The sequence below is a fragment of the Muscardinus avellanarius genome (assembly GCF_963383645.1).
Source record: "Muscardinus avellanarius genome assembly, chromosome: X".
NCBI lineage: Eukaryota > Metazoa > Chordata > Mammalia > Rodentia > Gliridae > Muscardinus > Muscardinus avellanarius.
In genome coordinates this window covers 103,334,375-103,406,463 of record NC_137792.1, presented here as the reverse complement: position 1 = coordinate 103,406,463, position 72,089 = coordinate 103,334,375, and the positions used below count along the sequence as shown (strand labels likewise).

General features: G+C 39.9%; 2 pseudogenes across 2 annotated transcripts; both read left to right on the top strand.

Annotated features, from left to right (window-relative positions):
• The first annotated feature begins 42,346 nt into the window (after nt 1–42,346).
• On the top strand, nt 42,347–45,747 carry LOC308279005 (wings apart-like protein homolog; annotated as a pseudogene). The gene is made up of 2 exons: nt 42,347–42,527; nt 45,341–45,747. The product of its transcript is annotated as a wings apart-like protein homolog (transcript).
• A 373-nt stretch (nt 45,748–46,120) lies between these two features.
• LOC308279004 (wings apart-like protein homolog) lies at nt 46,121–50,252 on the top strand (annotated as a pseudogene). Its single transcript has 4 exons — nt 46,121–46,129; nt 46,514–46,670; nt 48,185–48,557; nt 48,784–50,252. The product of its transcript is annotated as a wings apart-like protein homolog (transcript).
• The last annotated feature ends 21,837 nt before the right edge of the window (nt 50,253–72,089 follow it).

Genomic DNA, 72,089 nt, shown 5'->3' with positions numbered 1-72,089 from the left:
GCACAGAGAAAGCCACATAGCAGGCCTTTCCCAGGGCCAGGTTGCCAGTTCTTGGTGCTTCTGAGTTTCCAAGGAAGCCTTGCTTTGGGGCCCAGTTCGAGCCAGCCCTGCCTGTCTGACTTTAGCTTGGGTACCAGGCCACGAGCCTCCCAGGAAAAAGGCTTCAATAAACACCAGTCTCCCTCCCGCAGTGCTGTACCAAGGAGGGAAGTAGCTTTCCACACTCAGAGGGTTGGGTGTGTGCTCTCAGCCTACTGCCAGAGGCTTTCCCACCTGTGCCACCATCCCCTGGCCCTCAGCCCCCAGGCCCAGTTGCTTAAGGGAGGCATGGGGGATTAGCAGGGAGACTTCAAATTCACCCATGTGTATGTTGCATCCAAGTTGTTTTTAATATATATATATCAAAAGTCAATTATCTATTTTTGTATTGTTTGCATTTTATATTCATGGAAAACAATGTTTATCAATTGTTCTTTTCTGATATATTTTATTTTTAAGCGGTGCTGTTTACAGTTTTAAACAAAACAAAGATGAAACAAAAATCGCTGCTGCTTGTGCAGAGGGCTGGCGTCTCCACTGCCTAGGGCCCTCCCTCTTTCCCTTCCCCCTGCTGTATCGCACTGTTCGTCCCCTCCCTCCATAATAGGGACAATGGAAGATGTCCAGGTACCGAAGACGAATGCCAGGTGACTCAGGTGTGCGGAACCTGGTAGACAGCGTGTCATTTTGTGGCTTCGTTTTACTTCTGGACCCCTCCTTTCCTGTGTGTAGACCCAAGAGTACTCATGTCTCTTTCTATTTTTATTTTTTTCCTTTTCATGTTTTGTGCTTCCGGTTTGAAACCAGAGTGTACATGTTGTGCTATTTGTCGTATTGAGTTTCTCCAAAGGAGCATTTTGGGAACATTCTCCAACCCAGTGGGGATGGCAGGGGGTTTAAGTGACACTCTCTTTCCTCAAGAAGCTGGGGGAGACAGATGGCAATGATGCTCAGATCATCAGGAATTATTCATCTCCTTGAGGAAAGCCTTGTGTGGGACTTTCCAAGAGCTCAGTAGATTGTGAAATTTGCCCAGAAGAGACTTTGGGGAACTTCTTGACCCTTCTTGCTGCTTTGGGGGAATCTCTCCTCCGACCACCATTCCCCCCTCTCCCACCCTGCTCCAGCTCACGTGGATGGCACTTTGGGGAACATTGACTGTCAGGGTGATGGCTTGCTGGCCTGATCCCCCACTTTTCCATCCTATAGTCACTCCAAAGAAGAAAATCTACATGGCATGTATATGTGTGTGGGTTGGGTCTATTAACAGGCGGGTCTTATTATTCTTGTTACTATTGGTGCTTATTTTCCCTGCTGTATATGGGGGTTGGGTGGGGGTGGGAGAAAACAGGAATGTATATTTAGGTCATGTTAAATAAAATGGCTGGGGGAAGGAGGGAAGAAATTAGAAATTGCAGTATATCCTCACCTCAGGTGTGAGAGTTCTTTCTCTCCCAGTACAGAAAGGGGAGCATGACCCCTCGCTGTGCCTGAGCTTCTTCCTCTTCCCCTTCCCCAGGCACCATGGAATAACCTGGGTAGTGACCTCTTCTCCTAGCTCTCACCGACTTCAGGATATCTCTGATGCACTGCCTGTATGTTACAACATATATATCTTTTGCTGAATGCTAATAAACTTCTGGGTTCAGGAGGGACCCCCCAGTCACTAAAGTGTACTCTTGTGGTTTGTTCCACAGCAGCATGCCTATGAACTGTGGTTGGTGGGTTTGCCTTTAAAGCAGAATTGTGAAACCAAGGAGTATGTGGGGGAGTAGGCAGCAGATGGAGGGTGCACACACCCAGCAAGTGAAACAGGCCAGAGCCGAAATTGAAAGTCAAGGGAACTTCAGTAGTTAATTCAAGCCATGGCCTGCATTCTGGTCAGATTCTGTGTCAGTAAACTCTCAATCACACTTGGCATAGCTGGGCACCTTCCCCTAAAGTTGCTGTACATGGCTATCTAACACTGCCTCCCTATCAGCCAAGAGGCAGCCCCCTCCTGCTGGTGGTTCAATCAAAAGAATGTTCCTAATGGTGACATAGTCAGTCTCAGCTGCAGGAATGACAACCTTCACAAGGGCCTATGGGTAGAGATGCTGGCCAGGTAGCTGCCTGCCCCCATTCCCATTTGGCTACTGGTTGGGAAGAGGGATATGGCTTCTGCCCCTTATGGCAGGCATCCTATTGGGTACTAGAGGTAAAGCACAGCAGCAAATGTCCCCTTGGTGTCATGTGCTCATTTCCAGGCCTCTCCCATCCTGGGAAGGAATCATTTGTCATGCCCTGTTACACAAACATCTACCTGAGGAACCAACCAGGAGGTGACTTATGCTCGTAATTTTGGTATCATCCAGACTCTTACTCTTGGTTACTTACTGGCTAAGGCTCTGACACTTGCTGTGGGGGCTTCCCTGAGATTTCCCCAACTGTAATCTCCAAGCTAGGCTGAAACCATGAAAGAACAGCTGTCAGGCAGTCATATGACCAGTGTTAGCAGGGACACAATAGGAGAGATCCCTGGCTCCCCTTAGACCAACAAAGAAGCTTGGTGGCCTCCAGCACATTATGAATGAAGCAAAGCTGACTGAAAGGAAATTAGCAAGAGAGAAGCTCATAACAGAAGAGTTGATATTTCACAAAAACATGAATTTTCTGTCGTGGGCCACTCAGGTAGGGGAGGGGCAAGTGTGTTTAGCAAGGGAGTTTTTGGATAAAGACCAAATGGGGAGGTCCATCGAGTCTTACTTCATCAGTTCGGAATTCATGAGGATGGGAGTCAGGGAAGCCTGGGTTTCTGTCCTAATTTTTGTCCTGATTTAATCAACTGGGTTTTGAGCAACCCTCTTCACCTTTGCCAATCAGAATATTCGGTTACCTTGGTGTGATCTCTAGAACCTTCACAGCTATGTAAGAGATCTTTTTCAAGTACCTGAGTCCTGCTCTCCCTATACTGATTCAACTCAGTTGGCCGGGGGTGGAGTTCTGTTTGTATTTTTTGTGGTGTCCACATGAATGGAGCACTAGATCTACTATACAAAATGGGTGGTAAGAACGCTTCCTGCGTTGCTCTCCACACCTTACCTGTGGCCCCCTGGGGGGTCTTGCAGTGTTGCAGAGAGTTGTTTGTGGAGGGAAACTCCTAAGATCTTTCTTTCTGTTGTTGTTGGTACTGAGGATTGAACCCCCGGGAGTGATGGTATTCTACCTCAGAGCTATACTCCCAGCCCTTTTTAGTTTTTATTTTGAAATAGGATATTGCTAAATTGCTAAGAGTTTCACTAAGTTGCTGCAGCTGGTTTCAAACATCTTGACTCAGCCTCCAAAGTACTGGAATTACAGGCATGTGCCACCACCACACCTGGCTAATAACTTCCTTTTATCAACAAGATACCATTTTCTTTCCTTTTTTTTTTTTCAGTACTAGGGATGGAACCCAGGGGCATTCTATCTCTGAGTTATACCCCACCCCTATTTTTTATTCTTTATTTTGAAACAGGGTCTCACTAAGTTGCAGAAGGCCTCACTAAGTAGCTGAGGCTGCCCTCAAACCTGCAATCTTCCTGACTCAGCCTCCCAAGTACTGGGATTACAAGCATGCACCACCACACCCGCCTCAAGAAACCATTCTCCATCAGCTCCATGATCTTCTATGCTTTGCTTGAGGCCAGGGGTGTGCCTGGGGAGTGAGCTGTTTGTTAGCAGTTTTCTTTTAGAGCAGAGGTAAACCTGACAGATAAGGGAGCTTTGTGCAAGCCCTTTAGGGACTGCTGTGAGCATGCTTGTTAGATCCCCACCCACTCCACCCACAAGAAGGGCTCTGGACTCTACCAACCATTCATCTCTCTGGATAATTCCTAGGTATTAGCTGAGCTATAGGGCTTCTAGGAGCCCAGACCCAACTGGTGAGAATAAGTGGCCTGAGGGCAGTTATTTACCTCCTTCCATCTCCATTATCTTCTGCAAGGCTCTGAGAAGCAGGTTAACAGAGCAAGTGACTTCATCTCCCACTTTGTAGGTGAGGGAATGGAGGCATGGAGAAATAGCTTGCATCTGATAATATAGAACTTTTCAAATCAGTGAGAGGCAGACCAGGGTGGAAGAGAAATTTTACTGCTACTAGTTTTCCAAGAACAGAATGAATAATACCATTGATATGTGCCAGGCACTACTTTACTTTGTCTTGTGCAATCTTCACCATAACCCTGTAAGGTTGGCATAGTTATCATCCTTATTTTCAGATAAGAAAACAGGCACAGAGAGTTTAAGACTCTTGCCAAAATTCACACAGATTACTGGACTTCAAATCTGGTGCTTTTCCCATTGTATCTTAGTGAAGGTGAGTTCAATTGAACATTAGAGGTTAATCCCAATAATGTCTCCATCAGCTGTCTCCAGGTCAGAGCATCCTAAAGCCATCCTAAAAGACATCTCTGGCTCTCTCCCTATCACACTGGGGGCGAGCCCAACTTCTCAGCCCTAATCTTGGGTTTGCATAACAGTATCACTTGAGCCCAGAGTGGGACTCCCTTTCCCCACTCTCACCCCCAGGCTTGGGTCTCTGGGAATTGTACCCAGCCAGGTGGGCCCAACCTCCTTCCATTTAAACCTGCTAATAAGTGGCCTGGGAAAGATGATGAATAGCAGAGCAGGTCAATAGACATGAGCACTTAGATGCTGGGAGAACAGGCCTTTCGGTCACTCAGACCTTCACCATCAATTGGAGCACCGCCTCATGAAGAGTTACTTAATTGTAAATCACTTAATAGCCACAGTGGGAAACAGTCTCTTTATCTGGGAGAATAATTGCTGTCTGATGAGCTCTTGAAGGTTGCTCTCCCCTGAACCCTCAGTTTCTCTTGCTTTCCCACTTCTTCCCTTCTGATGCTGGAGTACACTTTCTTTGCGCTCTTATCAGCTCAGAGGGCACCTCATGAGGTTTCCTAAGGGCTCCTGTGCAGCACCCACCACCAACAGGAAGTACATACTCTGCAGATCATAAACATCATGATTAAAATAATATTACTAGCTACATTCTTCTGTGAGGCCAGTATTTGAGAGGCTGAGACAAAAGGATCACAGGTTTGAGACCAACCTGGGCAACTTAGAAAGACCCTGTATCAAAATGAAAAATAAAAGTGGGCACAGAGGCACACACCTGTGATCCCACTATTTGAGAGGCTGAGACAGGAGGATCTCAAATTCGAAGACAGCCTAAGCAACCCTTGAGACCTAGTTTCAAAATTAAAAATTAAGAAAGGGCTTAGGGTGTAGCTCAGAGATAGAAGATCCCTGAGATCAATCCCCAGTACCCCTAAAAAATTAAAAATAAAAAGAGCAAGGAGAGTAGCTCAATGGTAGAACCCCTATCCTGGGTTCAACTCCCAATATCACACACACACAAACACACAGACACACACACACACACACACACACACACACACTCACAAAAGGGTAATATATTCTTCAAGAGTTTGAAAATGGATTGGCCATCCATCTCTACACAAACTCAGAAATATGTAGGCAAGAAATAGTCGCTGGTTGTTTTCTCCTTATGTAACAGAATCCTGACTCCAAGCTCGCCATCTTAATAGGGAAGTAGAAATTTCAGATGAGACATGATTGGAGGGTCTCTCCCACTCAAAGGTGGCGGCACTGGAACCTAGAGGAAGTTTGTGGCACCCAAAAATTAGGATAAGGGCACCAAATCTCCAGCCTATTTTATTTACCACTGACACCCTCATTTTCCATACCAGCAGTGGGGAATGAAAGCTAGGAACTCTGCAAGCAGGTACCATCTCTTTCTAAAGACAATAGGGCCATCTCTTCCTCTCCGTAGGGCACTGCCGAGAGCTTAATAGCCCCAGAAGGACTTCTTTCTTCCAAATGGGACTGAGAGTGGTAAGAATATGTCTTCTTCTTAAGGAGCTTTCCAAAACCTCCTCTCCCTTTTACATTTACAATGTATGTCCTCGGTGATTTAAACAGGGTAGGGTGATGTGCACCTGTAATCCCAGTACTTGGGAGGCTGAAACAGGAGAATTGAAGGTTCTAGGCCAGCCTGAGCAACTTTGCCAGAATCAGCAACTTAGTGAAAACTTGTTTCAAAAATTTAAATTGAAAAGGGCTAGAGGTATAGCTTACAGGTAGAATGGCCCTGGGTTTGATCCCCAGTACACACACACACACACACACACACACACACACACACACCATGGATTATTTTAGTCTGCTTTTGCTTTCTGAATTGGGAAAACCCTTTTGTGAAAGGGTTAAGGTCTGTTAAGAACCTGTTTACCTCACTGGAACAGGGAGATGGGGAGTGGGGACATAAAAAAAAAAAAAAAACTGACACAAACATGAATATTTCCAAAAAGTATCCTGCTACAAAAAAGGACTGTCTCCTTGGGAAAAAGGTGATTTCACTAGCCTTGAATTTGAGATCCAAGAATTGTAGTCTTTGCTATCTGCAACTTTTGAGAACATGGATGATTTCTTAGAACCTCATTTTCCTCATCTGCAAATGAGGGCATTGAAAAAAGAGTTTCATTATGTAGTTCTTTCTTCACCCTCTCCCTTTTGATGCCTAAATTCTTCCTGTGCCTGTACACCGCCACTGGCATAGATTTCTGGAGAAGTTTTAATATATAAGATGTCCCTTCCCCTTCCTACATTGAGCTAAAATTGACCCAGGGTAGTATCTGGGAGACACACAAATATTGTCTGCTACCTATTCCCTTTGCCCTATGACTTCCAAGTCAGAAGGCAAAGGTCTTCTTTGGGTCAAAAAATATTACTGAGGAGCAAAAATAAAACACTTCTCTTCACAGATCTTACCCTTTTTTGGAGAAAAGGGGCAGGCCATAAACAAAAGATTCAGTATGTCAGAGCAATAGATAAAATGGAGAAAAATGAGTAGGGGAGAAGAGACAGAGATTGCAATTTAAAATAAAGTGGTCTGAGATTAGAGCAGATAATATATCCAAAAAAAACCAACCACAAGTCCAGTGTTGCTGAAGTATATTGAGTGAAGAGGACAGTAATAAGCGATGAGGTGAAGTATATTGAGTAAAGGGGAAAGTAAGCGATGAGGTCACAGCCAGGTGCAGTGGCACATGCCTTTAATCTCTGTACTTGGGAAGCAGAGACAGGAAGATCACAGGTTTTAGGCCAGCCTCAGCAACTTAATGAGACTCTCAAAACAAAAACTAAAAAGGACTGGTGGTTTAGCTCAACGGTAGAATGTTCCTGAGTCCAGTCTCCACTATAATGATGACGATGATGATGATGATGACAATGAAAACAATGAAATTACAGATATAGTATTGAATTGAAGAAAAGAAAAGGGGCCTTAGAGATTATTTTATTTTATTGGTGCTGGGGATGGAACCTAGGAGCTTTCTACCTCAGAGCTACACCCCCTCAACCCTTTTCATTTTTATTTTGATACAGTCTCACCACATTGCTGAGAGTCTTGCTAAATTGCTGAGGCTGGCCTTAAACCTATGACCATCTTGTTTCATCATCCTACGTTCTGGGATTACAGGCATGTGCCACCACATCCAGCTTCTTGTTGACTATTTTAAAGAATGTGGCTGTTGTCCTAATTGAAATGGGAGCAGAGTGATATGAACTGATTCATGTCATCTAAAGTTGTCTTTTCTCCAGGCTTAAGAGTTTCAGGTCTGCCTTCGTGTATGAAGGCTACTATAACAAAGTAACATAAACCAGCTAGTTTATAAACAACTGAAATTTATTTCTCATAGTTCTAGAGGCTGGGTAATTCAAGATCAAAGCACCCATAGATTTAAAACCTGGTAAAGACTCACTCAGTAACAGATGGCATCTTTTTTTGCATTGTCCTCACATGGTGGCAGGGGTAAGCAATCACCCTGGGACCTCTTTTATAAGGTCACTGATTCCACTCATAAAGATGGAGTCCTCATGACCTAATCACCTCCCCAATTTCCAACCTTTTAATACTATTGCATTTGGGATTAGGTTTCAACACAATAATTTTGGAATTACACACACCTTCAGACCATAGCAAATTCTTTCCAACCTTTCTTCAAGTGTCCTGTATCTCATACATGCTCAGCCTTCTCTCTCCTTCCCAGCTACACCCTAGTATGTAGACCCCAGAACAGGACACATTTTGCCAAGGACTGCTTAGCCTAAACAGAAGTGTGTAGAGACATTGCTTTTCTTGATGTTTTCCAACACACTTAACAATGACATTCTTTTAGGAGAAATTAATGTTTTCAAAAGCCAGTACCGCCACGTGGGGTAATAGTATATGTTGGGAGGCTGAAACAGAAGGATCACAGGTTCATGGCCAATATAAGTAACTTAACAAGATCCCGTTTCAAAACAAAAAATATAAAAAGGCTGGGGGCCAGGTATGGTGGTGCATACCTATAATCCTAGTGTTTGGGAGGCTGAGATAGGAGGATCACAGGTTCAAGAACAGCCACAGCAACTTAGTGAGATTCTCGGCAGCTTAGAGAGACCCTGTTTTATAGCAAAAAAGAAAAATGGGATGGGGTGTAGCTCAGAGGTAGAATTCTTCTTGGTTCCAACCCAGTGTACAAAAAGAGCAGAGAGAGAGAGAGAGAGAGAGAGAGAGAGAGAGAGAGAGAGAGAGAAAGAGAAGAGAGAGGAGAGGAGAAAAAGGGAGAGAGAGAGAGAGAGAGAAAGAAGGAGGAGAAGGAGGAGGAGAAAAGAGGAGGGAGGGAGGAAGGAAGCAAAGAAGGAAAAGAAAGAGTAGTAGTAGGAGAAGGAGGTTGGCAGTGTATCTTAGTGTTAGAATCCCCTCTTCCCTTAGGTTCAATCTTCAGTAACACACTTGCACACACACAAATCACCACCACAAGACAGGTAATTCTATTATTATTATTTTTGGTGGTACTGGAGGTGGAACCCAGAGGCTTTCTACCTCCAGGCTATACTCCTAGACCTATTTTATATTTTATTTGGAAACAGGGTCTCACTTAAGTTGCTGAGAACCTCACTTAAGTAGCTGAAGCTGGCTTAGAACCTGCATGATCCTCCTGTCTCAGCCTCCCAAGTGCATGGATTACAAGCATGCTCCACCACGCCTGGCTAATTCTATTAATTTTAATAGGATAATTGTGAACACTTTAGATAAATTCATTAAGTACCTTTGTCATCCTTCCTGGAAACCTGTATAAGACTAAGTGCTATTATACATTTTATAATCAGGCACACCTGGGCTCTATTTCTCACTCCACAACCTACGGGTTATGTGACCTGGGAAAAGTAGGGACTCTAAGTCCCATCTGTTAAAAAAATAGAAAGAAATAATATTCACCTTGTCATGTGAATTAGCAGTAATGTATACAAAGTCTCTTTGTTCAATCAGTACCGGCCCATGCAGGCCCTGCTCAGATGGTGGCCAATAATGGCTCCCATCATTGGTAAACATACAGCCTCATTCTTGATCCTTGATAGGTGTGAACCCTGTGTTGGGAGATAATCTGTTCAAACTGGTCACTCTGTTCAGGCCTCAGCATCTGGGGAAATAAGAGCAGGAAATCCCTTGTGCTTATCCGAATGATCTCTTGGAATGTCCTGGAAGCCCTAGGAAAGCCAGGGCTGTCAGCACTCATGATCAAGTTCCAATGCCTTCACCCACCAATGAAGGTGGGGATAGAAACTTGAAGGGGAGTCAGTAGCAAGTTTGTTTAACCAGCAATGTGAAGCAGCTAGAACCAGGAGAACGTTCTCAGGCTGTGCCCAGAAAAGCAAGCTAAGTTCTGAGCTGCATAATCAGTATTAAAACTAACATCCTAGTAAGGAGCCTAAGGTGGACATCAGGAGCCCAGTGCCTGAGGAGTAAACAAGCGTAGAACTGTAGGAACAAATGGATAAGTGGAGAGGAGATGGTAGTGGCTGGTGTTCTATGCCAAGGCTGGGTTTTTAGGAGTCCCTGAGAGCTTTTATGAGACTGAGTGAGCCATTTCTGTGTAGAGTGTACAAACATGAGATCCACCAAGATGAGTGCCTCAGGGCCCCCACCTTGAGCTGATTTCAGGTAGCTTAGGCCCAAAGTCAGGTATTTATGAGGTATCACTAATTCCAACTCTGAGACTGGGCTTAGTGGTAGGCCATTCTGAGGAGATCTGCTCACTTTGAAGTTAAAATAGTGGCTCGGGGCAGGCCTGTGCTAGGAGCAGCCAAGCAAGTCCTTTAACCTGGACAATTCTGTTCTCAGCTCTGAGCATGTTTTCTCATCTTCTTAATGGGGTCAGCAATATCTACTCCGTCTCTTTCCCATCAAACCTGTGCTCCAGTGGAAATCATCCTCATTTCTCCCACTAGACAATGCATTAGACACTGGGTCTGAAAGCATGTTTTATTGCAAAGGCTAGCCAGTTGTAGTGGCACACACTTGCTATCCCTGTATTTGGGAGGATGAGACAGGAGGATCACAGGTTCAAGGCAAGTCTCAGAAATTTGTTGAGAGTCTAAACAATTTAGCAAGACCCTGTTTTAAAATAAAAAAAATAATACTGGGAATGTAGTTTAGAGGTAGAATACCCTTGGGTTCAATCCTCAGTACCAAAAGAAAAAAAAATGTAAAGGTTACAGTTTAAAATCAAAATGTCCCCTGTATCTCATACTCTGGAAGCAGCCATGCTTGGAGGTGGGTCCCTGTAGGTATGGTTGAGTTCAAAGTGTGTGTGTGTGTGTGTGTGTGTGTGTGTGTGTGTGTGTGTCTTGAACCCGCACAGCTGCAACATTTGGCTCCCCCCCTTTCATACATACACACACTTTTTGTTCTCTCCTCTCCTCCCCTCCCAATCATCATGCCATAAGGACCTATTGGCTCAGCTTCTGCTCAGCAGCCAGTATAAAATGGAACACACACACACACACACACACACACACACACACACACCACTGCTAGACTTGCAGTTCTCTTGTAACTGAGAAAGATCTAAATTTTTGAAAAAAGATAAAAAGTGCTGATCTGCCGTGTTTGCTGATTTATATGGTATAAATTACTTCCACTATTGACTATTTCAGTCTATCAATGGGATGTCACTGAAGGTGGAATTAGAAAGACATGTGCACAATTGGCTCTAGAGAGCTGGTGTGAGCTGGCTCTACTACACTGCTGCTTATCTGTCTCTCTATAGCATCTATAGCACAGGATCTCAGATTTAGCTTAAGGGCAGCAAAAGTTTGTCATTTCAAAGATACAGCCTTCTTTTTGCAAATCTAAGCTGCACAGATAATGCCAGTAGAACAACAACCTTAGTAGTAAAATAAGCAGGCAAGTGACTGTAATAGATGAAAGTATTAAATTGAACTATGAGATGTTTGTGCTAGTCAAGATGTTGTTTGTGCTTTGTATTATCAATTTTATATGGTTCAACATGACAGAATATTATTTAAAGAGTAGAAGAATACCTAGAATGGCAAAAAGAATCTCCTAATATAATTCAAATGATATGAGGCTAACCTGAAGTTAAGTTGTTTTAATCAAGAAGTCTCTATTACTATGTTTTTGTCCTCTGATTTCTTATCCAAATAGGCAAAGCTCTGACAAGGGAACCATAGTACTGGTAGAGTAGGATAACCACCATTCTTTATCTCTTTGTCACCTCTACATTAAATATCAGAATTTAGCCAGTTGCTTATTTCCTAGCTTAATCTCCTTTTTGTGTATGTCTGTATGTCTTTCTCTCCCTCTCTCTGTCTCTCTCTCTCTCTCTCTCTTTCCCTCTTTCATCCACTCTGACTATGGCTCACATTCTGAGAATGCCAAAGATTAAAGCAAAGGAAAATGAATATAACAGTTGGAAATTGGATCCATGAGGGAAGGTGAAAGGAATTTTGCCTTGAGAAAAGAATTCTGCTTGTCAACAGAATAATAGTATCCATGTCCAAAAGGAAAAACCTGCTGCACAGAGGATGCTATGCTGCCTTTTTCCATTTCCTGAAGCTAGACAAATTCAACCTTTTATTTGATGGCATTAACAGCAACCAGGCTTTTAAACTGAGAGTCATCATTAGCTCTTTTCTCTCACTCAGTTTCCATGTCTCATCAGTCCCCAAATTTTGTTAATATTACCACCTAAATATTTCTAATCCATCTCTACTTTAGCTGCTACAGTCAAACCTTCAGCCCTAGCCTCTGCTGGGTTCTACTCTTAGCTTCCACCACCAGAATATTCTTTGTAAACCACCCAACTGCTCAAGTTAAGCCTATTGTTAGCCTGGTGTTGTATTTAGACTTTTGTCACTGTGACCCAAATACCTAACAAGAACGACTTAGAGGAGGAAGGGTATATTTTGACTCACAGGTTCAGAACTTCAGTTCTGGCTGAGGGTGGCTTCTAAACTCATGACAGCCAGGAAGCAGAAAGAGAAAGGAAGAGACTGGTGACAGACCTTCCTCTCCCAGCTACACCCTACTGCCTACCATTACCACCCAGTAAGTACAATCAAATTATTTATCCATCAATAGTCTTAACCCTGATGAAGTTAGAGTCCTTATTCAATTGTTTCACCTCTGAACATTTCTGCATTGACAAACCATGAGCTTTGCTAGAGGATGTTTCATATACAAACCATAACACCTGCCAATCTAAGTCTTCTATCTTATGGTTATATCCTACTTCATAGCCCCAACTTCCACCACTTGATAGACTAGATACATGAGTTTTTTTCATCTGTAGTCCCCATTTTTACCACCACAGGGCCTTCATACATGTTTTTCTCTTCATCTAGACTTTCATCAGCTTCACCCATTGAAATCCTATTTATCCCTCATCATACCTCCTAAATACCATTTCCTTTTCACATCCACACTGTAATTAGATAATTTACTCTTCTGAACCCTATAGCCATCCATTCATCTGCCTCTTTCTTTTGTCACCTGAATTAGCATAGTGGTAAGAATAGCAGCTTTTGAGCCCCACTGCATAGGTGTTAATCCTGACTTTCTTTATGTGGCCCTATTCACAACAGATAAGATATGGAATCCACCTAAATGTTCATCAGCAGATGAATGGATAAAGAAAATGTGGTGTATATATACATGATAGAATATTATTCAGCCTTAAAAGTTTTAAATCCTGCCAGTTGTGACAACATGGATGAAACTGGAGATCATTATGTAAAGTAAAATAAACCAGGCACAGAAAGACAATAAAAGTATATTAGATTATCTTACAGAAGTTGAGACTAAAATGATGTTATTAGAGGCTGGAGAGAGTAGAAGAGAGGAAGGGATGGGGAAATGTTGATTAATGGATGATGTTATAATTAGCTGAAGAAATATGTAATTTTTTGTATAGTAAAGTGATTATAGATAAAAATACTATATTGTTTATTTAAATTTAAAAAGCTAGATGAAAGGATTTTGAATGTTTTCACCATATAAAAATGATAAATGTTTGAAGTGATGGCTATGCTAATTGCTCTTATTTGATCATCACTCAATGTATGCATGCATCAAAACATCATATTTAATATCACAATTTATATCAATTAAATATAAAATCTATCCGGGCGTGGTGGCACACACTTGTAATCCCAGCATTCGGGAGGCTGAGACTGGAGGATTGCAGTTCGCGGACAACCTCAGCTATTTAGTGAGGCCCTCTGCAACTCGGTGAGACCTGGCTTCAAAATAAAGAATAAAAAATAGGGCAGGGGGTGTAGCTCAGATGTCAAATGCCCCTGAGTTCCATCCCTAGACCCGCAAAAAAAAAAAAAAAAAAAAAAAAAAAATATATATATATATATATATATATATATATAGTCTTAAAAAGAGGAAAAAAAGAGGATTTGAGTAGATATTTCTCCAAAGATATACAAATGGCCACAAAGATAAAAAAATTAATTTTATTAGGTAGATGGAAATCTATTTTAATGCAGTATCCCTTCACATGCACAATTATGGTTATGATTTTTAAATACAGAAAACTTAAAAATGTTTACAAAGAAGTTGTAAAATTAGAACCCTTACTGTTTCCCTCATTTCTGATGACAATGTAAAATATTATAGATATTGTGGATGAAAATCTTTCTGTTCCTCAAATAGTTACAAAAATACTGTGTTTAATAGAATTACCATATGATCCAGAATTTAGTCTTACATATTTACCCAGAATATTTTTTAAAAAATCTACACATGAAAATATGTATATGAATGTTCAAAGCAGCATTAATCATAATAGCTTATGTGTGAAATAATCCAATGTACACAAATCAGTTAATGAATGAAAAATACAAGGTACATTCATACAATAGAATTTTATTCAACCATGAAAGGACCAAAGTAGCAAAACATTCTACATAATGGATAAACCTTGAAGATATTGTGCTACTTGAAAGAAATCAGATACAAAAGTCCTGATGTTGCATGATTCTATTTATATGAACTATCCAGAATAGGCCAATTTATAGAGATAGAAAACCAATTAGAGGTTGCAAGGGGTTAGGCATAAAAAGGAATTAAGGGTGTCCAGAAGCCGGACATGGTGGCGCATGCTTGTAATCCTCGCGATTGGGAGGCGGAGACAGGAGGATGGCGCAGATTCGAAGCCAGCACAGAGACCCTGTTTCCAAATTTAAAAAAGCATAAAAATAGGTCTAGGAGTGTAATCTGGAGGTAGAAGGGTTTCCAGGAACCCCAGTACCACCAAAAAAAAAAAAAAAAAAAAGAGTGTCCAGAAATAAGTAGGTACTTTCTCTTTGAAGTTTTAGACTTAGTAGTGATGACTTCACACTTCCATCAATATATTTTCTACAACACACTGAATTGATCCAGGGGTGGTGATGCATGCCTATAGTGCCAGTACTTGGGAGGCTGAGACAGGAGAATCACAAGTTCAAGGATAGCCTCATCGGTTTAGAGGGACTCTTTACAGCCTAATGAGACCCTGTTTCCAAACAAAATTTAAAGAGGTTTGGGGATGTAGTTTGGATGTAAAATTCCCCTGAGTTCAAACCCAACACCAACAATAAACAAAAAGAAAATAGAATTGTACCCCTTAAAATGGTGAATTTGGGGGCATGACAATTGCACTAAAGTAAAAAAAGCAATTGCATAAAATAATATGTACAATGCCGGGCGTGGTGGCGCACGCTTGTAATCCCCGCGCTTGGGAGGCAGAGACAGGAGGATCGCGCTGGTTCGGAGCCAGCCTCGCTGGTTTAAGAGACCCTGTTTCCATATAAAGTTAAAAACTAGGTCTGGGAGTGTAGCCCGTGGGAGTGTAGCCCGGAGGTAGAAGGGCTTCCAGGAACCCCAGTACCACCAAAAATAAATAAATAAATAAATAAATAAATAAATACAATAATATGTACAAAATTATATTTGGGATTCTATTTGGAAATGCAATATATTTGAAAAATAACAGTATGAAGAGAAATAGTAGGATTAAGCTTTATTTAAGTAAGAAAATGACAACAGAGAGGAATTCAAATCCATGGGAAGAAATTAAGAAAATCAGAATGGTAACTAAGAAAGCTAATTTGAAAAAAAAAAAAACTATGAACATATTTGTGCCTTTCTCTATTGTCTAACTTGTTTAAAAAGAAATACGATTATTTGAATAATTGAATATAAAATGTTATACTTGATATATATATGCACAAAAAAGGGAAGAATGGAAATTATGTAGGAGGGAAACTTCTATAGTTTACTATAAATAATTTTTTATATTTTATGAAGTAGATTTTTATGCATTGTGATATGATAAATAGATACAGAAAGAGGAACAGAGAAAAATATAATAATGGGATATATAAATAACAAAAATAAAAATGGCAGACATATTTCCAACCATATTGCTATGGTTTGGTTCTGGAATGTTCCCCCAAAAGATCACATATTGGAAGCATGGTCCTCTGATATAGCAAGGTTCAGAGGTGGAGCATAGCTGAAGGAAGTAGATTACTGCTCTTTCTCTCTCTCTCTGTCTCTCTCCCTTTCCCACTCCCTCTCCCTCTCATTCTGTGTTTCCCAGATCCCTTGAGTAGTTTTCCTCCACCATGCCCTTCTGTCATATGCTTCTGACTTGCAGCCAGCCAACCATGGATTGAAATTCTGAAACCATAAGCCAAATTAAGGCATTCTTCCCCTAAATTTTTTCTCATCAGGTATTTTTATCACAGAGACAAAAAAGCTAACTAATACACACATCAATAGTAGTATGATCGGAGGACAAATGTGAAGTTTGCCACTTGCTGTACAGTTTGGGATTGAAGCAGTGAGAATACTGCTTTTCAGCAACATATGTGACTGAAAGAATTGATTGAAATTCAGTACTGACAAACTCAGAGAGACACAGAAACTCAGGTGGTTTGAACAGAGAACAAGAAAGAGTACACTGGAACTAGATCATGAGAAAATGAGACAAAGCAAGGCCACTTGATAATTTTTTCTAAATCCAGACAAAAATAATTCCATTGTGTATAATAGTTTGGATTTAGAATGTCACACTAGCCCTTATAAAAACAAGGGAGCCATGTTGGGGGTGGGGCTTGGTTGCTGTAGAGCTGTTCTCTGGAGCTTGAAGATTATATATGATCCCTCCTACCCTTGCTCTCTCTTGCTTCTGGCCCCTGTGATGTGAGAGCAAAGCCCTTTCTCTTTCCCCCTCTCTGCCTCCCACTACCATGCTCTGAGCTCTGCCACTGTAACCTCATGGACTAAACGCCTGAAATCTCCAGAAATGCAATCAAATAAATTTTTCTCCCTCTATTTATGTGGTGGTCAGCTGTTTTGGATTACAGCACTAAAGATGCTCACTGAAACTTTGTGCTCCGCACGATTACCAAATATTTTCTAGCTTATTCAAAATGAATGATTGCTACTTCTTTACAGATTTCATTTTAGCTGGGTGTGGTGGCACATGCTTTTAATCCCAGTATTTGAGCGGCTGAGGCAGGAGGATTTCAGGTTTGCAACCAGCCTCAGTTACTTAGACCCCCCACAACTTAGTGAGACCTTGTTTCCAAATAAAAAATTTAAAAAATAGGACTGAGGATACAGCTCAGAGGTAGATTGCCTCTGGGCTCAATTCCCAGTACTGCAAAAAAAAATATTTTATCCTTACACTTATCTCCCCTCCCTATAGACATGACTTATTGAAATGCACAATCATAGAATTGCCATTTATTTATTAATACATTTGTTTCATTTTTTCATACTGGATATTGAATCCATTGGCATTTTACCTCCTAGCTACACCCCACATCTCTTTATTTTCAATTTGAAACAAGGTTTTGCTAAGTTTCTGAGTGTCTTGCTAAGTTTCTGAGGCTGGTCTCGAACCTACACTCCTCCTGTCTCAGTTTCCCAAGTACTGAGATTACATGCATGCACTACTGCATCTCGCTTAGAATTACCCTCAGTTTCTGACAGCATAAGTTCTAGAGCAAACTTCTGCTTCATTAGACCATTGTCCAAATCAAATAATCAAAAGCTAAATCCTATACACTAGACCCTCTTTAACTACAGGGCATATATTCCAAGAACTCCAAGGAATACCTGGAACCATACATAGTACTGAACCCTATATTTACTATCTCTTTTCCCACACATATATATTTATAAAAAAGTTTAATCTACAAATTAGGTACAGTAAGAAGTTAAGAACAATAATAATAAATAGAATAATTATAAGTGTGCTACAATAAAAGTTATTTAAAACTTATTAATTGATAATTTCTTGAATTGTCCAGTTAGCATTTTTAGACTGAATGTAAATGAATCCATGGAAAGAGAAACCATGGATAGAGGGTACTACCATACTATGTTCCTATTTAACCCATCTTACTGAGAAACCCCATGTTTCTCATTGGTTTGTGCTCTCCCTCTCTAGAATTAGTAATAAATCCAATTTGTTTAACTACAGGCATGTTCCTGGTGGCTATTGGCTAAGGAGCACTGACAGAAGATACACCTTTTTTGGGGGGGAGGTGATGAAAATGTTCTAAAATTTGATTATAATGATGATTGCATAACTGAAAATTTACAAAAATCATTGAATCCTACACTTTAAATAGATGAACTGTATAGTTTATCTATGTATACTATAGTGTAATAGAGCTGTTAAAATCTATAATGTGATATATGTCTATCCTCATTAAGGTGACAGTAAGCTCTAGAGGGGTGTCTAAACCAGGCATGGTGGCGTACTCCTGTAATCCCAGCTCTTGGGAGGCTGAGACAGAAGGATTGCAGGTTTGAGACCAGTCTCAGAACTTATTGAGACCCCTTGAAACTTAGTGAGACCCTGTTTTAAAATAAAAAGGGCTGGGGGTAGCTCAGAGGTAGAATACCCCTGGGTTCAATTCCTAATACCACCCAAAAATACTGTAAAATAAGGGTGTGGTCTAACAACTAACCCAGGTATAAAGTGATGATCTTACATAATGCTTAACATTATCACCACAGCATTAATGTGAAGAAAAAATATCTGTGATGGTAATACTATCATGATTTGGTGCTAACATTTATCACTGAAGGAAATGGTAAATTTCAGTTAGCAGTTAGTAAAACGAAAGGTGTAGATTTTCCCATCCAAATCAACCCTTGAATTTTATTTTTATTTCATTAATTAATTAATTAATTTGTTTGTTTGTTTCTTTAGTTTTGGTACTGGGGATAGAACTCAGGAGCATCCTACCTCTGAGCTATACCCACAACCCTTATCATTTTGAAATGGGGTCTCGCTAAGTTGCTGAGGCTAACCTCGAACTGTAGCCTCCTTGCAGGTATTAGAGAATGTATTCCTTGCAGTCTAGGAAGAAATCCATTAGCTGCGTGTAATAGTGCCCCTAACTGTTTGACCGTGGCATTGCCTTTCTCTTCTCTGGGCTTCAACTTCCTCACTCATCAATAAAATGGATGTGATTTAACCTCTGCCCCCCCCCCCACACACACACACTCCTTCATAACTAGGTTTACCAGGAGGAAGCAAAGAGACAATGTGTGGAGAATCCCTTAGAAATTATGATGTGCTCAGAAAATGTTTGAGAATATAATGTGGAAACCAATCAACTCTGTGAGACCTCAGTTTTACTTTTAAAAGACTTCCCTATGAACATTTAATTTTAAGCCAGTTGCATTGGTATGCAATGCAATATAACTACAATATCAGTACTTGGTAGTCTGAGACAGAAAGACTGCTGTTTTAAGGTCAGCACATGATTGCTTCGTGTGACACTGTTTCAAAATAAAATAGATCTGGAGATGTATCTCAGAGATAAAGCACTCCTAGGTTCAATCTCAAGTTTCATACCCGCAAAAAAATTGCTTATATAATTCTGCCTTCCTACCTTCTTTGTGGCTCAGGGAGTGGGAAGCAAAAAAATCCTTTTGTGCATCTAGCTGAGTTGGGGTTACCTGGCTAGACAGAGATGGTTTTTATCTTGCAGCCAGTCAAATCTTGAAGGTAGCTTTGTTCATCCTATTTTTAGAGGGGATCTGACTCCCTATTCAACCCTGTTTAAGAAGACAGAAGACTACTTGTAGTTTTCAAGACTCCTCCTTCAGGAGTAGAACTCTTTCCAGGTTTTAAATAAAGTTGCAGAAGTTTAGAACCTAAAAGGAGCTCAGTTCCATTTTGTAAGGTAGGAAAGTTGAGGCCAAAGCTGAAATGTGAAGTGAGGATGATACGGAATAATAAGGTCTGGACTAACACTGTTTGGGTTTAAAGCCTTGTTCTGTCCATATCTTAGCAATACAATCTTGTACATTATCTATCCCCGTTTGAAGCTTCACTTTCCTCTTCTGTAAATTGGAGTATCTATCTGCTTTACAACATGGTTGTGGATACTGAGTAAAATAATTTCGTGAAAATTGCTACCGCAGAGGCAGATACACAATGAGACCTAATGAAATGGCAGGCAGCTGTTATGGACTTCATCTCCCACCAAATACCAGAATGCAGCCTCAGCCTCTGGACTCTCCTTTCAGTGCTCTTCATACTATTAATAGTGACCTTCACTGCATATACTTTATTTGCTTATTTATGTATTGGTACTAGGGATTTAACTCAGAGGCATTCTACCTCCAAGGTATACCCTAGCCTTTTATTATTATTATTTTTATTTTAAAGCAGGTCTCGCTAAGTTGTTGGGGATTTCATACTTAATGAAACTGGCCCGGAAGCTGTGCTCCTCCTGTGTCAGCCTCCTAAGTACTGTGATTACAGGCATGCTCCACAGCACTCAGCTCACTGCATACATGCACACACACACACACACACATACATTTAATATACATCTATATTATATATGTATATTATATACAGCATATTATATGCACACACATTTTATTTGTGCGCTGTACTCTCACATCATAATGCAGTTCATAGTGATAGGGATATACATTCACACAGCACTTGGTGGGCTTTCCCCTGGCTCCCTCCCCTTCCCCACAAAGGGTATTGAGATTGACAGTATTCTCACATATGTACTCAACATCAATAGAAATGTTTCCTTCATTGATTCTCCCTCCTTCCCCTTCCCCTAGACCACCTCCTTTGTTCCATTGCAGTTTCTCCTACATTGTCTGGGGTCCCTCTTGTATCCCGATTACTCCCTAGTTTCCACATATAAGAGAAAACATATGACCCTTCACTTTCTGTGACTAGCTCACTTTATATGACTCTATGACTCACTAAATATCATGTTCTCCAGGTACTTCCATTTTCCTGCAAATGACATTATTTTGTTCTTCATCATTGTTGAGTATAATTCCATTGGGTGTGTATATCCCATAATTTTGTAATCCATCATCTATTGAAGGACACCTAGGTTAGTTCCATAATTTGGTTGTTGTGAATTGTGCTGCTATAAACATGGGTATAATGTATACACTTTAAAATGTTTTATTTAGTTGAGCATGGTAGAACACACTTGTAGTGCCAGTACTTGAGAGGCTGAGCCAGGAGAATCACAGGTTCAAGGGCAGCCTCAGTAGCATAAGGAAGCCCTCAGCAACTTAGCAAGACCTTGTTACAAAAGAAAAAATAAAAACGACTGGGGATGTGGCTCAGAGGTAAAATGCCCCTAGGTTCAATTCCCAATTCCATGTGTGTGCACGTACACACACACACACACACACACACACACACACACAGACACACTTCATTTTTACCTTCTCTTCAGCCCCAGACTTCTAATTGAGGGCAGTGTTATGCCCCATGTTGACTTCACTTCAGTATATTGTTATTGTTTTTCACCTTTTTTCTCTCTATCCTGCTAATCATTCTACTAAAATGTCTGAGGCTTTCCAAAAGTTTATCTTTCCCCACAATGATAAATATAACTTGTAGCACTTCTGGTGGCTGAGGAAGTAAGGAGGGGATAACAGGTTAGAAAGACCAACAGAAATAGGCATGCCTGGACTCAAGTAGGGAGAGTGTTCAGCATGACCCCACAGAAGGTCATGCTCAGCTGATTCTGCATGGACACAAAGGATCGGCTCCTAGGAGACAATACAGCAAGTAGGCTGGTGATGTTGAGGAGAGTGGCAAAAAGCAAATACACGTGGTTGTTAGAGACACTATTTTTACCTTCTCCTCTGCTCTAGACTCCTAATTGAGGACTTTTTTTTTTATCGCCCAGGCTCATCTTCACTCAAGAAAACCCCACTGATGTCAGCTACAAAACAAGTCCCTCCCTGTAATGAATGGCTCACTGATTGCCTTATGGCTGGTTCTTGAAGGTGGTATCATATTAAAACCACTCCGTTCTTGTGCCTGGTGCTTTAACTGCACAGATCCATTCAATCTTCACAACAACCTAAGGCATGGCTTCTGTCAGGCCCTTTATGTAAAAGAGGAGAATAAGGTATTAAGAAAGAAAGCCACTGGTCTAAGTCCCTAGTTTTCCAGCCCAGGGAATATGGTTTTAGGCCTATACTTTTAAGCCCCGGAGGCAGCCTGATATTGTCACATGGTATCTCTACCATTTCTATCCATGAACAGGTTGCTAACAGTTTCTTTTAATACAATCTGAAGCTAACAACTGTCCCTTCCTCACAGGGTTGTTGTGAGAGATTAAATGGAGTACTGCATAGGAAGAAGTCAGGTTTCTGTATGTCACACAGGAAGTGTTCAGTAGATGTCAGCTGGGATGACTATACTTCCAGCAGTCAAACTTTGCCAGTACTGGCTTCAGTTCAGGGCAGTTTGGTTCAGTGCTGGCTATGCATTCAGGAAAAATTCAAGGCTAAATGCCAATCACAGAAAATGCAAAGTCTAGTGTTTGGGGCAGAGTAGGTACACTGTAATTTAACTGCCTTCTTTTGCTCCTCTCTTCACCACCTGTCCTGTGACTAATTTGGGGGCTACATCCTATCCATGGATTCAGTATTGATATGGAAAGTTGTGTAATTATTGCTCTTACAGACTGCCCAGCTCACTGTGCAACCTTAGGCACATCCTTTCCCTTTCTAGAACCTCCATTTCCTGTCTGAACAAAGAAGAAAGAAAGACATTTTTTGTTCTTAAATTCTATGATCTTCTCATTGGCTTTCTTTCCTTTTTTTTTTTCAGTACCAGGAATTGAACCCAGGGGTGTTCTATCCCAGCTGTATTTTTATTTATTTGTCTTTTGAAACAAGTTCTTACTAAGTTACTGAGGCTGGCCTCAAACCCTTGACCCTTTTGTCTCAACCTCCCAAGTACTTGGTATTACAGGTGTAAGCCACCACTCCTCCTAGCCTCATTATTTTTTTTTGTTCAAGCAGACTTTCTTGACTAACTTGTCCTCAGTTATCCTAGCGTGTATGACCCTTGGGGAAGAGCTTGCTTTTCAGGGCTGCTGAGCCTATGGACACGAAAACCTGCAGTTTCCTACTCTGTAAAAGTCCAGATGAAGTCCTGCTTCCCATAGGGCATGCCATAATTGTATGAGAAGCGACAATCCTTTCAAATCTTCTTGTGGGTCATACCCCAGCTTCTCAACCATATTTTAATGGCTCTTTGGACCTGTCAAGGAAGCTAGAAGTAGCCTTCCATGTCCCTGAGCCCAGCCGATGGTTAGTAATTTTTATGACCTTTTCTTCTAGTTCCCAGCCCAATACCTCAGGGCTCTCAAATCATACCACCACCTGTTGTGTTATATATACAAAGTCCTTGTGTAGTCCAGTCCTCCAACCCATCTCCCTTCTCCCTATATCTCCACACAGGTGACAGGTTCTCGGTCTCCTTAAGAAGTGGTGGTCTCCCTGTCAACTACTTGGCCAAGCTAGGATTTATAGATAGTGGGCATGAATGAGTGTAGCCCACAGCTGGGTTCCTGAGTTGCCATCAGAAATTTAGCACTCACATTCCTCAAAGTTGGTCTCTTTCTCAATTCCTACCCCCTGCACCTCCATCATTCTGATAGAGAAGACTGAGTTCACCTTATACACTAAGTGAAACCTTTCTTTCTGACTGCTCTGGAGCCCCTGCTACCTTTATTTTTCTGGACCCTTGAGATTCAAAGGAAGGATTCAGGAGAATTTTAGAGTGTCAAGGAGTTAGGAATCCTAAATCTTTTGTTAACTCTATCAGTGACCTAGGCTAGGTCTTATACTTTTTCTAGGACTTAGTTTTTCATTCAGCTCTGTCAACTGAGAATAGTTATCAGTGAGATCAGAACAGTTTCTTTCTTTTTTGGGAGTATGGGTAACTGGGGTTTGAACACAGGGATGTTCTACCTCTAAATTACACAATCCAGCCTTTTTTATTTTTAAATAGGATATCACTAAGTTTGTGAGACTGGCCTCAAACCTGTCTAGCCTCCCAAGTAGTGTGATTACATGCATGTGCCACCATGTCCAGCTGAGAGAATAATTTATCCTTTACATCAAGTCAGCCTTTGAAAAGAAGTTAGGGAATGGTCTAGATTTGGACATTAGGTGTTACTATTACTATTAATAATGAGGATACATATAGTACTTACCACAGACTAGACATCAAAGTACTTTACATTTATCTCACCATAACCACATGAAATTGGAACTCTGATCACTGTCTCCATTTTTCAGATGAGAAATAAGAATCATAGACAGGTCAGGAACCATGCCCAAGATTATACAGCTTAAAGGAACTAATGCTAGCTAGTATTGGAACCCAGGAAGCCTACCTTCAAGAATCATGCTTTGTCAGGCATGGTGCCACATGCCTAAAATCCCAGTATTTAGGAGACTGGCAAAGATTACAGGTTTGAGGCTAGCCACAGCAACTTAGTGAGACTCTCAACAACTTAAACCCCATTTCAAATTTTTAAAAAAATAATAAAAAGATTTGGGAGTGTAACCTATAGGTAGAACACCACTGGCTTCAATCCCCAGTGCCCGCTTCCCCAAAAATAGAGTCCATGGTTTTTTTTTTTTTTTTTTTTTTTTTTTTACTTTATACTACATTGCCACTCCACATAGTGAGGAGAGTGGAGCTTATTCTATGTTGAGAGTGGGAAGTCCTATTATTAAAGGCCTGGAGGCCAGCTTTGCCTGCTCATTCCCAGGGGAGCTGGAGGCAGAGAGACCAGTTGAGAGCTAGTTCAGCTGGAATGATGCTGTGAAGACCCAGACTGAGGAGGGGGAAGTAGAGACAAAAAGGAAAAGAGAAAATTGGAAGATACTGTTCAGAGGAATCAGTAAGGTTTGATGGCAGGAAGAGAAAGGAGAAGAAAAGGATTGAGGAATTTTTGAGGACATACTAGGTGATGCACATTGCTAGAGCCTCTGGGTACATAGTGTTAAACAGGCAATACAAGGTCCATGCTCTCAGGAAACTTCCATTTTAGGGATGATGAAAAAAAGAACATGTAGGCAGAAATCTGAAGGTCACAAAGACACCAGCTATGCAAGTATCATAGGGACATTTGGAAAGAAGAAACAGCTAGAGTAATGCCTTTAAGGTAATCAACGACTGCACATGAACATGGACCTCTTTACTTCACAGGAAAATGCATTCTGTAATTGATATTAACTTTATGTTTAACTGACAGCTACCTCTCTGGAACTCTCACTTGCAGGTTGTATATCCTGAGGCCACACACAGCAGAATTCTCTCTGCTAGTGAAAAATTTTCAGAGATTCAGAAGCCAGAGTCTACATTACCCTGAGTTAGAGTCTCAAAGTAAAGTGACCCCACTTTTGAAGACGTATCATTTTGACCAGAAAAGTCCCAAGTCTAACTCAAATACACTCATCACCCTGCTTACCTAAATGTCCCTATTGTCTTGTCTAAGATGTGCCTGACAAGCCCTTTGTTTATTGTGTTACTCAGCTTAAGGAAAATTCTCATTGTCCTGCTTAAGCCAGCTCTAAAAACCCAACTAACAACTCCCATTAACAACCCCTCTAGCAATGACTAACTACTACCACCACCCCTGCCCCATAGAAACTTCCCTTAAACAACCTATATAAACTTCTAGTCTGTAAACAGACATGGGCTCCAACATTTCCTGGAGACCTTCTCTGCAGGTTTTATCCCAATAAAGCCTGTTATGCCATTGAGCCATCTTTCATTTCCTTCTTTTCTGAACCTTTCACCCTGGATGGATCTGCTCTTTCACTCTGGTAGGGTCACCTGAATCAGAGAGATTCACTTCTCAGAGTCCTTTTTCTGCTACCTGAGCCTGCATGTTTCCTCTTCCCTCCCCCATACACTTTAAGTCTAGAAACCCCTTGATTTGTATGTCTCATCTGATTCTAGTGTCCTTCATTGACAAAGACAGGCTTCATCCTTTCAAAGCCCCAGGATTTAGATACAGGGAATCTGAATTCTAAGAAAAACTGGATTTCAGCCATTGACTGGCTGTAAATACTTTAGGACTCTCAATCCTCCTCTCTCTCTCTCTCTCTCTCTCTCTCTCTCTCTCTCTCTCTCTCTCTCTCTCTCTCTCTCTCTCCTCTCTCTCTCTCTCTCATCCCTGGCCTTCACACAGGAACTAGGACATCCCTAGGAATCCCTCTCCTCTCTTAGAGGGATTGTGAAGACAAAGTTTGGAGGTAAGCATACTCTGAAAATAATGTTTGTCAACTCAAAGGAATTGCTGTTACTCCCAGACCTTTTTCAAAACAGGGTCTCACTAAATTGCTGAGAGCCTCACTCAGTAGCTGAAGCTGGCTTTGAACATGTGCGATCCTCCTGTCTCAGCCTTCCAAGCGCTGGGATTACAAGCGTGTGCCACCACGCCTGGTGGGCTGTAGTCTTAATCTCCCTTGGAGTGGGTTTCTTGGTGGCCATGGTAAAAACATTAGATTAAACCAGCTGTTTGAATGCTCATACTGCCTCAAAGTTGATTACTGGCTGAGTGCATGAAGTTCGAGTTTCTCCGAGTCCTTTTCTAGCTGCACAGCAAATTTTTATAATCAAAAAGGAGTTGTAAGGGGTGAGATGAGTAGAATTAAGGAATTCCATTATTTCTATTCATTCTGATAAAAGCATATAAAACAACCAATGGGCAAACTTAGATCATCTCTCTAGTGTATACATTGGGCCATGCTGGGCCCTGAAGAAGTCAGAGAAGACAGAAATATCTGTGTTCAGTCTCAAATAGAAAAGAGAGATTCTAGGAAGCATTTATTCATAAAATATTATAGAATAACTTTTATGTTTCAAACACCATTTTAGAGGCTGAGGATACAACAGTGAATAACACATCCAATGAGCATATACACAAGTTAACCATATAATATTGGATAATGGTAAGAACTATATGGAAAAATATTGGGGTGTCAGGAAAGAGGAAATTGGGTGGGTTTAAATAAAAAAGACATCTCTGAAGACACTAATGCTGAAGGAGAAGTGTCTGGCCATGAGAAACTGAGGCACAGAACATTCCAGATAGAGAGAAAACAAGTGCAAAAACTTTCACCAGGAACTATCTGGAGTGCTTGAGAAACAAAAAGGAAAGAATGACATGACATCAGAGAGGCAGGCAGTGTTCACATTACACAGGGATTTGTGACCCAAGATAAGGAATTTAGAATCTATTCCAAGTGTGATGGAAAATCCCTTGAGCATTTTGAATATGAGATTGACATGATTTCAGATTTCCAAAGATTCCTATGACTGCTGTGTGGTAAATGGAGCCAGTTAGGGACTCTTTCCAAAATTCAGGTGTGAGATGATGATTTCCTTTTCCAAAGTAGTGGCAGTGGAGGTTGTGAAAGTTACAAATGGACTTGAGGTTTTGCACAGTGTAGCGTAGTGTTTTTCAGACAAAAGTTGCAGTCCATTTGTGAGTTGTGAAATCAACACAGATCAGTGTTTTGTTTTGTTTTGTTTTGTTTTGTTGTTCTGGGGGTGAAACCCAGGGGCTTTCTACCTCCAGGCTATACTCCCAGACCTATTTTATATTTTATTTGGAAACAGGGTCTCACTAAGTTGCTGAGAGCCTCACTAAGTAGCTGAGGCTGGCTTTGAATCTGTGCGATCCTCCTGTCTCTATCTCCCAAGCCCTGGAATTACAGGCACACTCACCGATGGCTGCTCTCTTTTGATGAGATATATATCTCAATTGTTATAGTCTCCACCACTCACCACTCGTTGTTGTCTTGCCTCTGGTACATTTCATCCGTTAATGTTAGCCCCTAGGCATTTGCCTTTGCAATCACAGATTAGTATTCTTTCAAAAACTCTACGCCTGCTATTTATCCCACCTAGATTCTCAGATTTAGTCTGTGACACTCTCCAACTTTTGTTTTCCTGCCTTTAAAAAGGGACACTTTACAATGTCCCTTGATTCTAATACAAAGTCCATTTACTTTGGTATGACCAAAGGAAGCCCTTTCCAATTCTACCTCTCTGGCCTTATTTTTCACTACTTCCATTCCATAGACATCCCTCAACTGCATCAACCTTTTTGTTCTATCCTTAAGCATGTAATATTTGTTGAACTTTCATATATTGTTCTCTCTTCCTGAAAATGACATAAATTTGTTCTTTATGGCTGAGTAAAAGAACATTATGTATATATACCACATTTTCTTTATCCATTCATCTGTTGTATATATACCACATTTTCTTTATCCATTCATCTGTTGTATATATACCACATTTTATTTATCCATTCTTTATCCATTCATCTGTTGGTGGACACCTAAGTTGGTTACATAACCTAGATATTGTGAATTGTACTACTATAGACATTGACATATTTCTGTAACTATAGTATTCTAATTAATTCTTTTGGAAAGATACTGGGGGGTGGCATGGCTGAGTGATAAGGTGTTTTCATTCCTACTCTTTTGAATAACCTTCATACTGATCTCCACAGTGGTTGTACTAATTTACAATCACACCAACAATGTATAAGTGCCCCCCCACATCTTCAGCATAATTTATTAGTTTTTTGTGTGTGTGTGTTTGTGTGTGTGATACTGAGGATTGAACTCAGGGACATTCTACCTCTGAGATACACACTCAGCTATTAAACAGTTTCACTAAGTTACCAGATGCTTCCCTCGAACCTTTCATCCTCTTGCCTCAATATCCAAAGTACTGAGATTATAAGAGTTAGCTACTGTGCCTGGCTTATTGTTTGTATTCTTGATGATTGACATTTTAAATGGAGTTAGATAGAATCTCAGAGTACCTTTGACGTGTATTTTCCTAATGACTAATGATGTCAAACCTTTTTTAGGGATTTGTTAGCCATTTGTATTTCTTTTATCAGAAGAGTAAGTGACAAAGATTTTCTTTCATTCTTTAAGCTCTCTATTCGGACTCTTGAATGTTTCCTTTGCTATTCAGAAGCCTTTTTAATTTTCTAGCATCCCATTTATTAATTCTTGGTTTTATTTTCTGAGCTTTAGGGGTCTTACTGAGGAAATCTACGCCAATGTCTATATATTGGAGAGATGATCCTATGTTTTCTTATACTAATTGGAAAGTGTCTTGTCAAGTTCCACATCTAAAGAACCCTTTCTCAGCTATTAATTTCAAAGTAATTCTCTACTTCTGCCATGTGTTCCCTCTGCTTCCCAGAAGCTAGCTTGTATCTTCTGCACTGCACCTCATATATTGCAGCAATCACTCCACATTTTGGCAACAAGTTTGTTTCTTTTTACCTTGCTACACTGGTGCTTTTAGGCTGCATTGCCATAGCTCAATGTCCAAGTGGTATTAATAGAGTGAATCTCATCACTGATTCCTATAGGAAGATGGTTGCATCTTTTTTTTTTTTTTTTTTTTTTTTGCAGTACTGGGGATGGAACCCAAGGGCATTCTACCTCTGAGCTGCACTCCCAGCCCAACTTTTTTATTCTTTATTTTGAAACAGGGGCTCATTGAGTTGCAAGGGGCCTCACTAAGTAGTTGAGGCTGTCCATGAACCTGGATCCTCTTGTTTCAGCCTCCCAAATACTGGGATTACAAGCATACGCCACCACATCGAGCTTAAAATGGTTAGCATCTTAAAATTATAAAGTGGGTAGCAGCCGGGCATGGTGGCGCACGCTTGTAATCCCCGCACTTGGGAGGTGGAGACAGGAGGATCGTGCAGGTTTGAAGCCAGCCTTGGCTGGTTTAAGAGATCCTGTTTCCAAATAAAATATAAAATAGGTCTGGGAGGGTAGCCCGGAGGTAGAAGGCTCCTGCGTTCCATCCCCAGTACCACCAAAAAATAAAGTTGATAGTAAAAATTTGAAGATGTACAGTGACCTTAGACATATCTCTTTCTTTCTCTGAAGGAAAGGCATGTGGGAGAGGAATGAGACACAACACCACAAATGATACTGGAAAATGAAGTTAGAGGAGTTCTACCTCTAAGCTACACTCCTATCCCTTTTTTAAATATATTTTTTTGTATTTTGAAGCAGGGTCTCACTAAGTCATCACATACTGGCCTCAAACCTTCAATCCTCCTGTCTCAGTCTCCCATATTCTTCAGTTTTTATAATTCTTCATGGATGGACCATACCAACTAGTTGCTGTTTTACTTTCCGTGTGTGTGTGTGTGTGTATGTGTAAGAAACAGACACTGAGAGACAGTGAGGATTATGAAAACCTGGAAAATAAGAGACTATGTCTTTTCTCCCTACCCACAGTTTGACCATTACAGACTGGGCATCAAATAGTAACTCATTAATTGAAGGAAGGTTTCTCTAAGCAGATTATGTATGCACAGAGATCTAAATGAACAAAAATGAACCATGTGCAGTGCAGTGTGCAGTGGTGCGCCCAATATACAAATCTAAGAATAATCACATGGGCAGAAAAGTCACTTTCCATGAAATCTTATGGAAAAACTCCAAATTGTGAATTCTAGATTTAGTGAAGCCTCCTCAGAGATTACTTTTAATTGCTGTGCCAACTTCATCCGGAACAGCTCTGTTCTGAGTAGTTTTATGTCTTTGTACTTTGATACAATGTTCTATTTGAATGCAGGTTTCAAGGCTGGCTATGTATACTTGCACTTCTCCCATCTCTGTCCATTTACACCCTCATCATCAATCCAGACTCTTCTCCCTCTGCTTTTACCTTACCCTCCAATTCTACCTAGTGCCTGTTCTCAAGAAAATGTTTAACTTTGTCCCTATCTTACTAGAAGCATTCTTCCATTCTTTCCTGGCCACTGTTAGGATCAAGGTCAAACTTCTGAGTAAGGTTTATAAGGTCTTTTCCAATCTGACCTAGCACTCTGGTCTAGAACTAGCTCACCAGCCATACTAACTGAGCTGTAGTTTTCAAATTTCTCACACCATTCAGGACTTCTGCACACCCTTGCAGGTACTGTGTTTTCACAATACTCCAGGTACTTCACCCATTAAGACCCAGTTCCAGCCAAGGGTAATGGCACATTCTTGTAATTCCAGTACTTGGGAGGCTGAAACAGGAGGATTTCAGGTTCAAAGCCAACCTGGCCAACTTATAGTGAGACCCTCAACAACTTAGTGAAGCTCTTGTTGAAAATAAAAAAATTTACTTGACTGACTAACCTCACTTAGCATAATATTCTTCAGTTCCATCCATTAACTACAATGAACCAGTAATAATTTTTTTTTAATTTTTTAAAAATAAAAAAAAGTTTAAAAAGGCTGATGGTATAGTTTGGAGGTAGAAAGCCTGAGTTCAATCCCCAGTACAAAAAAAAAAAAAAAAAAACAAATCCCCAAAAGACCCAGCTCTAGTGTTGTCTTCTCTCTGTTAGGCATTTCCAACTCCAGCCCCAGCAATTTTGGCCCCCCACTTCTTTGGTCACTATCATACTATAAAAACCTTATATGAGGACATTTTTCTTACTGAATTATAATATATTGATTTCAATATCTGGATTTTACTCTATAAAGAGTTCTGAGAGTATAGGGGATATGCCTTATTCACTTTAAATACCCAGAGCCTAGCCTGGAACCTAGTTAGTGTACAAAAATAACAAATAACATTTATTTTCAAGTGTTCATTATAGATAAGGCACTATACAATGTATTTTAAACAGACCAACTCTTTTAATTTTCAAAACAGTCATATGAGGCAAATACTATTATATTCTCCAATTACTAAATGAGAAAACTGAATCACAGAAAGGTTAATTCTTCAATATCACACAGTCAGGAAGTGAGAAAAATAGGATTAAAAACAAGGAAGTTTATATTTAGAGCTATTTCTTAACTTCTTAACCAATTCTGGGTAGAAGTAGGTGGGCAGACAAATTGGCTAGTAGATTCATGGATGAGCAGATAGGAAGGGGAATGGTTGAGAGAATGGAGTCTGTGTGAACAGGTTAATGGGAAGATGAATGAATTTCCATAGGTTGGGGGAACTAAGACGAAGAGAGGATAAATAAATTATCCAATGTCATATAGTTAACATGATTTTTGCCTGCATCTTGTACCCAGATCTTACTACTACCAGCAGAGGCCCTTGATGTGTTCATTGGTAATTAAAACATATTATTTCAATAGTCTCATGATGACCCGTTGGTAGTAGATCTAGGGACAGGCCTTGGATAAACAATACTTACATATTTACATCTTTTTGAAATACCCTAAAGTATAGACAGAGGATGTAGGTAGCTGACAGCAATAATCAGCTTGGGGGGTTTTGTAAAACTTGTCATTTGTTTTGTTGAACCTAGTCAGGAATTGTTACCCACTACCACCTTCTAATAATGTGGGAGAAAAACAAGGAAAATTGAGAGGTGGTAGATTCATTTATGATACTCTCCTTCCTCTTCCTCCTTATCAAGCAAGTCCCATTTATTTAAGATTAATTGTGCGTGTGTGTGTGAGTGTGTGTGTGTGTGTGTGTGTGTGTGTGTGTGTGTTACTGCAAACTGAACCCAGAGGCATTCTACTTATGAACTGCACCCCTGTCTCTTTTATTTTAAAATTTGAAACAGGGTCTCACTAAGTTGCTGAGATTGGCCTTGAATCTGTGTTCCTATCTTATCCCCACAACTACTGGGATTACAGGCATGTGCCACTGTGCCTGACTTGAAGTTAGTTTTATATGCGGGATTTGACTGCCCACGTCTTAATTTTCCAATTTTCCCTTTCTGGGAAATGGAACTATTGTAAAATTTTTCAAATCTACTTTAAGGAGAATTATAACAAAAAAATCCCCATGGTGATAATCTATGGGAGCTACTATGTTAAAGAAGCATTGATAAAGGAGTAATGTGTGAATGTATACCTCTACCATCTTGTATTCAATTAATATGTATGACTATAGTGCACCAATAAAAAAAGAATCATTTTGGTGGATGGGCACGGTGGTGCGTGCTGTAATCTCAGTATTTGGTAAGCTGAGACAAGAGAATTGTGAGTTCAATACCAGCCACAGCAATTTAGCTAGACCCTCAACAACTTAGCAAGACCCTATTTTTATTTTTATTTTTTATTTTTTTTATTGGTGCACTGTATTCATACATCATAGTGGGATACATACTTTTGTAGACATACATGCACACATTGCCCAGTCAGCCCCCACCTGATCCCCACCCCATTCTCTCCCCATCCCTCCCTCCCATGCTTGGCTTAGTGGTTGACATCTAGTATTATAGCAATTTATCAAAAATTAAAAATGATAATCTCACATAACAGTTTCCTTTGTCTGATACCAAGCTTTTGATGACCTAAAGATAACATTTCAATATTTCTTTTTGCTTTCTTTCTTACCAGAGAATATTTTTTTTCTATTTTTTAGGTGAAACTATCATATATTTATATATTTATTTTTCAGAAAAAAAACTATCCTAATATGGAATATGGACTCTAGGTACCCACAACGATCTCGAAAAAGAACAAAGCTAGAAGATGTATATTTTCTGATTTCAAGCCATATAAAGCTACAATAATTGAAACAGTGTAGTAATATTCTAAAGGCAGATATATAAACCATTGGAGTTAAATAAAAGCCTAGAGCTAAACTCTTCCCTATATTGTCAAGTTATTTTTGACAAGGTTTCCACGAACATTTGGTGGTGGGAATAATAATCTTTTAACTAAATATTATTGAAAAATAATAATTACATGGAAAAGAATAAAATTGGACCCTTACCTAATCCCATATACAAATATTAACTCAAAATAGATAAAAAACCTAAATATAAATCTTAAGACTATAAACTTTTAGGAGAAAATCTGGGTTATAAAACCTCACAACACTGAAATTGGCAGTGATTTCTTGGTTATGATTTCAATGGCACAGGCAACAGAAGAGTATAAAAACTCCCTAAAAAATAAAAAAAATATTGTATATCCAAAGACAATGTAAACAGAGTTAACAGTTACTAATAGAATGGGATAAAATATTTCCAAATGCTATATCTGAAGGTATATTAATATTCCAACTAGAAATCCTAAAAATTAACAAACAATAAAGGCAAACAATACCCTTTAGAGATAGGTAAAAGACTAACATAAATAATGAATCTCCACAGATAACCAATCTTAGTTGTCTGTTGGATGGAAAATCTTGTTTCTCTAGTTCTGGAGTGTGTTACCTATTTCTTCTTTGTAGTTAATCTCTTTGAGTATTTTCTCTAGCGCTGGTTTTGAAGACATAAATTCCTTCAGTTTCTGTTTGTCATGGAAGCTTCTTATTTCTCCATCTAATTTGATAGAAAGTTTTGCTGGGTAGGAAATTTTTGGCTGGAAGTTGTTTTCTTTCAGAGTTTGGAATATGTTACTCCAAGCCCTTCTGGCTCTCATAACTTGGTTTGGGAAGTCTGGAGTGATTCTAATTGGTTTGCCTCTGAATGTCACTTGGCCCTTTGATTTTGTTGCCTTTAAGATTCTCTGCTTGGCTTCCACATTGGTCATTTTGACAATTATGTGGCGTGGGGATCCTCTTCTCCGATCCTGTCTAAAGGGAGTTCTATACATTTCCTGGACCTGCGTATCGACCTCTTGCTCTATGTCTGGAAAATTTTCTGCTATTACTTCCTTGAAGAGATTGTTGATCCCTTTGGTTTCACTTTCTTTTCCCTCCTCTATTCCAATTATTCTTAGGTTAGCTCTCTTAAAATGGGCCCATATTTCTTCAATATCAGATTCCTGCTGTCGGATATTTTTTTCTAGATTAGAAACTATGCGTTCATTTTTGGAATGATTATCTTCTAAGAGCGAGATTCTGTTCTCCATGTGTTCTAATCGGTTGTTTGTGCTTTGAATTGAGGCCTTTACTTCATTAATTGCATCCTTTATCTCTTTTTGGCTCTCTCTGAGTTCTTTTCGAAGCACCTCTATTATTTCTACAGTTATTTTCCTGATTTGATCTTCTAGAAATCTCTGATTTTCAGTTTTATCGGGTTCTGATGTTGTGGGGTTGTGAGCATTGATTGCTCCAGTATTATTCCTCTTTCTCATGATTTAGGAAGTTTGTGCCTTCTCTGGGTTCTTCCCTTGGGTCACTATGACTTCACTTAAGGTGCTCTGGATCTCGAGTCTGTAGTATCTCAGACCCCACTACTCCTTTACTGGGTTGTATCACAGAGTCTCCGACCAAGAGAGTCGATAGAGGCTGCTTTAGACTGTGGGGGGTGCCTGGTTGCACGTTCTCCTATGGTGTGATATCACTGCCACCGCCCCTCTCCCGCTGGGTCAAGTCCCAGGGAGTACAGTACTGGGATTTCTCCTCTGGAGCCCGCAATTTGACTCACTGTTCTTGAGTACGCAGATGTAGCTGTACTGGATTCGGTGAATTCTCTGCTGCTGCCGCCGGTGGCAATATGGCGCCGCTGCTACGCCCTCGGCTGTGGGGCTGGCGTTTTTTTTTTCTTGGTTTTGATTTCCACTCTGAATCCCTGCAGCGTGTGCTGAGCTCGGCCACTGCGAGCTTTAGATGCTTCCTGCGCCGAGAAATCCCGCCTGGCTGTTCCGCAGCGGCTCCCCTCGGCTTGTTGTGGCTGTCCCGTGAACTCGCCGGTGCCGCCGGCAGTATGGCTGCTGCCGCGTCCTCGGGCGTGAAGCTGCTTCCTCGGGCGTGAGGATCTCCTCTGTGGCTCTGTTCTCAGTCCGCTTTCTCTCTGGAGCCTGGTGATTTTTTTTGTTTTCCTGGTGATGTTGTTTTCTGGCTTTGAAAGGCGCTGATTTTGTAGTAATGGAGATTTGTTGTTAGCGGAGCTCTTAAGCCCCGCTTTTCTCGGTCGCCATCTTCCCGGAAGTCTCAAGACCCTATTTTTAAATTTTTCAAAATAGGGCTATGGCTGGGCATGGTGGCACACACTTGTAATCCCAGTACTTTGCAGTTGGGACAGAAGAATTCGGGTTTGTGGCCAGCCTCAGCTACTTAGTGAGGGCCTCTGTACCTTAGTGATACCTTATTTCAAAATAAAAAAATTAAAAAATCAGGCTGGGGGTATAGTCCAGAGGTAGAATGCCCCTAGGTTCAATCCCCAGCACCACAAAAAATAGGGCTGCAGGTGTAGCTTTGTGGCAGTACCCCCTGGGTTCAGTCCTCACTATCATTCGTGCCCACACACACACACACACACACACACACACACACACACACACAGAGTACCTGGAAATAGCCCAGTGCTGAGCAACAAAGTACCTAGGGACACAGCTTTAGCTTTGGCATTGAATGAATGTGTGACACTGGAGCAATCCTTTCTAGTCTCCGATCCTCAGTGATCCTGTCCATAAAATGAATGGTGCTGATCTTTCATCTCTCCATGGTAATTTTCATCTCTGATCCCCAGCAGATTGACTGATATGAATAATGTTGTGATCAGCCTGTGAACAGCACCTGCCACTGAGGTCTGGATGAATTTGGTGACCCAAAGCCTCCTATATAGAATTAGGTCAGCCATTCTTCTGCTCCTGTCAGCCATAAAGCTATACTTGTGGGAGTCCCTTTTTGCCTCAGGAAAAGTTAATGATGGGATTTTCTGTGTAAAAGGAAGAGGGAAGGGGTTATTAGAAAGTCTCTCATCACTGGTGCCTTGGTGCCAGAGGTCTGCCTTCATGTGGAGCCTGAAGATGACCCTTTTACTCCAAACTGATGGAAATACAGGAACATGTAACCAGCTTATCATTTTCTCATAGCTCCTCTACAAACCTAAGTTCCACCAACTTCTTTTAGTCAGTCAACAAACACTTCTTAAGTACAAGTACACTCTGTTACTTGTCACTATTTTAGGTGCTAACACAGATTGAGAGTGAGTGAGTGAGAGAGAGAGATAATGAGACAGAGAGATGAAGAAAGGGAGACACATATACAGCCCATATTCTCAAGAATCTCAACGTTTATGAATGAAATTAGATATACACAAATATGAGAATAAAAAACAAAGCCATGGCAAGAGAAATTAGTAGAGAGAGAAAGATGTTGAATTTAAGGATTGGGTGGCCTTCAGATGAGGGTATGTGGGTCACCATGCGAAAGATGGCTATCATTAAACTCTCAGACCTTGGGTTCAGCCACACATAGGTTCCAGTGTCAGTACCTTCACTGCTTGTTCTTATCCTTAGATACATTATTCAAACCTTTTTAGACCTCAAGCCCCTTATCTGTAAAATGGAGACATTCAGACCTACCCTGCAGGATGAATGTGCACATGAAATGAGGTTGTATGTGAAATACTTAGTACAGGATCCATACACGAGGTACCAAGTCAGTATTACTCATATAGCTTGAACTATTGTTAGCATTGCTTTATCTCACTACCACCTCCTTCTAATGTGGATCTCACATACTCATCTGTGGTGTACCCCTTAGGGCTGATGGGTTTACTTCTGAATTGCCTAGGTGGAATAAATGAGTAAGGATTTATTTTCCTAGTCATCCCCTCTTCTTTGCTCCAGATCCTTGGAAAGGGAACTGAACCAGAGAATGGTCAAAATTGTATCAAAAGGAGCCCTTTATTGCAGTAATTGGGTCTGGGTCACTGACACTAGACCTGCTTTATTCTCTAACCTCATAATTTCTCTCCCTGTATCTCAATTTCTCCATCTACAACATGAAGATGCTTTCCTCAACGATATCTTTAGGGGCTTTTCTGTTACAAAATTCTAACATTTTAAGGCCCTTTGGGTTACAAAATTCTTGCATTTTCAGTTCATTTTGGGAGCTGTTAAAGCTCCCAGTAGCTGCTTTGTGGGAAGCATTGCTTTCTCAGAAGAGCTTCCTAAAGTAAGGAGGAAAAACCAATAAGATTAACTAGTACACTTATCTGATTTGGAACAGAATTATCTTCAGGGCTAACCTCATGTCCAACAACTGAAACTCAATCAGCAGAGTAATATTTGCTGTTCCTAATGTTTCCACAGCACTTTAGGCTTTTCAGGCAGTTGGACAAGTGAATGTCCTCTCCCTCTTCTCTCCCTCTATCTCCATTGCTCTCTGACAGTTGGAGAAGGAAATGAAGCAACATTTTTTTAGTACTAAGGATTGAGCCCAGGGCCATTCTACCTCGAAGTCATACTGTTAGCCATTTTGTTTATTTTGAAACAAGGTCTCATTAATTTGCTAAGGGTCTTGCTTAGTTTATAAGGCTGGCCTCAAACCTGCAATGCTTTTGTCTCAGCCTCCCAAATACTGGGATTATAAACATGCACCAACACACTCAGCTAGGGGAGACAATCTAAATGACCAAGATGGGGGTGGGGGCAGGGGATTCAAACAAGTAGTATGAAATTTTCTGGATTTTCTATCTAACTTTTATTAAGTATTACCAGAAACTCTGGGTAGAAAAAGAGGTGTCCCCTTAACTCTTGGCCCCTTGCTCCTGATTCCCAACCTGTGTATTTTTAAATGTGTTCATGCATGCATGCTAGTTGGAGGATAGTCAGACTCAGTCTGCAGTGGTCAGCCTGGATTCTGTTAGTGAGACTTTGTGGTTGCCCTCTTTATCTGCTTTTTTTTTGTTTCTTGGTCACTGGATACCCACACTGCAGTGATCTTGAGCTCAACACTGGCACTGCAGTCACCTTCTATACCTTATCTTGCCAGGTAGCAGGTATGAATGGCAGTGGCAGGGCCTTATTGCTCACTGAGCTTGGCCTCTGATTTAGGTTTCTAGTATTCCAATTACTTTAAGTGAACTACTTGGTCCCCTTTCACGGCTTTTGGATGGGCCCAAAGCTCATCATCTCCTCCAAACTTAACTTCTGGGAACAAGACAAGCTCAGGGGCCAATTGGGAGGAAAGCAAAAAGGGCCTCCAAACCAGCTGGTAAAATCATCAGGTGTTTGGTTTCTTCATCTACAGGTTTTCCTGCCTTTTCTCTTGAGGTGTAATAAATACTTCTGTTTATCCATGACTTCATCCCACATAGGCCCACATTTCCTGTGAATGACCATTTCCTAACTACCCCACCCTAATGGAAGAGAAACATTGGCCCAGAAACATTAAAGAATATTTTTCAGGAGCTACCATGTAAGTAGGAACTTGTGTAAGAAAGGAAACCTCTAGTCTTCTGTATACACATATTAAATGAGCACTCTATTTGGGTGTAGTCTGATCTGATTCATCAGGAATCAGAAGATAATTGTCCTTAATTTATAGATGAGGAAAGGGGAAAATTTAGATAAGTTGTCTAGGGTCACCTAAGCAGAAGCAGTGAAAGCGTGAGAGCTGATATCTAGGTCCACACACTTTTCACATTATCAAGCCAGCTTATGAAAACAAAGCTTTAAAAATCCTAAATTTTCATAATACAATCCAGCATGTTTTAGCATGGTGGAATGCTATGCTTGGGGAAGGTTCTTTTTGTGTGTGTGGAACTGGGGATTGAATTCAGGGGCATTCTACCTCCGAGCTATACCCCTAGCCCTACTTTTTATTCTGTATTTTAAAACAGGGACTCACTAAGTTGCAGAGAGGCTCACTAAGTAGCTGAGGCTGGCTGCAAACCTGTGAGTCACCTGTCTCAGCCTCTAAAGTACTTAGATTATAAACGTGTACCAGCACACCCAGCTTCTGGGCAAGGATCTTATCAGAACTAGAAGCAGTCTGGAGATAGACCTATGGGAGGAGTATTTCTTTTGCTGCTCTGGGTTATCGCTAGTTACTATCTCCAGGTAGGAGACTAGAGGAAGTAAGGTCTGCTCCCAGAATGCTCAGTTCCTTTGTGATAAAACCCCTCAAATGCCCATATGTTCTTCTCCTGTGATCCTTCTTCCTTTCCATTCCTCAAATGGTCTTCAGGAAAAGCTTAACTGGCAGACTTTTAACATTCCAGAAGGGTTTTAATGCCAACACTGACTCACACAGACCCTCTTTTTTTCAACATAAGAAAACAAGTCCAGAGAGATAACTGTCTTTTTCTTGAGGAGATTAATGTTCTGTTGCAACCAGTTCTAAGACAAAACAAGAAACCAGGTCTAGAAAGCACTGTCCAGTAAAAATCCTCAAAAATCCTCCTGTCCTTTGACTTTTCTGAGCTCTAACCAAAGTGTATGGGTGAGGACCTCACCTAAACCCAGAGACACTAAGATTTTATTTTTCACAGAAATTGGAAATAAACAGGAAGCAGAGAATTTTTAAGGATTTGATTCATTTGGGTGCCAGTAGAAGGAAAAGTGCCCCAACAATATCTTGGACTAGAGAATAAAACTGGGATCTTCCACACAGAAACCTAACTCTTCCAGAATCTTGCTCCTCACATCACTAAAGACCATTTATTATCTCCTTGCTACATGACTTCAGCTTTGCTTCATTAATTCAGGTCACTTTCCACAGGCTCCCATGGTCATTCAGTCTAGTCCATAAATGAGTGATCTTTCAAGTACATGCATGTTATGTTACATCATTCACATTCACCTTCTCACTGCCACCTTCAAATCTCACTAGTAAGTGAAAGACTTTTTCTGTGAAATATTTTTTTCTGTACCTCTTCCCACATCACTCTTTCCCAAGGTCCCTGAAATCCTATATAATCCTGAGACCAAACAGGAGAAATGATGTGTCAAAACAAGCTATTTTCTACCTTGGAAGTATGATCACAATTAAATTGTGAGATATGGGCTGATAAATAAGTACTCACCCCACCTTCAACTTTATTCTGGGAGAGCCTCAACCTGTCTAGAACAGCAGTTTCCAATTAGACCTCTTTGACAACAGCTCCTCCTCTCTGCCAATTCCAACTCACAGCCCTTTCTGAGAACCTTGAATGGAAGTAGTTATTTTGTGTGTTTAGAGTGCCCTCTAGAGATCATGATTTGACAATACAGCCCCATCTAGTACAGGATTTTAAGACATATTGACAGTTTTTCTAACATGGCATGCCATTCCACCGGCATTTTAACTAATCTCTGCCCCAGCCTCAAAGTAGGGATGTAGAATTTCATAGGAGCAGAAATATGGAATTTGACAAGAAGTTATAGATCACCCAGTCCTTCCTTATTTTACAGATAGGACCAGACAGATAGTGAATGAATCGGACCCTGCCAATCCTAGGCAAATGTACTTTTTTCATGGTAGCCTCTTATCTAAGCACAAGGCAGAGTGAACAGTTCAAAATGCAGGAAAATGCCTTTATCAGTAATAAGAGAAATAAAACCCCGCATGTGTGAGTCCTTTCTGTTTGTTGGGTACTATTCTCTACATGTAGCATTTTATTTCATCTTCACAGGGACCCTGTGAAATAGATACTATTATCAATCTCATCTTACAGCTGAAAGAACTAAAGTGTAGAGAGGTTAAAATGACTTACCCATATTTGCATGCTAATAAATGATGGAGTCAGATTATTATCCAGGAAGTCTGACTCCTGAGTAGAACTCCACTCTTATCTCTTAACTTTTCCCCTCCTTTCATCCCATGTCTGATCAGTCATTAAATTTATCAAGTCCTTGATGTCTGTATAGATCATTCTGAACTGTTGCTTAAAATCCCCCACTAATCTACAGAGCATACGTTTTTATTCTTTGTTTTCCATTTTAGCTTGCTGTTAAGCTAGATATTCTTTATTCTGTATTCATAGAATCGATTTGTTTCTAAACCCAAGTTCAGGTTTTCAACGGATTCCCTATAAATTTCACATTGTTGGTGTCTATTAATCTACTGAATTTTTTTTAGATATGGTTGTTTAGCCAGATAAATCCACCAAAATGTAGTATCATCCAGTTAAATTTTTCCATATGGTTCACAAAAATTTCCTGAGACATTCTCTCTCTCTCTCTCTCTCTCTCTCTCTCTCTCTCTCTCTCTCTCTCTCTCTCTCCTCTCTCACTGTGTGCCACCACCCCGGCTACCCTTCATATATATTTTTTAATTTTAGCTAATCATTTGAAAATAAGTAGCAAATATCATGATACTTTATCCCTGCATTAAAATGCAGCTTTTAATTTTTATCTATTTTTAAATATAATGTTGTTGGTGCATTGTAGTCTCACATCATAATGAAGTTCAGAGTGATAGAAACACATGCACACAGCACTTGGTGAGCTTCCACTTGGCTTCCTCTCTACTCTCGCCCCTTCCCTGTATATGATATCGAGATTGGCAATGATAATTTCATATATATACATAACATCAATGGAAGTGTTTCCTTTATTAATTATATCTCACACCACCACCACCCTCTCCTAGGAAGGTAGTGTTTCCTTCATTGATTATACCTTCCCCATCCCTCTGTTGGTGTTTCTCCTCCTTTATCTAAAGTCCCTCTGGTATCCCAATTACTCTCTAGCTTCAAAATATGAAAGAAAACATATGACCCTTCACTTTCTATGGCTGAGTAATCTCACTTAACACAATTTTCTCCAGGTCCATCCATTTTCCTGCAAGAGAAGAGATAGGCTCTGCTCTCTCCCACGAGGACCAGGCGCTTGGCCCAGAGCGGTTGGGAATGGGAGAGGTGGAGACAGCTGGAGACCAGAACAGCTGCCTGGCGTCAAGAGGAATATAAAACAGTTGTCAAAATGATGTCAAGATTTGGGGAAACATACAGTAGGAAAGAAGTCAATCGCAATTCAAAATTTGATGAAGTTTTTTCCAACAAACAGACCAACCTTAGCACAAAATGGGGAGAGACAACATTTATGGATAAATTAGGGCAGAGGAGACCCAATTTCAAATCAGATATCCAAGAAATTTTAAAAAGTAGAAGGGAATAATGGAGATCCTTTCGAATTTTTTTTCTTTCTTTCTTTCTTTTTTTTATTGGTGCACTGTATTCATACATCATAGTAGGATACATACTTTTGTAGACATACATGCACACTTTTCCCAGTCAGCCCCCACCCGATCCCCACCCCATTCTCTCCCTATCCCTCCCTCCCATGCTTGGCTTAGTAGTTGACATCTAGTATTATGGGAATTTATCTAAAATTAAAAATGATAATCTCACATAACAGTTTCATTTGTCTGATACCAAGCTTTTGATGACTTAAAGATAACATTTCAATATTTCTTTTTGCTTTCTTTCTTACCAGAGAATATTTTTTTTCTATTTTTTAGGTGAAACTATCATATATTTATGTATTTATTTTTCAGAAAAAAATCTATCCTAATATGGAATATGGACTCTAGGTACCCAAAACGATCTTGAAAAAGAACAAAGCTAGAAGATATATATTTTCTGATTTCAAACCATATAAAGCTACAATAATTGAAACAGTGTAGTACTATTCTAAAGGCAGATATATAAACCATTGGAGTTAAATAAAAGCCTAGAGCTAAATTCTTCCCTATATTGTCAAGTTATTTTGACAAGGTTTCCACGAATATTTGGTGGTGGAATTATTAATCTTTTAAATAAATATTGTTGAAAAATAATAATTACATGGAAAAGAATAAAATTGGACCCTTACCTAATCCCATATACAAATATTAACTCAGAATAGATAATAGACCTAAATATAAATCTTAAGACTATAAACTTTTAGGAGAAAATCTGGGTCATTAAACCTCACAACATTGAAATTGGCAGTAATTTCTTGGTTATGATTTCAATGGCACAGGCAACAGAGGAGTATACAAACTCCCTAAAAAATAAAAAAAATATTGTATATCCAAAGACAATGTAAACAGAGTTAACAGTTACTAATAGAATGGGATAAAATATTTCCAAATGCTATATCTGAAGGTATATTAATATTCCAACTAGAAATCCTAGAAATTAACAACAATAAAGGCAAACAATACCCTTTAGAGATAGGTAAAAGACTAACATAAATAATGAATCTCCACAGATAACCAATCTTAGTTGTCTGTTGGATGGAAAATCTTGTTTCTCTAGTTCTGGAGTGTGTTATCTATTTCTTCTTTGTAGTTAATCTCTTTGAGTATTTTCTCTAGTGCTGGTTTTGAAGACATAAATTCCTTCAGTTTCTGTTTGTCATGGAGCTTCTTATTTCTCCATCTAATTTGATAGAAAGTTTTGCTGGGTAGGAAATTTTTGGCTGGAAGTTGTTTTCTTTCAGAGTTTGGAATATGTTACTCCAAGCCCTTCTGGCTCTCATAACTTGGTTTGGGAAGTCTGGAGTGATTCTAATTGGTTTGCCTCTGAATGTCACTTGGCCCTTTGCTTTTGTTGCCTTTAAGATTCTCTGCTTGGCTTCCACATTGGTCATTTTGACAATTATGTGGCATGGGGATCCTCTTCTCCGATCCTGTCTAAAGGGAGTTCTATAAGTTTCCTGGACCTGTGTATCGACCTCTTGCTCTATGTCTGGAAAATTTTCTGCTATTACTTCCTAGAAGAGATTGTTGATCCCTTTGGTTTCACTTTCTTTTCCCTCCTCTATTCCAATTATTCTTAGGTTAGCTCTCTTAAAATGGGCCCATATTTCTTCAATATCAGATTCCTGCTGTCGGATATTTTTTTCTAGATTAGAAACTATGCGTTCATTTTTGGAATGATCATCTTCTAAGAGTGAGATTCTGTTCTCCATGTGTTCTAATCGGTTGTTTGTGCTTTGAATTGAGGCCTTTACTTCATTGATTGCATCCTTTATCTCTTTTTGGCTCTCTCTGAGTTCTTTTCGAAGCACCTCTATTATTTCTACAGTTATTTTCCTGATTTGATCTTCCAGAAATCTCTGATTTTCAGTTTAATCGGGTTCTGATGTTGTGGGGTTGTGGGCATTTATTGCTCCAGTATTATTCCTCTTTCCCATGATTTCGGATGTTTGTGCCTTCTCTGGGTTCTTCCCTTGGGTCACTATGACTTCACTTAAGGTGTTCTGGATCTCGAGTCAGTAGTATCTCAGACCCCACTACTCCTTTACTGGGTTTTATCACAGAGTCTCCGACCAAGAGAGTCGATAGAGGCTGCTTTAGACTGTGGGGGGGGGGGTGCCAGGTTGCACGTTCTCCTATGGTGTGATATCTCTGCCACTGCCCCTCCCCCACTGGGTCAAGTCCCAGGGAGTACAGTACTGGGATTTCTCCTCTGTGGCCCGCAATTTGACTCACTGTTCTTGAGTACGCAGATGTAGCTGTACTGGCCTCACTGAATTCGGTGCTTCTGCCGCCGGTGGCAATATGGCGCCGCTGCTACGCCTTCGGCTGTGGGGCTGGTGTTTTTCTTCTTGGTTTTGATTTCCACTCTGAATCCCTGCAGTGTGTGCTGAGCTCGGCCACTGGGAGCTTTAGATGCTCTCTGCGCAGAGAAATCCCGCCTGGCTGTTCCACAGTGGCTCACCTCGGTTTGCTGTAGCCGTCCTGTGAATTCGCCGGTGCCGCCGGCAGTATGGCGCTGCTGCCGCGTCTGCCGCGTCCTCGGGCGTGAGGCCGGTTATCTCCTCTGTGGCTCTGTTCTCAGTCCGCTTTCTCTCTGGAGCCTGGTGATTTTTTATTTCACTGGTAATGGTGTTTTCTGGCTATGAAAGTTGCTGATTTTGTGGTAATGGAGATTGGTTGTTAGCGGGGCTCTTAAGCCCCGCTTTTCTCGGTCGCCATCTTCCCGGAAGTCTTCCCTTTCGAATTTGATAGTGATGAGGAGTTTCTACCAGTTACTTCAAAAAATTTTAGGGTAAGGGTTCCTCTTACTCAGATTCCAGTGAAGCTGTTTGGCTAAAAGAGGTCACTTTGGTACTTGAAGCTAATAGCAAAATTAGTCATGTGGTGAATGAAGACAGTGTTGTATCTGATGAATGCTTACCTTTGGAGGATACTTTGCATGGAAAAGAAAAGAGCACACAAAAAAAAATCCTAGAAAATGATGCAAGCAAAAGTAGCTTGCCAAATTAATGCCTTCTGACAAAGTGGATAATTTTAGTGAAGAGCATGAAAAAATCATCACCATTTTCACAAAAATGCTGAAGACAATACTAAGAAGCCCAGTGCAGAAACTGTACCAGGATTGGGAATGGCCTAGGAAGATTTGAAAAAGTTCTTTTTTTAATGTGGGCATAGCATTTTATTTTATTTTATACAAATTATGGGTGGGGATTGGGTAGGGGCTAACTGGGCGATGTGTGTATGTATGTCTACACAAGTTTTTATCCCATTATGATGTATGAAACAGTGCACCAATAAAAAATAAATTAAAAAAAGAAAAGAAATGGTATACATTGTAACTGTACTTGGTGCCCTCTTCCCCCCACCCCCGTTTTCCCTTCCCCCCCTCCTACCATTATTGTCCAGGGTAACCATGCCATATTCATACTTTTACACATATTCGGATGTAGACCCTCATTAACCAAGTTCAGCCTTCCTCCTCTCCTATCTTTTTTCTAGGTCTACGAAGAATGATGCTGGTATTTTATGGGAATTGCATTGAATCTATAGATCACCTTTGGCAGAATGGCCATTTTGATAATATTTATTCTGCCTATCATGAGCACATGAGATCTTTCCATCTTCCAAGGTCTTCTTCAATTACTTTCTTTAATGTTTTATAGTTTTTGTTGTAGAGGTCTTTTACATCTTTGGTTAGGTTTATTCTAGGTATTTTATTGGTTTTTGAGGTTATAGTGAATGGAATTGTTTTCTTTATTTCTTTCATTGTGGATTTATTGTTGGCGTAAAGAAAAGCCACTGGGCAGGGGCTCTGAAGGGCTGGCAGCTCTTCCATATCTGATTCTCCGGGGGTATGGCAGGTCCGGGTCGGGGTCCCTGAAGGTCCCCCAGTGCCTCTGTAGGTGCCTCCACTGGTGCGCCAACAGTGCCGCTTAGGTGCTCAGGTGAACTCGAAGCTTAAGATGTTAGAGCTCTATGGCCACTTTCTGAAACTTGTGTTCTTGGGGCTGCCAAGATTGCAGTTCTCCAAAATCCTTTTTGGGCCGGTGGCTCAATATAGTGCCTTTTGTGTGTGTTGCGGTGACTCTCACAGGTCAAAGTTACTGGATTTCTTCCATGGTAGTCCCTGAGTCTTTTTTGGGTTGTAAGCTGGGCTAGGCCACGCTCTCTCTCTATGGTGGCAGGGCCTCAGGTTGCCTGGGTGGGACCGCATGGGATTGGGCTTGGGCTTGGGCTGGGGTTGTGCTGGGGCCAGAGGCGGCAACAACTGGGGTGGTGCTCGGGCTGGGGCTGGGCTGGGGCTGGAGGCAGCAGCAGTCGGGGCGGTGCCAGGCAGAGTGGAGCCCAAGCCTCCTTGGGCCCTGGGCGTCTTACTGGTGGCTTACCGGCAGCAGATGCAGTGGTGGCTCTGCTCTCTGGCACCCTGGGTCCCCGAAAGACTTTTCCTCTTGGGTTATGTTGTCACGTTGGTGTAAGTCAGGTCCAGGGACTGCAGTTTGGGCCGACAGCCTGCACTGGCGCTGGCGGCCCTGCTGTGGCTGCAGCAGATCTGAAGCTCGACCTTTTTTATTTTTTCTGCAGTTCAGGGTTTCTGGATTCCTTCCGCTGAGGTTCCTGGATCTGTTTTGGTTTCCGAGATATATTTATTTTGTTGGTTAAGATGCTGCTTTCTCGGTAGTTGAACTTCATTTATTTCAACTACTGAGAAGTGCTGTGTCCCACAGTCGCCATTTTGAATACCCTCAGAAAGTTCTGATTATTAATAAATATATTTCAAAAATTGGATGAGGTGCAGATCTGTGAAAGGACTTGGTTTCTGGCTAGAAGCAGGCAACTATTCCAATGTAAATTAACCTAGCTAAAGGTAATTAGCAAGTCTATAGGAGAGGGGAACTAGGACTTCCTCATCCTCATTATAAAGACAGGTTTACATAATTGGATAATCTAGCTAGAATGGGAGGAGGCGACCTTTGTGAAAGGAGACACCTTGGCGGGGAAAGTAAGGGGAGGAGCTTTACAGACACTTTTACTATGTCAGAATTATGTGAAACAAGATGGAGGATGTCGTGTATAAAAAGTCTGTTCCTTGTTTTGTACTTTGGTGATTTTGGTCGAAGCACCCCCTCATGTTACTGTAACTGGCTTCTGTATTTCTATCTTTTTAATAAACTTCTTTAAATCTCAGCAAGAGTCCAGGCTATTGCATATTTATCCTTAGCTCAGGACAAGAACCCGCGGGTTTTTGTGTTTTTGTTTTTTTGGGGGGAAATTTTTCCCAGTGGTGTAACAAAGGTCCCTGGGGACAGTTTTCCAAACCATAAAAGTCCAAAAGCCATAACATCTTCTTTTTTTGTGGTACTGGAGGTGGAACCCAGGGGCTTTCTACCTTTGGGCTATACTCACAGACCTATTTTTTATATTTTATTTGGAAACAGGGTCTCACTAAGTTGCTGAGAGCCTCACTAAGTAGCTGAGGCTGGCTTCGAGCCTGTGCGATTCTCATGTCTCGGCCTCCCAAGCGCAGAGATTACAAGCGTGCATCACCACACACATCTTCTTCTTAACCATAAAAGAAACCACAGTGGCTTCTGGATACAAACTTGATGAAATTAAGAAAACAAATGGTACTTTGAACTCCCAGTTTGAGAAAAGTTCAGAATCTTCATCTGAAATATCTCTAATTAAGGGGTCTAAAAGAAATGGTTTGTATGAATGGGATAATTTAGAAGATATCAGATCAGAAGATTACATTTTGAATCTGGATAGTGATCTTCTCTTGGAGATGAAGGGTGAGGATTTAAAAACCAACTGGAAAATCTAAATTAAAGCCACTGAGGAAGACATTGTGCAAAGTGTTCTTAGACCAAGCAACTGTAGGATGTACTGTAGAAGCAATAGACTAAATCCTCACAAGGAACATAAAATTTTGATAAGCTAGAGCTGGGTGTGGTGGCACATGCTTGTAATCCCTGCGCTTGGGAGGCTGAGACAGGAGGATCGCACGGGTTCGAAGACAGCCTCAGCTACTTAGTGGGGCTCTCAGCAACTTAGTGAAACCCTGTTTCCAAATAAAATATAAAAATAGGTCTGGGAGTATAGCCCGGAGGTAGAAAGCCTCTGGGTTCCACCCCCAGTACCACCAAAAAAATTTTTTTGATAAGCTAATAGACAGCCCAGTCATGCTTTAGCCAAAGCAAACAGTGAATGAAGTAAAGACGGCCTGAATCAGGCAGAGAAAGGTGATGTACATTGTGGGACCAGTTTTAGAGGAACTGTTGGATGGACTAGAGATTATACTGTTTTACATTCATCTTGATTTTTAGTTTGTAATGTAGGATACTATGGAATGAAGTATGGATGCGTTCACCATTTCCACTCCTGCAGATCTGGGATAATCTAGCTGTCTCAGAAAAAAAGGCAGATATTGCAATTTCTAAGACCACTACTAGATTTTGACCTAGTAATACTAAATCCAAAAGGATGTAAAATTTGATTTTTTTTTTTTTGGTTTTGAAGATGATGATGAGACAGGATTTGACAAAGGAGGTTCTGGGAGTTCTAATTACAAAATTAAGAACTTTGGTTTTAACAATCTCAGTGAAAGTGAAGATGAAGACAATGATGACTGTCAAGTGGAAAGAAAAACTAGCAAAGAAAAAGAACTAAAACACCTTGATCACCATCCTTGCAGCCTCCTCCAGACAGCAACAAAAGTTCTTAGGACAGTCATTCTAGTACAAATCATGCAGAAAACTTGGATTTTACAGACAACTTGCCTGGTGTGCCTGAGAGTGTGAAGAAGCCCATAAATAAACAAGGAGATAAATCAAAGGAAAATACCAGAGAGATTTTTAGTAGCCTCAAACAGTCGCTGACAAAAGCTGTATATAATGCTAGACATTGGAACCATCCAGACTCAGAATAACTACCTGAGCCACCAGCAGTAAAACCTCAGAGTGTCACCATGAGGCTGTCTTAAAAGGAACCAAATAAAAAAGAGGATGGAGTTTTTAAGCCTCTGTACCATCACTCAAAGTGATAAAAAGCTGTGACAATACCTACTCAGCCCTACCAAAATATAGTCACTGCACTGAAATGCAGAAAAGAAGACAAAGAACTGTATCTTGTTGTACAGCATGTGAAGCAATTCAATGATGTGGTGGAATTTGGTGAAAATCAAAAGTTCACTGATGACATTGAGTACTTGTTAAATGGCTTAAAGAGCATTCAGTCCTTAAAAACACATTGCCTTAGTGTTATTAGCTTGTCTACTAAATTTGCCATGCCCAGTTTTCAAATGCATCCGAGAGCACATGGAATGGTTGCAATTGTCTTTAAAAACCTTGGATGACTCCCAGCACCATCAGAATCTGTCCCATTGTACAGCTGCACTCATGTACATACTGAGTAGAGCTCGTTTAAATATGAATCTTGACCAAGCTAGCCTAGATCTAATGATTTGACTTTTTAAGCTGGAACAAGATGCTTTATTAGCTAAGCTACTAAATTAAAAAGACATGAACAAAATTAAAGAAAAGGTCTAAAGACTGTGAAACTGTACAACATAAGCATCTTGATATAGAAAACATAACGACTGGGCACTTAGCTATGGAGACATTGCTGTCCCTTACCTCTAAATGAGCAGAAGACTGATTTAAAGAAGAACTTTGGCTTTTGTGTAGTCTGGATTGGGGAGGGAAGGGGGCTAAAGGAGTGTTATGTTCATATATACCTCTATCATCTTGTACCCCATTAAGATGTATGACTACAATGCACTGATAATGAAAAAAGAAAATTTGGAATAGAAGGAACATTCTACAATATCATTGAGCTAATTTACTATAAGCCCAAAGCCAGCATCATATTGAATGAGGAAAATCTACTAGAATTTCCGTTAAAATTATGAACAAGACAAAGATGTCCACTATCATCACTCCTTTTCAATATAACAGTAGAAACTCTAGTCAAATCAATAAAGCAAGAAAAGGAATACAAATAGAAAAAGAGCTGTAGTTATCTATGTTTGCGGACAACATGATTCTATACTTAGAAGAGCCTAAAACAACCAAAAGAGTTTTGGAGCTGACAACTTCTGCAAATAGCAGAATACAAAATTAATCTACAAAAATCAATAACTTTTCTATACACCAGATGGAAATCTGGAAAACAATCCCATTCAAAATAGTCCCCCAAACAATAAAATACCTAGAATTAAACATAACCAAGGAGATAAAAGACCTCTACAATAAGAGCTATACAACACTAATAAAAGAAATTGAAGAAAACCTTAGAAGATAGAAAGATCTTGGATAGGCAGAACAAATATCATTAAATGGTCATTCTACCAAAAGTGATCTACAGATTCAATGAAATCCTTATTGAAATACCATCATCATTTTTTTTTTTGCAGTACTAGGGATTAAACCCAGGGGCATTTTACCTGAGCTACATCCTCAGTCCTATTTTTAATTTTTTGAAACACTATCTCACTAGGTTGTGCAGGGCCTTATTAAGTAGCTGAAGTTAGCCGTGAGCCTACAATCCTCCTGTCTCAGCCTCCCAAGTACTAGGATTACAAGGGCATGTCACCTCACCCAGCTTTCATGGTCATTCTTTAAAGAGCTAGAAAAATCAATACTCAAATTCATATGAAATAACAAAAGACCCAGAATAGCCAAAACAGTTTTAAGTGACAAGAACCATGCAGGCGGAATCATGATACTTGACTTCAAATCTGTCTTCTCACCCTGCATAAGAGTCAACTCAAGATGGGTTAAAGACATGTAAATCAGACCAGATACTTTGCAATTACTATAAGACCACATAGGCCCAACACTTCAATATATAGGCTCAGGTAGAAACTTCCTCAGTAAGCCTCCCAAGGCACAAGAAATTAAAGTGAGGGTTAATAAGTGGGATTGCATTAAAATATAGAGCTTCTGTGCAAAAGGAAACTATTAAGAACATTAATAGTGAGCTGAAAGAATGGGAGCAGATTTTTGCCTGCTACTCCTCCAATAGAGACTAATATCTAGATTATACAAAGAATTTAAACAACTTATCGTGAAAAAATAATAAAATGGGCAAGTGAGCTAAGACATTTCACACACAAGAAATACAAATGTCCAATAAATATGTGAAAAAATACTTCATGTCATTAGCAATCAAAGAGATGAAATCAAAATAACACTGATATTTCACCTAACTCTAGTTAGAATGGCAGTCATCAAGAATAAAAATAAAAAATTCTATTAAGGATGTGATGAAATAGGAAATTTTATACTTTGTTGGAGGGATTACAAATTAGTTCAGCTACTTTGAAGATCACTGTGGAGATTCCTCAGAAGACTGGTAATTAAACTACCATATGACCCAGCTATACTACGCCCTGGTATCTTCCCAAAGAAATTGAAACCAGACTACTAGAGTAATGCATGCCTAAAAATATTTATAGAAGCACAATTCACAATAGGTAAAATATGGAACCAGTCTAGATATCCATCAACAGATAAATGGATTATAAAATGATTGGATATATAATCAAATTCTACTCAGCCATAAAAAAGAACAAAATTATGTCATTCATATAAAATGAATGAAACTAGAGAATATTATGCTAAATGAGTTTAGTTAGTCACAGAAGATGAAGCATCATATGTTTTTCCTCATATGTGGCAGCTAGGAAGAAATTTGGATAGAAAATGGACTTCAAACGATGCAGGAAAACCCCTAGTAGAGTGATGGAGGCGGCCTAAGGGAAAGAGGCAAATTTGATTAAGGAAATATTTCAAAGGACTAGATGTACATACACAAAATTATCAATGCCAATCTCAATATCATGTAGGGGGAAGGGAAGGAGAGGGAATTGGGTAGGAGCTGGGGGGAGGCTCACTGAATGCTGTGTGCATGTATGTCTCTATCACTCTGAACTTCATCAGGATGACTACAATGCAACAATAAAAATGGAATTATAATCAGCATTAAAGAGAAAAAATTAAAAGAATGAATTAGAATCAGGAATAACAATTCTGTTGCAGAATAAATGTTTACTGAGAGAAGTAGAAGAAAAATAAGGGAAATGAGGGACCATTTTATGTAGTCTAAGAAATTGGGATGTATAAAGGTAATCAAAAATAGACTCCCAGGAACACGCTCAAAGCAAAGCACAAGACTCCTGACAGAAAATATTAGGATTATATGAGAGCAATACTTCCAATATGAGTGACTAAACTTCCTTTAGTCCTAGGTTCTTTTATCATCTTCTTCCTGGCACACAGTAGACCCTCAATAAATGTTAATTACCCCCCATCTTGCCTTTGAAGCATGTGGTCAAGGTGAACTCACCATTCTCCCCTTAATTCTACATCCCATTTATCATGTACATACAAATCACTCAGAAGTCTAGAAACAGTTCTCAAGGCCTTTCTCTCACATCTTGTTCCCATTAAATAGCCTGGGAGGATCTCAACATTTAAATTAGTAATTTAGTCACTAAGTACCCTGTTCTCACCTTTCTCCTTATAGTGTAAAATGTAAAACTTTAAAAAGAAAAAATTTCAATTATTAAAAAATATATCAATTAAATCAGGTGCAAATAAGGATCCATAATATAAGGTGTTAAGTTCAAGTGCTGGGAAACATTTCCTCTCTGTGTACATATAATACTAAAGATATAAGTCATCCATTCCCAATATTTCCAACATACAATGGTTAAACAGGCTTATTACAATAGTTACAGATATTTAAGTTTAAAAATGGGCAAAAAGAAGAAATACAACTATCCAATAAATATAGGAAAAATGCTGGGCGTGGTGGTGCACGCTTGTAATCCCCGCGCTTGGGAGGCTGAGACAGGAGGATCGCGCAGGTCCGAAGCCAGCCTCAGCTACTTAGTGAGACTCTCAGCAACTTAGTGAGACCCTGTTTCCAAATAAAAATATAAAATAGGTCTGTGAGTATAGCCTCTGGGTTCCACCCCTAGTACCACCTATATATATACATATATATATATATATATATATATATGAAATTATATATATATGAAATTATATATATATATGAAATTATATATATATATATATATGAAAAATGTTCAACATCATTAGCAATCAGGGAAATGCAAATCCAAACTACACTGAGATTTCATCTAATGCCATTTAGAATGGTAAGCATCAAGAATACAAACAATATTAAATGCTGGGGAGGATGTGGGAAAATAGGAACCCTTACACACTGTTGTTGGGATTGTAAATTAATATAATCACTATGGAGATCAGTATGAAGTTTCCTCAGAAGACTAGGAATGAAACTACCATATCACTCAGCTCTACCACTTCTCAGTATTTAATCCAAAAGAATCGAAGTCAGAATACGGTAGTCATACATGAAAGTCACAATAGCCAAATAATGAAACCAACCTAGGCGTCCATAAGCACATGAATGGATACTAAAAATGTAGTATATGAAATATTAGCCATAAAGAAGAACAAACATATGTCATTTGCAGAAAATTGGATGGAAAAAAGACTATGTTATGTTCAGTGAAATCAGTCTCAGAAAGTCAAGGGTCCTATATTTTCTCTCATATGTAGAAGCTAGAGAGAAAATAGAAATCATAAGGGACTTTAGATAAATGGAGATTGTGACCAGTAGAATGGTGAAAGGGGATTAGAGGAGAGAGGTAAGGAAGGGGAAAAGGAGGCTTGGTGAAAGAAACAGTTCAAATAATGCTATGGCCGTATATGAAGGTATCAACACCAATCTCATTAACATGTATGGGGATGGGGAGTCAGGTAGAATGTGGAGGGAAACACATAGTGCTGTGTGCACACATGTTAGTATCACTCTAAACCTCATTATGATGTATGATTACAATGCACCAATAAAAGTATTAAAAATGAAAATTAAACAGGAGTCCAAAGGAGTTTTAAAATCCTGCTAAGCAAACTCCAGCCATAATTCTGACTTTTCAGTTACACCCTCCATGTCATTCTTTTTTCATGAAAGGTAACATGTAGAGCTGAGATGTCTTATCAGTTTGCTTCTTTCCAGTAATATTTTAAGAGCCTGATAATGTTTCACTTTTTACTCTCTACCCCTTTTAACCTAACCTGGCAGTGTTTATGCTGGTATGATTTTCTCAAAAGTTTTGTGGGGTTTTTAATGATTTTATAGGAGTTCAGAGCATTTGATAAAAAACATATCCACAGATCTTTCTAAGATAATGTTTCTTGTATACTTGATTTCTGTGATAGCTGACAAACAACGCCCTTCAACTTCCTGAAGACCCACTGAATTGTTTGAGATCTAAGGCAATTCTCCATTATCTATGTCATGCCTTTAATTTTTCTCTCTTCATGAGTTTCCTTAACTTTAGTATCTTTTTCCATCTGGATGAGCTAAGAATTTTCTAAGTAACCTCATTCTGGTTCTTTTATATTTAACAGTTCTTCCCTCAAATCATCTTTCTTCTCTTGTTATTTTCTATAAACATCAAAGGAGGAAAACATGCAGAATCTTCAAAACTTTGGTCACACTTATTCTTAGTTATATGTCCAGATTAGCCATATACCAGCTCTATATTGCAACTAAATTAAAGAGAAAATTAAACCTTCTGTCCTATCATAGTGAGAATCCTCTTTAATCTAGTTTCCAATAACATGTTCCTCATTGCATTCTAAGTCTTCACAGGTAGAATTCTTAAAGTCTTTACCTGTATTTTTGTGTGTGGGGGGGTGCATGTTACTGGGCATTGAACCCAAGGACAATCTACTTCTGAGATACACCCCTAGCCTATTTTTTGATACAGGGTCTCACTAAGTTGTGGAGAGCATCTTGTTGCTGAGGTTTGCTGCAAACCTGAGATCCTCCTATCTCATCCTTCCAAGTACTGGGATTACAAGCATGGGCCCCTGAACACAGCACTTTATCTGTATTAATGATCTGCTCAAAATGATTTGGGCTATTTCTAAAGCAAATTATGGCTTATCTATAATGCTCCTGATTTTTTCCTGAGTCTTCGTCAGCAAAACCTATTTTTTGGAAGGGGGAACACTGGGACTTGAACCCAGAAGCTTTTCTACTTCAGGGCTATACACTTTTTATTTTATTTTATTTTTAATTTTGAAACAGGGTCTTGGTAAGTTGCTGAGGTTGAACTTGAACCTGCCATCTTCCTGTCTCACCATTTCTGGCTTGGCAGCTTTGAACAAACTCCTAACAGTACTCTAGCTTGTCTCCAGTTGTGAAAGTGTTTGAAATCCTAAGTTTGTTCTCATGACTTATTTTCCTAGCAGGTTAGGCTACTTCTGTTCCTCATACAGGGTTGGATTCCCAGCCTGACATTTTGTTTGAAGCCTTATAACTGAAGACATTAAAGCAAGCTTTACTTTTCCAATCAAACTACTTTTATTTCTGTTTTATTTAGTCCATGTTTTCCTTTCACCTCTCCCAGAAGAAAAGAAGTGTGACCTCTCTGGGCCATATTCTCCTGGTCTTTACACACAGAAGACACAGCAGGGATACCAGTGAATTTATTCATAACAGTTTAGCAAACCACAAGTCATTCTTTTTGTTTTCTTTCTTGCAGTTCCAGAAGAACTGCAACTGAAAACGAAGGAGGTAAAATTCCTTTGGGTCTGAATGAATGTTCCCTGTTTCCCTTTCCAGTAATTGAAACACTGCACTCCTGTTTTCTGCCCTCTCCAATGAGCAATGGAAGTCTCATGTGCTGGGGGGAGCTAGGAAGCAAATGGTGGCTGAAATGTCAAATCTCTGAAAAGGTCATCTGTCTGATATTACTCTATCCCCAAAGGGAAGGCAGGCAAGTGTTAGTTGTGTGTGTGATTTAGATTCCCACAGGATCACAGAATGTCAGGACTGCAAGACATCTAACTTTGCACACTGGAGACTTCTAGGGTGAAAATAGGCCCATGGTTGTATTTTGCTTGGCCAGCCCAGTGTTTTCTTTTAAATTTTTAATCTAAACGCCTTTACATGGGGCATAGTTCAGTTTTTGACATAGTACACATTACTCCATAGTATCTTAAACCAGGCTTCTTCTCAAATGCTTGAGAGGTGGAATGGGAACATGATGAAGAATATGGCCTGTGGGGCCCGATTGTTTGGGTTCTAGTCCTGGCCCTTCTAAATTGTCAGCTGTGTAATTCTGAGCTAAGCACTTTACTCTTCTGTGCTTTAGTTCCTGGATCAGTAAAATAAAGTTAATAATAGCATGATACTTAACTCATAAAGCTACTGGGAGTATTAAATATATTAATATTTATAAAGCATTTAGAAAAGTATCTACCACACAGTAAACATTATAGAAATATTTATTAGTGCTATTTGACACCTGAAAGCATTTGAGTTGTGTCTACTGAATTCAGTACATTTTTTCTAGTACCACATTTTACATATGAAGAAATTAAAGCCTGCAGAGGTCAAAGGGTTCCCCAGATTGCCTGATTCCAGGTCCAGTGTTTAAAGTATCTGTTTATTGACAAAACAGTAAAGTAATATAGTGACAACAGTGATTTACATGATACTTCTATGCACCAGGTGCTCTTCCAAGAACTTAATATATGCTAACTCAGTTCCCCTGGCAGCCCCAGGAGGTAGATAGTAAATTAGCTTTATTTTTACAGTTAAGGAAGCTAAATCAGAGAGTGTAAGTTACTTCTAAAGATATTGGCTTAAATCATCACAATATTTCACCCCAGGAAGTTGGTTTAAAATGGTATGTTACAGTTAGATATAAGGTTTCTTCTAAAGAGTGCATTTATTAATGTTTGGAGTTGATATAATTAAGTCATGATGGTTATAATCCCAGAGGTGGATAAATCCATATGATGGATTTACTGGGTGGTACCCAGTAGGCCAATAGTGTGTAGCTGGAGGATGTGGTTCCTGGGGGTGAGACTTTGGAGAATATGTAAATGGTTCCTCTTCCTTCAGCTCACTCTCTTGCTTCTGAACTCTGTAATGCGAGGAGCACAGGCTATGTGCTCTCCCTCTCTGCTTCCTGTTGCCCTGCCCTGAGATCAGCAGTTCCTGGCCTCACATGAAATGAATCCAAAATTGTAAGAAAGTAAATCTTTTCTCTAAATTTTGTGGACAATCTTTAGGTTGTAGCTACAAGAATCCTGATGGTTACATGATGTATCCTGTGGTGAACACAGACTGGGATTTGCAGTGGAATGCTTGTGTGGCCTATTTAATACCAGGTGTTCTAGTACCATGCTATGAACTTGAGTGAGTCATTTAATTTCTCTAAGCCTTGGCAAAAATGGTGATGGTCTTAGGGTTGGTACATAGATCACATAAAGTGACATGGGGGAAATACTAGCACAGTTAAGCACTCAACAAGTGTGTGTTCTATTTCCAATATTAAAAACATGTTTTCATGAATAGTGTTTAGTCTTTGTCTACAAATATCTCTGTTGATTCAAGCCCACCCCACTCTCTCATACATGTCTCATTTTGAAATCTTCACACCATGGGTGTGGGTTGTATTTTGGCTTTTTTCTCATTGGCAGTTCTATTGGTGGGGTGTCTATAAAAGCAGCATATTCTGGAACATTTCATAGTCATTTCCTTCTCATTCTAAATACTTAATTTCTGGAATTTAGCATTCCTGTTGGGAATATCTGGTAACAAATTCCAGATATGCCTTCTGTGACCTTGGGTCTGTCCTTTGCCCTTTCTGGACCTCAGGCCTCAGTTGAAAAATGAAGGTGGCTGGATTGTATTGTTTGTAAGGACCTTTCAGTACTCAACATTGGATTTCTTCTGAGCTATTCATATTATTGTGACCACAGTCATTGACCAGCTCTGGGTGGGTAAATGAGAAGTGTCCTAGCTCTCAGCCTGGAGAACCTTTGGTAAATAATGTAAGGATTTCTTCCAAGCCCAACAGCACTCAATTTGAAAACATTTCAGAATGCCTCCAGTCATAAACAGAACCATGTATGAATTTTGTTTATTAGCTTTCCCTTTTGTTCACAGGAATAAATGTTTGGTTTGTGTAATGCTATCTTTGTGTGTATGTTTTACTGGGGATTAAATCCAGGGATATCCTACCTCCAAGCGACACCCCTAGCCCTTTTAATTTTTTTTTATTTTTTAAACAGGGTGTTGCTAGGTTGTTGAGAGTCTTATTATATTGCTGATGCTGTCCTTGAACCTGCAATCCTCTTGTACTCCCAAGTACTGGGGTTATAGGCAAGCATCACCATGTCCAGCTATTGGACATTAATAATTAAAAGCTCAAAATGAAAAGGGTTGTCAAATTCACAATTGCATTAGCATTTCTCAAAATTTCCAGGGAATGAAATGTGGAAAGTGGGCTTGTACATGTTTAATTTTAATAGAGACAGACGGAACTGTTTGTTGCATTAGGATCCTTGATATTTCCTGATTTCAGCCTTCCATACTATCTACATTGCTTCCTGCTCTGGAATCTACCATTAATTGTATGGCCTTGGGTCAGTCCCTTTCCTTCCCTAGGTCTCAGTTTATTCAAGTTGAACTAGAAAGCTCTGATGGTAAAATTGTATTCACGATAGTGATGATGATGATGACAATGACAAGGACGAGGAAAAGGAGGAGGACTTACACTTACATGCCATTTACTATATACTAGACGCCCTTTGGTTGGTGCATCATACATTCTTTCGTCTTCATAGGTAAGAGAATGGAGACAACAAAGAGAGTAAGACTAATGGTGCCTAAGTAGTTTAGTGATGCTATGAATATTGTGACCACAGTCTCATATAGGATTTTCATTTAACCCTGCTTAAGACATGTTAGACATATTGTTATTGTTTGTACCTGGAATGTCCTCCAAAGTCTTATGTTTGAGGAGTGAGGCTTTGGGGAAGTGATTGGCTCATGAGGGCTCTGACTTCATCAGTGGATGAATCCATTGATAGCTGGAAGAAGTAGGTTCACAGATAGCATGCTCCAGAAGGGAGTTATCTTCTCTCTGGTCTCTTCCTCCTTCTTCTTCTTGGCTGCTGTGAACTGAGCAGCTCTCCTCCACCATATGTATGTCTTTTACCATGATGTTTCTACCTTGGAGCCAGTGACCATGAACTGAATCCTCTGAAACTGGAAACAAAAACAATTTTTTTCCTCTAAGTTGTTTTTGTCAAGTATTTTGGTCACAGTGATGAAAATCTAACACAAAAGTTTGGGAATTTTAGGTGACTAGCCTTGAAGGAAAGCAAAGGAGGCCAAGACCGAGAATGGATACTGGCTACAGGTCTATCTCATTCCTATTAAAGTGTGTATGTTTGTGTGTGTATGTGTACGCACACGCATGCATACATGCACACACACATGCTTCTTAATGTTTCAGAGTTAATTCATACATATTTTGTCATGTAATGTGCACATAACACTGGAAGAGTGTTATGTCAGAAAATAAAAAGTCTGTTTTTTAGAAGTAGGTGCTGTGACTTAAAGGGAAGAAGCCCTCTGTGAAGGCCCACATAAGAAAGGCAGATTTAGTGTGTGAGATAAAAGCAGAGGCTCTGGACCCAGACAGATTTTAGAGCTACCAATAAATCCTGGTCTGAGTATGGGTTTATTTTTTTTTTCTTTCTTCTGATTCATTTAGTTACTTTTAACAACTTTCAAATGGTTTAAAATATGCAAACATTATAAAATTACTAAATTGAGCTAGTTAACATGTGCATTACCTCACATAGTTATCATATTTTTATGGCAAGAACACTTATAAAGCTACTCTTTTCTGGGCATAGTGGTACAGCCCTATACTCCCATTACCCAGTAATACCTACCCAGAACTCTACTCTTTTAATAATTTTAATAATACAGTTATTATCTATAGTCTATAATTCTACAGTAGAACTCTTGAACTTTCTCCTACCTGAAATTTTATATACTTTGACCAATATCTTCCAAAATAATCCCCTATCCACACAACTCCCTTAGAACCACCATTTTATTCTCTACTTCTATGAGAGTTTTAGATTCAACATATGATTAAGATCATGCAATATTTGTTTCTATGGATAAATAGATTAATATAGAGAGCAACTGATTCAGCAAAAAATTATGAACCTCATAAGGCTCCTGTAATAATCTGAAGTCCCCAGAATGGAGTGATAAAAAGTAACTGAGTCCCTCCTAGAGACCACACACTATGGTAGGCATATTTAACTTTATTATTTTTCCAAACAAGCTGCTGCATGGTGCCTATTAGTCTTGTACTGATGAGAAAACAGGTTCAGAGAAACTTCGTGGGTTTTTCCAAAATCATCATACTATTAAATCACAGAAGTGAAATTTGAATGCAGGTTTGTCTATTTCCACACTTTGAAGCACAATAGAATCATAATAAAAAGTGGATAGCTCCTCATGGAGGAGATTTTAAAGAACAAAGTAAGTATACATTGGAAGAAAATACACCATTTACTTACTTGACAACTGCATCTAATATATTTGTGTAATATTATAGAGGTCCTGATCCAGAGGCTTTCCAATGCAATAAAACAATTTATTCATAAAGCTGAGTGCACTGGCTTATATGTCTACAGACTGAGCCTGATACATCAGAAAAGCTTCTAGCATGAGTTTGGAAGAAAGGGGTTCCAGATAGTATGGGAAAGTGATTTTTTTGGATATCTTGAAAGCACTCATGTATGTAATTTCGGATATCCAATTTATCGGCTCACACTGGTCCAAACCTGAAATCTCTCTGTTAATGCAGTGTTCCTTTACCTTAAGGCTTTACTTTATTAAAACACACCTTCAAAGGTAAAAGGTAAAATAGCATATATTGACATTTCTCAAAATGTGTATCAGAGCATATAGGTTGGAAGTAATGTTAATGTGTGTTTTGTTAATTGCCTTTGCATTACTACAATGGAAGACCTGAAGTAGCTGTATTTATAAAGAGAAATAGTTGATTTAGCTCAATTTTGGAAGTTCAAGGGTGCCTACATCATCTCAATTCTGCTGAAAACTTCAAGGAAAATGGTGGATGACAATGGTAGGGACATATATAAGGGCAAATGGTCACATCCTTCACTGGGAAGCAAAGAGGACTTTGTGGGATGAACCTCAGATTTTTGTAACAACTCTTGAGAGGAAATTACCTCTGTCAGCATGCCTCTAATGATCTAAGGATATCTAAATAGTCCCTACCTCCCAATAATGCCACACTGCAGACCAAGCCTGTAATCATTGGAGAACAGTCAAACCATGCTTAAGCCATAACAGGCATTAATATTATAAAAGAAAAATGTTTGAAAGGTTCTTTGATTAAATAATTTCAGGCCACAGAGTATATTCTATATCCCTCTTGAAATTCAGTGTGTATTAGGCTACTAAAAATGCTGAGAAATCTTGCAGCATAGAAGTCAATGGCCTTAATTTAACTCAGCATTTCCTAAACTTATTTTACCATATGACTGTTTGTTTCACATAACAGCAACCATAGAAGGATTTATGCCGAGAACAGACTTTGGAAAATGTGGTTTAAGCTTTTCTTGATGGTTTCTACCTTAGATGAAAAAACATTTGAAGAGATTGGGAAGAAACAGTGTACTACTAGCAAGGTAGAATGAAGGCTCCTACTATTTATCATTTCGTCTAAGATAGTTCTTGAGGAAAGGTATTACTCCTTTTTTCAGAATCTCTAGATCTGTATAGGCATTTATTGTTACCTTCTACCCTTTACTGCTTTTTTGTTTCCTTTCCTTCTCTTGCCTATCCTAGGAGTCTCAAGCAAGAAATCAGAAATTATTTTTGTTTGTTTTTTCTACTTTTTTTTGCTTTTTTAAATTTTTTATTGTTGCATTGTAGTCATACATCTTAATGGGGTAAAAGATGATAGAGGCATACTTTTTGATATGCACATCTTAGCTGTGGGCTTATGGAATATACTCTTCTAATTTTCCTTTTGTCTCTGGACCTGGCATTTCTTTCCAAGCCAAGGAAGCAAGCTTTAGTAGTAAAGTCACTGCTTGGAAATTAGGTGGGGGCCTGGTGGCTTCTGGAGGAATCATGTATCATGTGATGATTTGATGGATCTTAAGCAATATCAGATAGACAAACAGAAGAGAGAGAGAAGAAAAAAAGAGGAGAGAGGGAGAGAAACATTTAGCCATTACCAAGTGTTTGATCTTCTACCAGACACTCTATCAAAGTACTTCACAGAACTACTGCCAAATTTGCAGGCTAAGATGTATGTGAAAGTTCACTCTAATGTGGGATAATAGAAAGAGGGTAGCTGGTCATGGCGGTACATGCCTGTAATCCTAGTACCTAGAAGGCTGAGATTGTATCGCATGTTGGAGGCCAGCAGCATGTGATAACTTAGCAAGATCTTGTTTGAAAATAAAAAATAAAAATAGTATTAGGGGTGTATCTCAGAGGTGGAATGTCTCTGGGTTCAAACTGTAATACTATATATCCATATGCACACAAAAAGAAGACATGGGGGTTGGGTACACTTGTTGGCTGTGTGCCCTTTTGACTCAGTTTTGCCATACTATGTAGCTTAGTGAGCATATGCATTGAAGGAATCATTAAAGCCAAAGAATTGGCTTGTGAATTTAAATAGCTTTCAAGGTTGTGGTCATTTGCCTAACCCCTTTAGCTCATGTAGTTTTCCCTGCTACTTTGAGCTTTTGAAGAATTATAGTGTTTTTATCTCTCACTGTATTACTAAAAACGTCAAATGTTAGCAACTTCAGAACAATAATAAACATTTATCACACACAATTTCTGTGAGCGAAGTATTCAAGAGTGATTTTGCTTGGTGGTACTGTTTTGAGGTCTGTTGGAATGTTTGGTAGTCAAGATGTGGGCCAGGATGGCAGTCATCTGAAACCTTGACTTGGATTCAAGGATCCAATTTCAAGATGGTTCTTTCACATGATTGGCAAAATTAATTCTAGCTGCTAGTGAGAATCCTTAGGTTTTGTTTTGTTTTGTTTTGTTTACTAAATGGGTCTTTCTATAGAGTTACTTGGCATGACATGGGACCTGTGTTTTCATAGAGCAAGTGATCCAAGAAATATCCATTATAAAAATGGCAATATTTTAAAACCTGGCTTCAGAAGTCACACTTCATCATCCCTACAATATCCCCCTTGTTAAACAAGTCAGCACTTCACAGAGATGGGACTACACAAAGATATCAATACCAGGAAGGAAGAATTATTGGGGACTGTCTTAGATTCTGCCTACCATACCTTGTTTGGGACATATCTTGCTTGGGACATAAACTTCCTGGTGTTTGTGGTAGTTACTAATGTTACGGATTGAGGGTAAGGTTTACCGTTTGGGGGAACCTTCCCCAGGGATCTTTGTTAGACCCCTGGGAATAATTCCCAAAAAATACCACAAAAAGATAAATGTGCGGGTTCCTGTTCTGAGCTAAGGATAAATACACATTAGCCAGGACTCTTGCTGAAGATTTAAAGAAGCTTATTAAAAATATAAAAATACAGAAGACAGTTACAGCCCCATACCATTCAATAGTGGCATGAGGGGGGGTTCGAATGAATTCACCAAAATACAAAGCACAGAACAGACTTTTTATACACATGACCTCCATCTTGTTCATGTAATTCTGACATAGTAAAAGTCCCTGTATGGTGCCTCTCCTTACCCTGTAAGGTACCTTCCCTTACTTTCCTGCCAAGGTGTACTTTCCCGCCTAGGTGTCTCTTTTCAGGAAGGTCATGGTCGAAGGTTCACCCCCTCCTCCCATTCTAGCTAGATTATCCAATTATTATGTAAACCTGTCTTTAGAATGAGGATGGGAAGTCCTAGTTCCCCTCTTCTATGGACTTGCTAATTAACTTTAGCTAGGTTAAATTTACATTGGAATAGTTGCCTGCTCCCCCACCCCCAGAAACCAAGTCCTTTCACCAATTTTTGAAATATAATAATCAGAGATTTCTCAAATCTTTCTAGGCCATTCCCAATACTGGCCTTTTACCAATTTTTTGAAATATAATAATCAGAGCTTTCTCAAATCTTCCTAGGTCATTCCCAATACTGGTACAACTAAGGCTGGCCTTGAACCTGTGTTCCTTCTGTATCACCTCCCAAGTATTGGGATTACAGGCATGTACCACCATGACCAGCCACCTTCTGTTCTTTGATTCAGAGTATGACCTTGGACACACAGTTGTTCAAGTTGGCCACTAAACTAGGGCTCTTGACTTTAGGGAAAGAGGCTTGAGAACAGAACCTGGGCTCTCCTCATTAAGTCTTGCATTTGAAAAGTAATGTTTTTTTTTTCTTTTTCAGTGGTACTGGGGTTCCTGGAAACCCTTCTATCTCTGGGCACCTATTCTATCCAGACACCTATTTTTTATATTTTTATCTGGAAACAGGGTTTCTTAAGCCAGAGAGTCTATCTTCGAACCTGTGCGATTCTCCTGTCTCTGCCTCCCAAGCACGGGGATTATAAGCGTGTGCCACCATGCACGGCTGTGGAATGTGCTTTTTATTTTCATTAGCACACCATAAGAGATAGATGATTCATCTCTAACATATATTTACCTGTCTCATTCTATCAAATGCCTTGCTTTGACCTGCCTGGCTGTGCCACATCTTATCTCACACAATTATTGCATAAGAACCCCCGAGGAAATATTTTTGGTGGTACTGGGGGTTGAACACAGGGACATTTTACCTCCAAGCTACATCACCAGGACTATTGTATTTTTATTTTGAAACAGGATCTCGCTAAGTTGCTGAGGCTGTTCACAAATCTGTGATCTCCCTGTCTCAGCCTCTCTATTATTGGGATTACAGGCACAGACCACCAAGCCTAACAAGATTCTTCATTTCTAACAAGCTCCCAGGTGATATTTGTCTGCTGATTTACATAGCCCACTCTTAGGAACAAGGGGCTGAAGCCTGTTTCTGATTTTCTGCGGCTCTTCTGACTTTGGGTCAGATGATCATAACAACAATAGTAACTGATAAGTAAAATAAAAAATTATGCGAGTAAAATAAAAAATAATGTGAGTACGGCGGAGTGTGAAAAACACGAGAGAGGTCCGGTACACGTGGCATGTAAAGTTTTAATTGCACAGCTCTCCCAGGGATCAGGGCGAGACACCGTGGGGCCCGCGAACCTGTCCGAAGCTAGAGGACGCGGTCTCTCCTTTTCAAGGCATGCATCTCGCGAGATGGGGGTTTTACTCGCGGGAACGCCCAATTCTCGCGGAGGTTTAGGCCACTCCCTTGCCCTGCAGAGGTCATGTGACACAAAGTCACACGAGTTCAGGACCCAACTTATCAATAACATCTAAAATTTAATAATTTATCACATGTCAGGAAATTTTCTAAGCATATTGCAAAGACTAACTTAATCCTGAGAACAATTCTGTCAGGTATATTGTTAGTACTGCCTTTTTTTTTTTTTTTGGTGGTACTGGGGTTCCTGGAAGCCCTTCTACCTCCGGGATACACTCCCAGACCTATTTTATACTTTTTTTTTAAATTTAGAAACAGGGTCTTTTAAGCCAGCGCGGCTGGCTTCGGATCTGCGCGTTCCTCCTGTCTCCACCTCCTAAGCGCAGGGATTACAAACATGTGCCACCACGCCCGGCAGTACTGCCTTTTTTATACAAGAAAACTGAGGTCGAGAAAGGTAAAACCCTTTCTTTGGATAAATAGACAGTGGTTTGTCTAAGGACACATAACTGGTGAATAGGCACTAATTCCAGGTACAAGAGCCTATGCTCCTAACTGCTTCACTGACACTATCGCTCATCTAATCACCTGTCATTTACCTGGCGTTATATTAAGAGATTTTTACATATTGTATTGTTATTTAGTCACTATGAGCCAAGTAGTACTGCTCCTATTGTATAAGTGAAGCACAGAAAGCTTGAATAATTCATTCAATGTCACATAGATAAAAAAAAAAAAATTGCTACAGGAATCTGACTCCAAAGCTCATGCTTCAAGTTGTTCCAGAACATCTCCCTTACCTACTTGTCGAAGTGCCAGAAATGTGAGGCTGTTTAGTCACTCAAGGTCCTTTATTCAAAGTGATCCCCGCGTGGGAAGAGGAATAGCTTATGCTCTCAGCTGGACAGCCAGGCGTCTGAGAGAGGCTAGTGCTGTCTAGAGTGAGGAGGAGAACCTGAGGATTCAGGGCTCAGGCCTAGTACTCAGGGGTCTGATAACAGGTCTGGTTGAGGGTCAGTGACACATTGTGAAGCAATCCAGTTTTTCTGGGTCCCTGCCTCTCTTGGAACCCCTGGGAGGGTATGGGGTTGTGAAAAGACTGAGGTGCTCTCTGAGCTTCTGTGAAGAGGCATTGTTATTTTGGGGAAGTGAGTCAGAGCCCTGCCAGGCAATGTTTTTCTAGCCTATTCAGGAAGGTGGACTGACATCCTGTGGTGGGGACTGAAGCCCAAGGGCACTCCCCTAAACCTCTCAGTAGGCCTTTCATCTTGGGATACCCTGAGATACCCTGGAGAATCCTTCCACCCAATCCTCTAAGGCTTGATTATCAAGAAGGTCTGACCCTTGCTCCCCTCCTTCCCAGGCTTGGCAGAATTCCCAACTTCTGGCCTGCCTTAGAGCTTATAGCTCAATACCTTCCTCCCCTCCCCCACTAAGCTGGATACAATCCAGTTCCCCTAACTATCCTTTCAACCCATTCCCTTGCTCACAGATACCTGCCAATTTTTCAGCAGGGACCCAGGCTGGTTTACAGAAAAGAATCAGACCTAGAAGGCTGAGCTCTGTAGATGGGAGAACAAGAAGAGTTTCGTTGCCTTTCATTACCTCTGTAGACAACTAAACTGGAAGGAATACAATGGTATGAGGCAAAAGGCCTGGGATTCCTACCTGTTTTGGCTATTAGCCCAATGAGTTTGGATGCATTCCTTCTCTCTGGGTCTCAGTTTTCCCATCTACAATCTGAGAGGATGCAGTTACAAAGTTTTTAAGGGGTCACACTGCTCTCGCATTCTGTGACTAACATTCCCTGAGAGAATTAAATCACTGAGAAAGACAGCAGCAACAACTGGCATTAGTTGAGCATTTATTATGTGTTAATCACTGTTATAAATACTTTAGATATAACTGTTCATTGAATCCTTGTCATTTAGATGAGTAGTAAAGATTATTATTATTGTTGTCATTTTATAGACAGGAGAACCTAGGCACAGAGAAGTTGAATAATCAAGATGATACAGCTAATAACAGGAGAAGGTCTTACCATAATGACTTTATGGGAAGGCCAGAAAATGAAAATCCAAATAGAGGCTTTTGTCTTAATTCATCTTCCACCTCATTTAGCATCTCTCCCCATCTCTTTCTGTTGTCACTGTGCCTTGATTTACCTCAGGCTTCCATAGTCTAGAGCAGAGTCTTCAACTTGTCTCTGTACCCATACGAGTCCAGTAAACAAGGCATGGTGGTGCACACCTGTAATCCCAGCACTTGGGAGGCTGAGATAGGAAAATTGCAGGTTCCAGGCCAACCTCAGCAACCTAGCAAGACCCTCAATAACTTAATGAAACCTTGCTTCAAAACAAAAATAAAAATAGGGCTGGGAATATGGCTGAAAGGTAGAATGCCCCTGGGATCGATTCCCAGTACCAAAAAAGCCCAGTAAACCACAGAGTGCTTGAGGAAATAGGATTTGTTTGGCAAGTGGTAGTTTTTTCCATTGTCACAGTTACCTACTGGTAGTCCATTGGAGCAGAGCAGCTAGGGATTAGAAATATGACAATCTGGAACATAAGGCCAGGAAAATAAATACATGCAAATGGTATTCTGTCATTTGCCCTTGACTATATAAGGGCAATGAAAGCTTTCAGTGGCTTTCAATGTAACTGCACATTCTTTTGTTTTTGGTTTTGGTACTGGGGGGTGAACCAAGGAGCATTCTACCTCAAAGGACAAAGTTTGACCACAACAGAGACCACCTTGTAGCCAAGAGATTTATTGGAGGGGCCGGTGTGAAAGAGAGAGAGAGACAGACAGACAGACAGACAGACAGACAGAGGGGGAGAGAGAAAGAAGAATCCGGGAAGAGAGGGAGCATGTGCTGGGATCAGGGTTATATATGGGCTTGGGGTTACAGATTGGGGGCCAATAGGCTAGGAGAAATGCCCTTTGAACTAATTGGCTAGAGTCCCATGGGAGGGGGTCGTGCAGCCAGGTAATTGGCTTGGGGTCAGCGGGGAATGTCCCTTTCACTGATTGGCCAAGGGCACCAGGAGGAGACAGGTCTCCCAGGTAAGTGACCAGGTGCAGTCAGAAGGAGATGGTAGCTTAACTTGTCAGACCAGGGCCTTTCAGGAGACTTAGCGTATGGGGGGGATCTGAAATAAGAACCTAATTCATCCAACCCTACCTCCAATATATACTCTCAGCTCTTTTATTTGTTATTTTGAAACAAGTTCTGTATAAATTGCTGAGGGTCTCACTCCGTTTCTGAGGTTGGCCTCAAACCTTTGATCCTGTTTCTCAGCCTCCCAACTACTGGGATTACAAGCATGTACCACCATGTCCTGTTGTAACTGGACATTCCTGAAGAGTTTATGTTCACCCCCACAAAGATCATTTTAGGCATACTGAGCTGAGCTTCAATTTCGCCTCTTTTAGTCACCTTTACTCTCCCGGGTGGCAATGATCTCAGACGAGAAGGAAAGTGTTTAGGGAAAAGTGGTAGCCCAAGTAACAGTTTAGGTAAGTTTCAAGGTATGAATGTGGTAATCCCTGTGCCCCTGACTCTGTCTCAGGCTTGAGGGCTCCTGGGACCTGGGTCTGTAGAGACAACATGTCTGTATTCATCTTTATGTATAGGGTCCAATTCTACTTATTAAAAAGCATATATCTTTTGAACACTTCCTTGTGACAGCTTTACACATCATTAATGCAAATGGCATGGTCCTTGCACTTTAGAGGTCTTTGCACTTTAGATGTGAACTCATTTTACCTTTCAACAGTAAAATTATGAAACATTGTATTAAGTAGTTCAACAAATTGGGAGCAAAATACTCTTCTATCACAGAGAAAGTAAGGATTTTTAGGAAATTTAAGTATTGGTGGCTTATCAAAAAAGAAAACATTAAAGAGAAAGCCTGAAAAAAGGAATAGTATTTTAACAGAGAGAAAAATAGAGATGGAGGCATATAGGAAGGGTATCTGCAGCAAGAGAACATTGCAGAGGGAGTAGTATGAGCCAAGCTCTAGAGCTATGAAGACATGCCATGTGTTTGATAATTAAAACTTTGTACAGTGGCTAGAAAATACATTTAAGGCATAGGAAAGAAAATGAAAAGAAATGGGACTGCAGGGATTCAGAAAAGGCCAATTACAAAGAACTTTGAATGGATATATATATTTTTTTCGGGTCTGGGGACAGAACCCAGGGGCATTCGATCTCCTAGCTACACCCCCTGCCCTATTTTTTATTATTTATTTTGAAACAGGATCTTACTAAGTTGCAGAGGGCCTCACTAAGTAGCTGAGGCTGTCAGCAAACCATGATCCTCAGGTCTCAGCCTCCCTAATGCTGGAATTACAATAGTGTGCCACCATGCCTGCCTAGAATGAATAATTTTTAACAAGATATTTTTTAAATAGCTTGGGGGTCATTTGAAGCTGAGGAAATTTTAAAGCAAGGGGATGATAGATAATAATAGCTAGCATTTGTTGAGATCTTACTATATGTCAGGACTTGTGTTAAGTGTTTAATATGTATTTAATTTCCTTCAGTACCCTATGAGGTGAGTAAAATTATATAGTACTTTCATTTTGCAAATGAAGAGCTGAGACATATACCAGTTAGGTAATTGTGTAAGCCAAATTATGTTCAATTTTATAGCCTTACCTATACCCATTGTCCTCAAGAATGAGGTGAGGCCTGGGTGAGAAGAATTATATCTTCACTTCCCTCCCTGGGCATAAAATTATAACAGTTCTTATAGGGTCAAAATCTTGTACAGATCAGGTATAGTGCGAGCACGTGCATGGTCATATGGAAGCCTCTATACGTGCCTCAGACTTGGGTGTCATGGAAAACTTCTCTAAGGGAGCATACACTTTAGTCTCATATCTGTCAGTAGCTTGTGATCTAAAAGAGAGGGTATTTATTCTATTAATAAGTTATTTATAGCCAGGTACTGTGGGGCATGCCTGTAATCCTAGTACTTTTGAGGCCGAGACAGAAGAATCACAGGTTCAAGACTAGCTTTAGCAACTTAATGAGACTCAGTTTCAAAATAAAAAAGGCTAGGTTTATAGCTCAGAGGCATAATGGCCCTGAAATCAGTCCTCAGTACCACTAAATTCTTTTTAAGAAGTAAGAAATTATTGAGCAACTGCTATGTATCATTGTCTGATCCAGGAGCCAGAGGTACTGGTAAACAAGATAGCTAACTTCCTGTAGTCATGGAATTAACATTTTACTGATAGAACCCATAAACAAAGAAATTATTTTGGATGGTGATGAAAGCCACAAAGAAAACAAAATAAGGTGACATGACACAGAATGACTGGGGAAATGAGGAAAATAGAGTGATCAAGGAAGGCCTCTATGAAGGGATAATATTTAAGCTGAGACCTGAAGCATGGGAGGAACCAGCTGAGCAAAGTAGGAAAAAGAACTCTTTCCAAGAATTGAAAACAGGAAATGCAAATGCCAGGAGGTAAGAACTAATTTTAGGTGTTTGAGGGACAAAAGGAAGGTCAGTGGGGCTGCTATGTGGAAAGTAGATATAAACTGAAATCAAAGAAGAAGCACAGACTACACTACATGAGACTGTAAGCCACAGAAGGGAATTTTAAATTAAATGTGATAGAAAACCACTGTATTGTTTTAAGTAAAGGTAGAATGCAATCTGATCAGGTTTCAAAATGATCCCTCTAGTTGTGGTGCCGTAAATGCCTATGGTAGAATGAGAGTAGAGGTGTGGAGTCCAATGAAGTGGCTATTGCAGTAATCCATGGGAGATATGATGATGACTTATATTAGAGTTGGGGTCAATGTAGGGAGGACGTGTTAATTGATCTATAATGTATTTTGGAAATAGAAATTCCAGAATTTGTCAATGGCTTAGAAGTAGGAGAGAGCTTAGAGAAAGAAAGAAATTAAATTTTGGTATTTTGGTACAAAAAAAGCAGATGGTTGTTTCATTTATTGAAATGAAGACTAAGAGATGGAACAATCTAAGCTCAGTGGTTAAAAGATGGATTATGAAGCCAGGATAATTGGCTTCAAATCTCAGTAATGCAGCATGTGGCCTTGAACAGGTAAGTGACTCAAACTCTCTATGCCATAGCCTCCCCATCTGTACATTGGAAAGAACAGAAGGGATAACAATAGTATTCACAGACTAGGTTTGTAAAAAATGACCTGAATTGATAGAGCTAAAGCACTTGAAACAGTGCCTGTCACAGAGTAAATGCTCTATGTTCGTTTTCATCATTCTTTTTCTCCAGTATATTCTCTTA